The sequence below is a fragment of the Acomys russatus genome, chromosome 19, assembly GCF_903995435.1.
Source record: "Acomys russatus chromosome 19, mAcoRus1.1, whole genome shotgun sequence".
NCBI lineage: Eukaryota > Metazoa > Chordata > Mammalia > Rodentia > Muridae > Acomys > Acomys russatus.
In genome coordinates, this window is record NC_067155.1 from 33,987,758 (window position 1) to 34,054,325 (window position 66,568).

At 51.4% G+C, this 66,568-nt stretch overlaps 1 protein-coding gene across 1 annotated transcript; it reads left to right on the forward strand.

Moving 5' to 3' along the window:
• Positions 1–692: 692 nt before the first annotated feature.
• Positions 693–25,404, forward strand: Fbxl18 (F-box and leucine rich repeat protein 18). The gene is made up of 5 exons (XM_051161099.1): positions 693–812; positions 7,841–8,056; positions 9,608–11,151; positions 19,491–19,709; positions 25,226–25,404. The coding sequence occupies exons 2-5, from the start codon at positions 7,844–7,846 to the stop codon at positions 25,380–25,382; spliced, it is 2,133 nt and encodes a 710-aa protein (XP_051017056.1). The 5' UTR covers positions 693–812; positions 7,841–7,843; the 3' UTR covers positions 25,383–25,404.
• The last annotated feature ends 41,164 nt before the right edge of the window (positions 25,405–66,568 follow it).

Here is a 66,568-nt window from a genome sequence, read left to right on the forward strand (position 1 = left end):
AGAAGATACAGGGACTGGAGAGATGGCTCAGAGGTTAAGAGCACTTGCTGCTCTTCCAGAGGTCCTGAGTTCAACTCCCAGCAACCACATGGTGGCTCACAACCATCTATCCTGGGATCTGATGCCTTCTTCTGGTGTGCGTGAAGACAGTGTAGTCATATACATAAAATAAATAAGTCTTGAAAGAAAGAAAGAAAGAAAGAAAGAAAGAAAGAAAGAAAGAAAGAAGGAAAATACAGTGGCATTGATGGGAGGCGGAAGCAAGCGGATCTCTGCGACTTCGAGGCCAGCCGGGTTTACATAGCTAATTCCAAGACAGTCAGAGCTACACAGTGAGACCTCGTCTCAAAACAAACAAAAAAGGCATAGTAAGTCAGATCGTGCAAAGAGCTATAGAGAGTTATGAGGCAAGACAGGGCAAAGTGCACATGAAAGTTTTATGGTTATTATGTAGGATACCTGAGTTCTGTGACAGGTGACTTGGCGCGCGGCTGCAGCGCGAAGGGCTGGCAGCTGTAAGCACGCTGGACTTTCAGCAGAAGACTGCTGAGGTAACTTAGAGACCAGTCATTTGTGACCTTCTGAATGCCTCTGAGACTTGATAATATTTTTTATGCCACACTCAACATGGCGGCGGCGCCCGGTTCATCCGGGCGCAAGCGGAAGTACGTATAGCCGGGCGCCGAAAGTGAGGCACAGCCACGCCCCTTACCGGGTCTCTGTGGAGCTGTGGCCGCGCTGGCTTCGAGCATCACTACCCTGGCAGGCTGGGGGACTGCGAGGCTGCAGCTCGGGCGGGCAGCTCCGGAGAGGTACGACCTGCGCCTCTCCCGCCCCAGCGGCTGGGGTCCCCTCGGTGCCTCTCTTCCGACCCTGGCCTTTCTCCGAGGTCCATCCTTGCCCTCTCCTACCCTCTTCCCAGGCCCTCTCCTCCTCTGTTCCCAGGCTCACAATCCTGATGGTCAAAAGGGACCTTTTCACGTGGCTTCCTGAATTTCCCGGCCTTTTCCCCCATCTCCTTGTGGGTTGGCCCAGCTCTCGCATCCCTGGGACGTTGTCTCTTCTGCTCCTGTTTTGTTTGTTTTACTCTGAAGCCCAGGCTGGTCTTGAACCTTCAGCAATTCTGTTTTAGCCTTTGTCATACTGGGATTACTTACAGGTGTGCATCATCATGCGGGCTTTTATGCGTAGCTTGAGGGTGGAATCCAGGACGTCATGCATGCTAGGCAAGCACTGTACCAACTGAGTCACATTCCCAGCCCCCCCCCCCGCCATTTATTTTTTTATTTTTTTATTCCTCCTGTCAGTTTAAGTGCCGCCCACTTCTTTCTGAAGCCTGCTTGTGGTGTGCGGGTGTATGATGGGGCTTTGGACTGACCCTAAAGATCAGTGATCTACGTCAGCTGGAGGTCCTTTTATGGGTGTCTTTTATGCAGACCGCAGTATGGGGGTATGGTGGAGGGTGGGCGGGTGTGTGTGTGTGGTGGTGGTGGGTGGTCTGGCTGCTTCCTAACTATCTGAGTTATATTTCTTTCCTAGGACTCCCACCTTTGGGCACACTTTATTTATTATGTTAGTGTGTATATATGTGTGAGTGCTGCCATGTGCTTGCCGTGACATACATGTGGAGCTCAGAGGACCACTTTCAGGAGTTGCTTCTTGCCTTGGTTGTATTATTTATTTTTAATTATGTGTGTGTATGTATGTGTAACTGTGTGTGGGTATGTGCACCTGAGTGCAGGCTTCTTCGGAGGGCAGAGGGATCACATGCACCTGGAGCCGATGGTTGTCAGCCTCCCTGATGTGGGTGCTGGGAACCGAACACAGCTCCTCAGAGTTAACTTTTAGTTGTTAACCATTGAGCCATCTCTCCACCGTCTGCCTTCCCCCTTATTGAACACAGTCTCTCTTGTTTCCACTGTGGTGCACACTCCAGAGTAGCTGGGTTCTGAGCTTCTGGCTGATGCTTCTGTCTCCTCCTCCCATCTCGATGTAGCAGTGCTGGGATGGCAGATGTGGCCCAGCATCTTATGTGGGTCCCAAGGTCTGAACTTGGGTCATCAGGTTTGCATGGCAAGCTCCTTTGCTCACTTAGCCATCTTGCTGACCTCTGGGAACACTTTTAAGTCTTAGAGGTTTCCTTATATATGATTTTTTGTTTGTTTGTTTTTTTTTGTATTTTTTGAGATGGCGTTTCTCTGTGTATCCTTGGCTGTCCTTGCACACACACTATAGACCAGGCTGGCCTCGAACTCACAGCGATCCACCATAGTCTGGAGTTTCCTTACCTTTATCCAGTGAGACTTTCAATTAGCTTTCCTTCATTGGAAGGAAGTTGGACTAAGAAGTGTCTCCTTGACTGGTGGGGAAGAGTGTGTGGTCCAGCTGTAGACTAATGAGAGAGCAGGTTTTGTCTCCAGCAAGAAGAGTTCCACTGTAGCATTGCTGTATTAACAGCTCTCCATGAGGTGTGTGTGTGTGTGTCTGCATGTGTGCTGTGGATTAGGCATATCTGCTCATGTGGTCCTATGGAGTCCTGACTCAAAAGCCCCGCCCTTTCTTGAGTGAGCAACATAGCCAGCCAATAAGGTTTGAGCCTTTGAGATTAGGTCTTGCTATGCTGTCAAACCTACAGGTTCAAGCTATCTTCCTGCCTCAGCCTCCTAAGTATAAGGGAGTGTAGATCCACACTGCTGTGCCTAGTGTATTTGTGTGTGTGTGTGTATGTGCGCGCGCGCACACACGCTGCAGGGGTGCATGTAGAGGTCCCAAATCAATGTTGGGTGTCACCCACAATCACTTTCTACCTTAGGAGATTTAAAAATTTTTATTTTATTTATTTAGTTATTTTTAGTTTTTCTAGACAGGGTTTCTCTGTGTTATCTTGGCTGTCCTGGACTTGCTTTGTAGACCAGGCGGGCCTCGAACTCACAGTGATCCACCTGCCTCTGCCTCCTGAGTGCTGGGATTACAGGCATGCACCACCATGCCCAGCTTCAGGATTTTTTATGAGTGTTTCCTTGCATGTATGTCTGTGTACCATGTGTGTGCAGTGCCCACAGGGGCCAGGAGAGTTGAATCTCCTGGAACTGAAGTTAAAGGTGGTTGTGAGCCATCTGTGGGTGCTGAGAACTGAATCTGCCTACCTCTGCCTCCTATCGTGTTGGGATAACAGGCATGTGCCACCACACCCTGCGAAACAAGTGTTCTGAACAGCTGAGCCATCATCTCTCACAGCCCTTCCGCCTTATATTTTGAGACAAGTTCTCTCTGACCCTCACTGATCCTGTTAGGCTGTCCATCCAGGCACCTTCAAGGGTCCTTCCGTGTCTATCTCTCTATTGCTTGTACTGCAGCTGCAAGCTGCAGCTCTGGGTTTTGTTTTGTTTTTCGTATTTTAATTTTATTTTATGTGTATTGGTGTAAGGGTGTCAGATCCTCTGGAACTGAAGTTACAGACAGTTGTGAGTTGCCATGTGGGTGATAGGAATTGAACCTCGGGCCCTCTGGAAGAGCAGGCAGTGCTCTTAACCACTATCTCTCCAGCCCATCCACTCTGGTTTTGTTTTTGTTTTTTGTTTGTTTGCTTGCTTTCTTTTTTGTTTTTTGAGACAGGGTTTCTCTGTGTTGCCTTGGCTGTCCTGTATTCATGTTGTAGACCAGGCTGGCCTCGAACTCACAGCGATCCTCCTGCCTCTGCCTCCCAAGTGCTGGGATTAAAGGTGTGTGCCACCACGCCCAGCCCACTCTGTTTTTTTTTTTTTTTTTTTAATTTGTTTATTATGTATACAGTGCACATTATATCACATTATAGATGGTTGTGAGCCACCATGTGGTTGCTGGGAATTGAACTCAGGACCTCTGGAAAAGCAGTCAGTGCTTTTAACCTCTGAGCTATCTCTTCAACCCCCACTCTGGGTTTTTAACAAGGGTGCTGGGCATCCAAACTCAGGTGCTCATGCTTGCATGGCAAGCTCCTCACTCGTCAGCCGTCTCCCCAAAGAACAAGAGAGACTGCAGTTCAAGGTCATGCTGACAAACCTAGTGCAGAAATCCAAGCTAAGAACTGCCCGGCGGGTGCAGGGAGGATCAGGAGAGAGCTGGTTGTTGGACACCTTCAAGGTAGTTCCTTTTCCTTGTTGGTTTTTGTTGGGATGGGTGTAGCCCAAGCTGACGTTTACTTTGCAATCCTCCTGCCTCATCCTCTTAGGTGCTAGGATTACAGATGTGTGCTGCTACACAGGTACATGGGTCGTTCTCAATTGATGGCCTCGGATTTTTTTTTTGTTTTTTGTTTTTGCTTTTGTTTTTTGCTCTGAGACAACACGGGGTCTAATGAAAAAGAGAGTGCCTGGGGCTGGAGATGAAAACAGAGCTTCGGGCTCAGAGGGAGAGGGAGTCACTTGGAGGAACAGAATCAGTGTGTCCCAGGGCCAGTGCTTGAGTCAGCTGGTGAACCATGAGGCCACTTATTGGCATCCAAGCCCTTTTTAATTTTTTTCCCCTTCCTTTCTTTCTTTCTTTCTTTCTTTCTTTCTTTCTTTCTTTCTTTCTTTCTTTCTTTCTTTCTTTCTCTCTTATTTGTCTGTGTTTGCATGTGTGCACATAGGCCTGTGGGATTACAAGAGCGTGGGACCATGCTTGACTTTTCAAATTCTCTAGCCAGCTTTGGAGTGTCATAGTTCTAAGCTGATTACCGTCCAGTTATGTTGCCACAAGTAAACCTCAGCAGGAGCCTGTTGTGCCCAGGGAGACTGGGTATGGCCCACAGTGGCTGTGATTTGGAGGCAAGTTGGCCTGGTTTTGTGCTTTTTTTTTCTGTTAGGCAATAATAATAATAATAATAATAATAATAATAATAATAATAATAATTCTTAATCTGGGGGGATGGCTCAGTCAAGTGCCACTTAAAAGCAAAGCAGGGTGCTGCGTGTCTGCATGTCTAGTCCCGTGCTAGTGGAGCGGAGCCAGGTGGGTCCTGGGGCTTCCTGCCTGTCCTGTCCAGATGAACTCCAGAAAAACAGACTGGAGACTTAGGGAGATAGGCCCTGTCTACCCTGGCTTCCATACACACCCACGCCTTCACATATGTGTGGACACATACATCACACACACACCGCATGCACGCACACACACAGGTGCACACAAGTAAAGCCTTTTGCAAGATAGGAGTAATAGGGCACATCTGTAATCCTAGCTGCCCCCACCCTCCTTTTCTTTCTCTCTGAGACAAGGTCTGGTTATGTAGCTTTGGCTAGCCTGGAACTCACCGTGTAGACCAGGCTGGTGTCTTTTGACTGGGATGCAGCACACAGGAGGGGTGATCTGAGGACCCGCTGAGCCGAGTGGAGGATGACCCTCAGTTCCTGGAGTTGTTGCTGTTTGTAAGGAGCTGGGGTGGAGCTCTAGGTTAAAGCTCCAGGAGGCCCCACTTCCATCCCCAGCATGGCAGATACAAAACCAACCAACCCTTGGGCAAGGGAGGCAGGAGCACCAGCCACTGAGCTCATCACTGGCTACTTGAGACTCTGTCTATCCACAACCAAACAACCAAACAACAGACAAAGCAGGCCAGGTGAGATGGCACAGTGGGTCAAAATGCCAAGCCCAACAACATGAATCCTATTTTTTTATTTTTTTTGGAAACAGGGTTTCTCTGTGTAACAGCTCTGGCTGTCCTGGAACTAGCTCTGTAGACCCAGCTGGCCTTGAACTCATGGAGATCCACCAGCCTCTGCCTTCCAAGTGCTGGGATTAAAGGCGTGCGCCACCACACCCAGCCTGACCTGAATCTTATTTTTATTTTTATGTTTTTACTTAAAAAATTTTTTTTCATTCAAGGCCAGCCTGGTTTACAAAGCAAGTCTAGGACAGTCAAGGCTACACAGAGAATCCCTGTCTCGAAAAACAAAAACAAAAACAAACAAACAAAAATTTAAAATAAACTTTTCTTTTTAAAAATTTATTTATTTATTTGCTGGACTTGAACTCACAAAGATCCACCTGCCTCTGTCTCTCAAATGCTAGGATTAAAGGCGTGCGCCACTACTGCCCAGCCTATTTATTTTTATTATTATTATGTATTATTACTATGCTCTGCTTGCATGTAAACCTGCAGCCATCAGATCACATTATAGATGGTTGTGAGCCACCATGTGGTTGCTGGGAATTGAATTCAGGACCTCTGGAGGAGCAGTCAATGCTCTTTTTTTTTTTGGTTTTTTGAGACAAGGTTTCTCTGTGTAGCCTTGACTGTCCTGGACTCAATATGTAGACCAGGCTGGCCTCGAACTCACAGCAATCCGCCTGCCTCTGCCTCCTCAGTGCTGGGATTAAAAGTGTGCGCTACCACACCCAGCTCAGTCAGTGCTCTTAACCGCTGAGCCAAACTCCTCTTTTTTTCTTTTTCTTTTTCCTTTCTTTCTTTCTTTTGGTTCTTTGAGACAGGGTTTCTGTGTGTAGCCTTGGCTGTCCTGGACTCACTTTGTAGACCAGGCTGACCTCAAACTCCCAGCGATCCGCCTGCCTCTGCCTCCCGAGTGCTGGGATTAAAGGCGTGCGCCAACACGCCCGGCCCCCCTTTTTTATTTTCAAGACAAGGTTTCTCTGAGCAACCCTGGCTGTCCTGGAACTTACTCTGTAGACCAGGCTGGACTTTAACTCACAGCAATCCACCTGCCTGTGCCTCCTGAGTACAGGGATTGTAGGTGTGTACCACTGTGCCCGGCAATTTTGTATTTTGTGTGTGTGTGTGTGTTTTGGGGGTACATGCATGTGACTAGTTGCCCACAGAAACTAGAAGAGACCATCAGGTCCCTTGAAACTGAAGTTACAGGCAGTCAGGAGCCACCCAACATGGGTGCTGGGAACTGAACTCTGGTCCTCTGCGAGAGCAGTGCGCACCTGTAACCCCTGAGCCACCTCTCCAGCCTTGACAACCTTAGGACCCAGGACCTGCATAGTGGACGAGAGAACTGACTTCTACAACCTCATAAGTTGTCTTCTGACTTCCACAGGCATGTGTGCACTGACATACACACACACAGGTGCACACACATATGTAGATGTGAAAAAACAGAAATAAAAGAGGAAAGATTCAGTATAGCCTGTATCTGCAGAGACAGTCTCTTGTGTAAATTTTTGCTGCTTCCCAGGTAAATGTGCCTGGGAAGCCGAGTGGCAGAAGGGGGGCTGAAGTTCCAGGGCCTGTGTGCACTGTGTACTGTCACTGGAAAAGGCTGTAGAGGGCTGGGATGCGGCTCAGCTAGAGTGCTCGCCTGGCATTCCTGAAGCCCTGGGTTCCATTCCCAGCACTGGGTAAACTGGGCCTGGCGGTGCATTCCTGTGATCCCAGCACTCTGGAGGAGGAGACAGGAGGCGCAGGAGTCCAAGATCATCTTTGGCTAGTTTGTGGTCAGTTTGGGCTACATGAGACACTGTCAATAAGGAAGGAAGGAAAAGAGAGTAGAAGTGTTTGTGGGGAGCCAGGAGTGGTGGCACATGCATGTACCCACAGCACCATGTTCAAGCCCAGGCTGGGCTGCATAACCAGCACTGTCTTTATTTTTTTCCCCTCGAGACATGATTTCTCTGTAGCCCTGGCTGTCCTGGACTCACTTTGAGGACCAGGCTGTCCTTGAACTCACAGTGATCTGCCTGCCTCTGCTTCTGCTTCCTGAGTGCTAGGATTAAAGGCGTGAGCCACCCCCCCACCCCCCCCCAGCTACACCCGAGCTTTTTATGTGGGTGTTGGGGATCCAAAGTCTCAGGATCTTCTGCTTGTCTAGCTTAGCTCCTAAAGACTGATCTACCGTCTCCCTCTGCTGTCCCCCACTTCCAGGACATGTCCAACGATGACGATGCCGCCCCCACTGTGGCAGAGGCAGCAGGTGACACCCACCTGCTGGGCTTCTCAGATGAGATCCTCCTGCATATCCTGAGCCACGTCCCCAGCACAGACCTGGTTCTCAACGTGCGGCGCACCTGCCGGAAGCTCTCGGCCCTGTGCCTGGACAAGAGCCTGGTGCACACCGTGCTGCTGCAGAAAGACTACCAGGTGAGGCGGCCGTGGCAGGGAGCGCAGCACCAGCCAGGTGCCAGCCTGTGCGGCCCAGCAGCAGGCACTGTCGCTTGTACAGAGGACTGTGTGGCTGGGAATAGTGGTCAGGACACACTGGATGACAGAGCCAGGGTGGTGTGCCTCATGGCACTGGGATGGGGAGAGGGGGGTGGGGGGGGCATAGTGCGTGTGGATATACTTCTGGGAGGGAGGGGGCCTGGGCCTCAGATACAGGGGTCAGCAGGAGGCCTTCTTCCCCATAGGCACCCCTGGTAGAATTGCTGCACCATAGGACAGCTCGTAGAAGGAGAAGTGGCACAGTGGGTGGCACAGTTGATGTAGCTGCAGAAGGGCTGCCTGCCAGTTGCTCAGGGCTGAGGTCTCTGATGAGCCTGAGGCATGAGCCTGCCGCAGTAGGGTACACGTGCAGCCCCGGCACTCAGGAGCGCCACGGAAGATCTGTCAATTCAAGGCCAGCCAAGGCTACACAGTGAGACCTTGTCTTTGAAAAATATAATGGCAGCTGGGCACGGAGACGCGCGCCTTTAATCCCAGCGCTTGGGAGGCAGAGGCAGGCAGATTGCTGTGTGTTCGAGGCCAGCCTGGTCTACCAAGCGAGTCCAGGACAGCCAAGGCCACACAGTCTTGAAAAACCAACCCCCCCCCAAAACAAATAAACCCCAACTCTCCCCAAAAAGCAAGCAAACAAACAAAACACACACACACACACACACATACACACACACAAAAGAAGAAATAAAAGTATAGCTTTAGAAAATCAGAGTTTTTATTGTTTTTTGGTTTTTGTTTATTTGTTTTGTTTTGTAGACCAGGCAGGCCTCAAACTCACTGCAATCCACTTGCCTCTAAATTAGTTTGTGTTTGTTTGTTTGTTTTTGTTTTTTTGAGACATGGTTTCTCGAAACCTGGCTGTCCTGGACTCACTTCGTAGACCAGGCTGGCCTCGAACTCACTGCGATCTGCCTGCCCCTGCCTCCCGAGTGCTGGGATTAAAGGCGTGCGCCACCATGCCTGGCTAAATTGGTTATTTTTAAGTGTATGTATGCACCTGTGTGAGTGCTTATACGTCCACAGAAGCCAGAGGCATCCAATTGCCCTGGGGCTAGAGTTACAGGCAGTTGGGAACCACCTGGTGTGGGTGCTGGGAGCTGGACTTAGGTCCTTTGGAAGAGCAGTGCACACCACCCAGCCATCTCTCCGTCCCCAGTTACAGGGTTTAGCAAGCAGCTGCTTTTCTTTTTGAAACAAGAGCCCTGCTATGTACCCCAAGCTATGCTGGAACTCTGTCTCACAGGGAGTTTTTACATTTTTAATGCTCCTGTCTCAGCCTCCCAAGTCCTGGGATGACAAGCATGAGCCCCCAGGCCTGGCTACTAGGCATCTTTCTTACACCTTCCTGGGAGCGAGGCTCTCTAGACTGCTGGCAGTGATAGTGCGTGGACGGGAAGGACAGGACACTCTCCTCTGAGCAGCAGTGGGGAGCAGCTAGGGACACCTGTCTCTCCTGCCCTGCCCCTCATTCTGCAGGCCAGTGAAGCCAAGGTGAAGCAGCTGGTGAAGGCGATTGGCCGGGAGATCCAGCAACTGAACATGGCGGGCTGCTATTGGTTGTCCGGCTCCACCATCGAGCACGTGGCCCGCTGTCACAGCCTGGTGAAGGTGAACCTGTCGGGCTGCCACCTCACCTCCCTGCGACTGTCCAAGGTGCTCTCGGCCCTGCAGCACCTGCGCTCGCTGGCCATTGACGTGAGCCCCGGCTTCGATGCCAGCCAGCTGAGCAGCGAGTGTAAGGCCACGCTGAGCCGCGTGCAGGAGCTGAAGCAGACGCTCTTCACGCCGTCCTACGGTGTGGTGCCCTGCTGCGCCAGCCTGCAGAAGCTGCTGCTCTACTTCGAGATCCTGGACCGCACCCGCGAGGGCGCCGTCCTCTCGGGCCAGCTCATGGTGGGCCAGAGCAATGTGCCCCACTACCAGAACCTACGTGTCTTTTATGCACGCCTGGCCCCTGGCTACATCAACCAGGAGGTGGTGCGACTCTACCTTGCCGTGCTCAGCGACCGAACGCCTGAGAACCTGCACGCCTTCCTCATCTCCGTCCCTGGCAGCTTCGCCGAGAGCGGCGCCACCAGGAACCTGCTGGACTCCATGGCCCGCAATGTGGCCCTGGACGCCCTGCAGCTGCCCAAGTCCTGGCTGAACGGCTCCACCCTCCTCCAGCACATGAAATTCAACAACCCCTTTTACTTCAGCTTCAGCCGCTGCACGCTCTCAGGCGGGCACCTCATCCAGCGGGTCATCAACGGGGGGAAGGACCTGCGCAGCCTGGCCAGCCTCAACCTCAGCGGCTGCGCGCACTGCCTGTCCGCGGACTCGTTGCTCCGGAAGGCGGAGGACGACATTGACAGCAGCATCCTGGAGACGCTGGTGGAGTCCTGCTGCAATCTCCACCACCTCAATCTCTCAGCAGCCCACCACCACAGCCCCAACGGCCCAGGCCGCCACCTCTGCCAGCTCCTGGCCCGCCTGTGCCACCTCCGTTCCCTCTCTCTGCCTGTCTGCTCTGTGGCTGACTCAGCACCCAGGCCTGACCGGGCCCCCGCCCCGCCGGCCATGCACGCCGTGCCCCGTGGCTTTGGCAAGAAGGTGCGCATTGGGGTGCAGACCTGTCCCAACCCCTTCGTGGGCCAGTCGGGCCCGCAGCCTGCCTCTGTGTTCTGGTCTCTGCTGAAGAAGCTCCCGTTTCTGGAGCAGCTGGAACTGATCGGGTCCAATTTCTCCTCAGCCATGCCCCGCAATGAGCCCGCCATCCGCAACTCCCTACCCCCCTGCAGTCGGGCGCAGAACGTCGGGGACTCCGAAGTAGCCGCCATCGGCCAGCTGGCCTTCCTGAGGCACCTGACACTAGCCCAACTGCCAGGCATGCTGACAGGCTCTGGACTAGTGAGCATTGGCCTCCAGTGCCAACAGTTGGAGTCCCTGTCGTTAGCCAACCTGGGCATGATGGGGAAGGTGGTGTACATGCCTGCTCTTGCCGACATGCTGAAGCACTGCAAGCGGCTCAAAGACCTGAGGTGAGGGGCTGAGGGCAGGTGAGGGGCTGAGGGCCCGAGGTGAGGGGCTGAGGGCCTGAGGTGAGAAGAGCAAAGGCCTCAGATTTCTCTGGGCCTTCTGGGGTTTGCAGATGCAATCTGTCTGTCAAGGTGGAGTTTAGAGCCAACATAGGCCTGTCCTGGAGATCAGAGGCAGGAAAGACTTAGTGTCTACAGGGAATGGCTTCAGGAAACTGGAGTCATGGCAATTAAGCAGAGCCGTGGGAGGCATGGGAAGCAGGGCTCCTGAGTTAGCATCTCGTCTCCTTACACTTACGGGAGCCCTTGCTCCATTTATTCCACGTAGTTCTACTTCGTTACAACCTTATGGTCTTAAAAACGTTTCTTCTTTAGATTTATTTACTTTTATTTTTATATGTGTGTGTTTTGCCTGTATGCATGTCTGTGGCACCACATATGTGCAGTGCCTGTGGAGGCCAGAAAAGGATGTTAGCTCACCTGGAACTGAAGTGCGGAAGGTTGTGAGCCACCGTGTGGGTGCTGGCAACCACATCTGGGTCCTCCGGAACAGCAGCCGGGGCCCTAACCACTGAGCCATCTCTCCAGGGCCGTGTCTCATTTCCTCCAGCTCCCCACCCCCTGTTTTTTGAGATAAGGCCTCACTATGTCGCCCTGGCTGGCCTGGAACTTACTATATAGACCAGGCTGGCCTTCAGTTCACAGATTACCCTGTTTATGCCCCCTGAGTGCTAGGATTAAAGGTGTGCTCCACTATGCCCAGCCCCAAATTTTATTACTGTTATTTGTGTGGGGTGAGGGGGAAGGGGGGTGCTATAGTGCACATGTGGAGGACAGGAGACAAGTTTGTGGAGTTGGTTCTGTTGTCCGCCTTCATGTGGGTTCTGAGGGTTCAGTGTAAACCATTAGACGTCCCCTGCATGTGCTCTTACCCTCTGAGCCATCCCACTGCTCCACACCTTATATTTCCTCAGACAGGGTGCCCCACTGGGCCTGAAGCTGATCACGTAGCTGGCCAGTGAGATACCTGGGGTTATAGACATGTGTGGTCTGCCTGAGTTTTACATGGTTGCCGGGGATTTGAACTCAGTTGCTAGTATTTGCTAGCAAGCGCTCTTACCCACTGAGCATTACCCAAGGCCCCTCACAGGGATGGTTGGAGGGCGTGAGGCAGTTGGCTCGGGGCTTCAGGACTAAGGTTAGGGAGCGTCTGATAGCACATGGCAAGGGTTCCAGGGCAGCTTGTGTTGCATCAGCAAGACCCTTCCTCAAAGCCACATGCACAGAGCAGATGACGCTGTATCGAACCTCCTTGACTCAGAGAGGCCAGGGCACCACAGGCAGGAGGGGAGAGAGAGATGAGGCAAGAGGGGCTGGCAGAGGGTGCTGAAAGGCTTCAGCTGGGAGCTGCTGCTGGCCCCCTGTGGGGGACAAGAGCAGGCAGGGTGGGGAAGCATCATCTCAGAGGGGAACTTGGACTTCTGGGAGTGGTGACCTTGAGGAGGGTGGCAGGACCCATCCTGGGAAGAGGGAGGAAATAGAGCACACAGGCCTCGGAGGACCCTGCAATGGGCCGTTGTCCTTGGGGAGCATCACAGGTTCAAGACCTGCCTGGGCAACTCAGCAAGACCCTGTCTTGAAATAAAATCTTTGCTGGGTGTGGTGGCCCACGCCTTTAATCCCAGCACTCGGGAGGCAGAGGCAGGTGGATCTCTGTGAGTTTGAGGGCAGACTGGTCTACAAAGCAAATCCAGGACAGCCAAGGCTACACAGAGAAAGCCTGTCTCAGCAGTGGAAAAAAAAAGGAAGAGGAGGAGGAGGAGAAATAAAATCTTTCAGAAAGGCTTGAGGATGTAGACTCTGGATTTAACTCCTAGTACAAAACTTCCTGGTGTTTCCAGAGCCAAGCATGGGAAACATTCCCACTGAACATCCTGTAAGGTGAAGGGTATTTTAGTCATCTCCCAACATTTATTTGTTTTTGTTTTTGTTTTTGTTTTTGGCTTATCACCCAACATTTAAAGGATAAGAGTTCTGTTGTGTCCCAGCACTACTTGGGGGGCAGAGATAGGTGGAGCTCAGTGTGTTTGAGGCCAGCCTGATTTTATAGTAAGTGCCAAGCTAACCAGGGCTACATAGTAAGACTGTATCAAAAAAAAAAAAAAAAAAAAAAGAGTAGGTGGGGATTTTTTGTAGTGCTGAGAATGGAACATGGAACACAGGTGTTCCTCTACCACTGAGCCTTACCCCAGCCTCTCACTGGGGGATTCGAGGCAGGTGCTCTACCACTGAGAGACACCCCAGCCCCTCACTGGGGGATTCTAGGCAAGGGCTCTACCACTGAGCCACACCCCAGTCCCTCCCTGGGGGATTCTAGACAGGTGCTCTACCACTGAGCCACACCCCAGCCCCTCACTGGAAGATTCTAGGCAGGTGTTCTACCACTGAACCACACCCCAGCCCCTCACTGGGGGATTCTAGGCAGGTGCTCTACCACTAAGCCACACCCCCAGCCCCTCACTGGGAGATTCTAGGCAGGTGTTCTACCACTGAACCACACCCCAGCCCCTCACTGGGGGATTCTAGGCAGGTGCTCTACCACTAAGCCACACCCCCAGCCCCTCACTGGGAGATTCTAGGCAGGTGTTCTACCACTGAACCACACCCCAGCCCCTCACTAGGGGATTCTAGGCAGGTGCTCTACCACTGAACCACACCCCAGCCCCTCACTGGGGGATTCTAGGAAGGGGCTCTACCACTGAGCCACACCCCAGCCCCTCACTGGGAGATTCTAGGCAGGTGCTCTACCACTGAGCCACACCCCAGCCCCTCACTGGGGGATTCTAGGAAGGGGCTCTACCACTGAGCCACACCCCAGCCCCTCACTGGGAGATTCTAGGCAGGTGTTCTACTACTGAGCCACACCCCGGCCTCTCACTGGGGGATTCTAGGCAGGTGCTCTACCACTGAGCCACATCTCACAGTCTTTGGATTTTTGAGATAGGTTCTATGTGGCCCAAGATGATCTCTTAACTAATCATCTTCCTACCTCATCTGGGCATGCACCCCACAAACAGTGAGGGCCTTGCATGTTCTAAGGAAGCCCTCTACCACTGAGCTCTGTCTCCCGCCTTTTTACTTGAAGCAGGTTGCTCCAGTTTGTCTTGAACTCACTGTCATCCAGGAAGGCCCTGAACTCATGATCCTCCTACCTTAACCCCCAGAGCATCCGGGGTCCCGGGTGTGCCCCGTCATGCCTCAGTTGTTAACATTCCCTCTTTCCTCCTGGGACAGGCTCTCGGGTGTCCTCGGCTGGCCTCACGCTTCCTGTGTAGCTGAGGACGACTGGAGCTTCTCATTGTCCTGCCTCTGCCTGGCGTTGCTGGCACTGTGGTGTGCTTCAGCAGTCGCGGTTTATGCAGGACAAACCATGTACTGAAGACCCTGGTTCTGGGCAGGCAAGAGGGCGTAGGGCTCAAGGACTCTGCTGGTCCGTAGTTGCTGGTGGTGGGTGGAGGCAACAGTGGGGCCACGAAGTCATGTCCTAGCCCTAAAGGGACTCCATACGTGGCTGTCACTTTAGTACAGCTACTGCTGTGATGAAACACCACGGCCAAAAGCAACTTGAAGAGGAAAGGGCTTATTTGGCTTGTGTCTGTGTGTTTTTAGTGATCTATTTATTCTCATTTTATGTACATTGGTTTTGTGTGAGGGTGCCAGATCCTCTGCAACTGGAATTGCAGACAGTTGTGAGCTGCCATGTGGGTGCCAGGAGTTGAACCCGGGTCGCTGTCGAAGTGCTCTTAGCCACTGAGCCACCTCTCCAGCCCCTGGCTTACGCTTTTAAATCCTTGTTCATCACTGAAGGAAAACGAGACACAAGGAAGTCAGGGCAGGACCCTGGAGGGCAGGAGCCGATGCAGAAGCCATGCAGGGGCGCTGCTGACTGGCCTGCTCAGCCCGCTTTCTTTCTTTCTTTTTTTTTTAAAGATTTATTTATTATTATGTATACAGTGCTCTGCTTGCATGTATTCCTGCAAGCCAGAAGAGGGTGCCCTATCACATTACAGATGGTTGTGAGCCACCATGTGGTTGCTGGGAATTGAACTCAGGACCTTTGGAAGAGCAGGCAGCACTCTTAACCACTGAGCCATCTCTCCAGCCCCTCAGCCCGCTTTCTTATAGAAAGAACCATTAGGCCAGCAGGACCACCCACAATGGGCTGGGCCCTCCCACATCAGTCACTAATTAAAAAAAAAAAATACCCTACAGATTCGTCTGCTTACAGCTGGATCTTCTGGAGGCATTTTCTCAATTGAGATTTCTTCCTCTCGGCTGACTAGCAAGCACAGGGCCTGTGCTAAGGGACAGGCCAGAGCTCACCTTTCCCCCACAACATCCACAGATGCTGGAGCAGGAATCCTCTCATCTGTCGGTCCAAGCCAGAGCTTCACTTTGGCTTCAGGACCCACAAGGGAGGACAGGGCTTGCATCCTTTGTGTGCCCCACCCACCGCAGTAGAATAGGAAGTCAACAGGTCCTGGACTGCTCATTTCTGTAGCTGCTTGGCTGTGCTGTGAGCTCTGCTCTCTCTCCTTGGAGCATAGCAATGCTGAGGCTGTCTGTGCCCTCTGCCTCATCTGGTCACCTGCCCTGCTGCTCCCTGCTGCTCGGCCGAGCAGACCCACAGCCCAGGGAGGGCCGGTGTCCATGCCTGGGTGTCCACATGTTGGGATCCTGTGCCTTTCCGCTATGCTTGCTTTAGGAACCTGCCTTGAGTCCTCCAACACAGGAGGCTAAGGCAGGAAGATTGCCTTGAGCTCAAGGTCAGGCCTGGGCTAGAGTAAAACCCTGTCTTCAAAAGCAACAACACTGCTCCCCACGCACACCCCCCCCCGAAAAAAAAGAAAAACCAACCAACCAAAGGCTCAGTCAACCAGGCTGTGATGGCGCATGCCTTTAATCCCAGCACTCGGGAGGCAGAGGCAGGTGGATCTCTGTGAGTTCAAGGCCAGCCTGGTCTACAAAGCGAGTCCAGGACAGCAAAGGCTACACAGAAACCCTGTCTCGGAAAACAAGACAAAACAAAACAAAAAAGGACTGAACCAGATGTGGTGGCTGCATGCTGGCCTTACATCCCAGCACTCCCGAGATGGAGGCAGGAGTTCAGGGCCACCCCTCTCCCATCTCTCTCACACCTGCCTTCCGTATTTCCCAGGCGCACAGATGGATGCCTTCCTCCTTGCCTGCAGCTGTGTCTCCCTGTAGTCACCGGGCCTCCATTTCCTTTCTGCTTCCTCTGTGGTGTTGCTCACACTTGTGTCTTCCTGTGCCTGTCCTGTCACACCCCTGGCCTTTCCTGAAGCCACAGTTAGTGCATGCATGGTCATTGTTTGCCAGAACAGCAAATGTATCGCAGGCACGGGCCGGGCACGCAGCTCAGTCAATAGAGGGCTTGCCTAGTGCGACACACAGTTTTGCGTTCCATCCTCAGTACCGCATAAATTGGGTTTGGTGACACCTATAAAACCAGCTTTAAGGGGTGGGCAAAGGGAGGAGGATAAGAAATTCAAGGTCTTCTTTAGCTACCTAGTTTGGGCTAGCCTGGGCTACATGAGACCATCTCAAGAAAAGAAAAGGTGGATCAGAGACTAAACTTGGTGGAGGACCCCTCTGCCGGGCCATTGCTGTGGCCTACTTCCTGTGATTAAGATCATTTCATAAATTCAAGGAGCCTAGATGAACCTTTGAATCTTTCAGAGCCTAGATCTTTCTAGATCTTGCTGTTTTGCTTGCCTGTGTTGTTTGTTTTTTGCCACCAGTCCATCAAGCCTTGGGTTTCTGCAGTAGGTGTGGTGGTGCATACCTGTAACCTCAGCTCCTGGGAGGCTGAACTGGGGCAGTTGTGAGTTCCGGGCCAGCCTGGGCTATATATTGGTTTGTCCCTGCGACCTGGCATCTTCTCCAGAGACAGGACTGGGTGCACATTCAATCTATAGGTCTCCCCAAGAGCTTGATCACTGTTCACAACAGCATCTCTGGCCCAGGCTCAGCCTGCGCCCGCAGCCACAGAGCCATGTGCTGTGTAAGGCACTGCCTGTCCTGAACAAACAGAGGCTTCCAGAACACAGCCAAATGGCCCCATTCCTCTGGACCGCTGCCTTCTGAGGCAGGCGAGCCCAGAGATGCTGTGGCAGGTGGCAGGAGCTAGCTGTAGGCGCAGGAGGTTTTGCTTGCTCTAGAGCGGCTTCTTCAGGTTATGGGGCCTGCAGGGGCACCTGCATTTTCTGGGCGAGTGATCTGCTGGCAGCCTGGGAATCCCAGGCCCACCTGCTGCCACCTCCGGTGCAGCCTGCCATGAATCTGAGCTCGTCTCAGCCAGGCTCCCTGTGGGGCGGAGGTGCCACGGGGACAGGTTGTTCTGGCTGTGGGTTTGGGGCGTACCCCTGTGAGGATCACGTGTCAGGCAGAAAAGGGTGCCACCTTTCCCACGGCTGGAGGCGGGGTATTACCCTGAGTCACCCCAGGCTGCCTGGGCGGAAGCAAGAGAGCCACTCGAGCCAGGCCTGGCACAGTCTCAGGAATACCTTTGAACTGTGGTTCTCCCGCATCCTGCCTGGCTTAGAGCGTAGCAGCAGCCCCTTTAGCCAGAGGGGAGAGGTAGAGTCACTCCAGAGAGCAGCTTGAGGAGGGGAGGTCCGATCCTGGCTGGCTGGTAGTTTGAGCCAGCTGGGAAGGGTCCAGCCTGGGTGGATCCCATTTCCTTGTTCCCTGCCCACCTTCAGTTGCCTCAGATGGCACACACCCACATTGGGTCAGTTCCCCAACCATACTGGGTGCTGTGACCCAATCACCCCGTGGGTGTTCACGAGGGAGATGGTAAGGCCTTACTGGCCCCACAGTTGGAGGGTGAGAGCAGACAGGGTATTCACACCAGGTTGAACTCAGTGACAGATGACATCTTTCAGGGCAAGGTTCTGTAAGTGGCTATCTAGTTGGAGAAAGGTTTAAAAGTATGCACAGGGCATTACATAACATTACATGGCCCGGGGACACTGGGTCTTAGTGCAAGTCCATACTGCCATCTAGTGGTGGAGGTGGCAGCTGCTGCCTGGCACTGGGATTCCATCCCCTGCTGTGGAGAGCATTGGGGATAGGGCACACTGAAGCCAGGGGACCACTAAGTTCAAGGCTAGCCCTGTCAACAGAGTGAGACCCTGTCTCAAAATAAAAATGGAGAGGTGAGAATGCCTAATATATATTATGTACATGTGCAAAATTCTGAAAAGTTAAAAACTAAAGGGCTGGGAGTATGCATCAGTGGTGGAGTGCTTGCCTAGCATGTGTGTGGCCTAAGTTCAACACCCAGTACTGCAACGAACAAACAAACAGCGGGGTGTGGTGGCACATGCCTTCAATGCCAGCCCTTGAGAGGCAGAGGCCAGCCTGGTCTACAGATCGAGTTCTAAGCCAGTCAAAGCTATACAGAGAAACCCTGTCTTGGGCTGGAGAGATGGCTCAGAGGTTAAGGGCACTGACTGCTCCTCCAAAGGTCCTGAGTTCAATTCCCAGCAACCACATGGTGACTCACAACCATCTGTAATGTGATCTGATGCCCTCTTCTGGCCTGCAGAGCACTGTATACATAATAAATAAATATTTTTTTTAAAAGCCTGTCTGGAGGGGGGAAATTACTTAAAAATAGAGAGGGGGGGGGTGGAAAAAAGCCAATTGGTGGCGGCACACGCCTTTGATCGGGAGGCAGGAGCAGGAGGAACTTTGTGAGTTCAAGGCCAGCCTGGTCTACAAAGCAAGTCCAGGACAGCCAAGGCTACACAGAGAAACCCTGTCTGGAAAAAACAAAAACAAAGCTAATGTAAATGAGTGTCATTTGGGTTATTCAGGTGATGTAGGTGACTGGTATCCTTGGTTAAGAAGAAGAAGCCATGTGGCCACGTCTGTGGGCTGAAGAGGCTCTTCCCTGTATCTAATGGGTCCTCCTTACATGGAGCCTCTGTGGTGGGGCTTGCACTTGGGGCCGATGACAAGGTGCTGGCCTCAAAGCAGCCCTGAGGGGCTCCCTTCCCTTTCTGTCCCTTTCCCGCCCACTCTGGCCTGCTGGGATGCCATCAGACTAGCACCCCAGATAGCACAACAGGTGAATCCTCCTAGGCGGCACGTGTGACAGTGTAGATCAGGTGGCATGCTGAGGACGGATGGGGGATGGCCTTGAGCCAGTTCGTGCTAGCAGGGTCTGCAGACAGCGGCTAGCCGCATCTCACCCTTGGAGTGAAGATTTTGGGAGATCCAAGCCCCCAGCACCCACGGCCCTCTCTCCGCAGGCTGGAGCAGCCCTATTTCAATGCCAACGCACAGTTCTTCCAAGCGCTGGGCCAGTGCTCTTCTCTGCAGCGCCTGTGCCTGGTGTCTCGCAGCGGCACCCTGCAGCCAGATGCTGTGCTGGCCTTTATGGCCCGTTGCCTGCAGGTCGTCGTGTGTCATATGTTCACCGGAGAATCCCTCACCGCCTGCAAGAGCCTACAGCAGTCTCTCCTCCGGAGGTGAGTAGCATGGCCTGGCACGGTCCGTTGGTGGCGGGGAGGCCTGAGACAGTACCAGTGTCCCCAGGACCCAGCGTCCTCAGCCCAGTCGCTAGCGGCTTTGGGGAGCTGTGATGACACCAGATCCCAGCAGCACGGCCAGAGGGCTTGGCCTCCTACAGGGGACAAGTTCCCATAGACAGTCTATGATCCTGGAGGTTTAGGACTAACCTCAGCTACAGAGTTTATCCTGGAGATTCTGGAAGCTGAAGGTTTAGTTCCCTGTGTCTGATGAGGGCCCAGGAGGGACTTAATGGCTTGCCTTCCTCATTGTTAAAGCTCCGCCTTCAGCTCTCCTAGGGCTCCACCTTCTCTTGTTGAGACAGGGTCTCTGTGTCCCAGGCTAACCTGGAACTCACTGTGTAGACCAAGTCGCCTAGAGCTTGTGGCCCCTCCCACCTCTGCTTCTGGAGTGCTGGGACCTCATGCTGCGAGCCACTGAGACCAGCTCACCCCTTTTTCTGCTCTCAGCATTGTCTAGGGTTTCCCGGACCTCGGGGGGGGGGGGGGGTACAAGCATCCAGCCCCTGCTCACTGCCGTGCTATGCCTGATATTTTTCTGTTTCCTGTCTTCATCTTATTCCAGTCTGTTCCTGGCTCCCCCAGTTTATGCATGGTTTTGACCACTTTCTCAGGTGCCAGAATGGGCTTACAGTGCTTACATTGTGTATTCCATTTGTACATTTGTTTGTGGTGTGTTGTTTGCAGGATGGGTGCAGATACTGCAGCATGTGTGCAGCGGTCAGAGGACAGCTTTCAGGGGCCAGTTCAGCTCCCAGCACAGGCGCCCTTGAGAGAGGAGTGTACTGCCCGCACTCACAGATGAGGGAACTGGGGCCAGTTGGCAGCAGGCAGGACAGCACTGGAACTGCACATTAGAAGGGAGGGAGAAGAAGCTAGGCTTGATGTGCAGACCCAGAATCCCAGGGACTCAGGGGGCTGAGGCAGAATTGGGAGTTTGGGTCAACCTGGGCTACATAGTGAATTCAAGGCTAGCTTGACCGATACAAGAGACTGGGAGTTTAGCTTGGTTGGTAGAGTGTTTGTCTGGCAGGCACCAAGCCCTGGGTTCAGTTCTTGCAGCATGAGGCTACAGAGATGACGCAACAGTTAAGAGTTAACGGCAGCCAGGTGCCACACGCCTGTGATCCCAGCACTCAGGAGGCAGAGGCAGGCAGACTTTGAGAGTTCGAGGCCAGCCTGGTCTACAGAGCCCAGGACAGCCAGGGCTATATAGAGAAACCCTGCCTTGAAAAACAAACAAATGAACAAACAAACAAAAAATGTAAATCAAGAGAGAGGGAGCTGTGTGGCTGGCATGAGAAGCCCTTCAGGGTAAGTGCACAGTCCTGACCCAGGCCAGCACAAATCCTTCCTCTCCCATAATGCTGGGAGCCTTGGGCCAGGCCAAAGCCCTAGAGACTGGCAGAAGATGCTGTGTTGTCGAGGCCTCTGCTGTGGCCTTGCCATCTGCAGAGTGGTGGCTCTGCTGCACACACACACACACACACACACACACACACACACACACACACACACACACACATACACACACACACATATAGACACACACAAAGACACATATAGACACACAGACAGACAGACATAGACATACAGACAGACAGGCAGACACACACACACACACACACACACACACACTCTCTCTCTCTCTCTCTCTCTCTCTCTCTCTCTCTCCCCTCTTCCCCCCAGGCTGCTGGGTTCCTCCTATGTTTTCCCGCAGGGCTCCAGCAGGTGGCAGTAATGCTCTCACCAGCCAGCCACCCAGTGTTTGTGAAAAATAAAAAGAGCATAGAGCATCTGTCTGTCCCCTCTTCTGATGCTTTTTTGTTAGGTTAGTTTAAAAACTGCAGGGTTTGTTTTTGTTTGTTTGTTTGTTTGTTTTTAGACAGGGATCTCGTATCTCAGCCTGGCCTTGAGCCACTGTGTAACTGAGGATGGCCTTTGGCCTCTCATTGTCCTGCCTCTGCCTCAGGGCTGGGGTCATAGGCATGTAACGCCACTCATGGGGTAGGCCAAGCTGGCCTTAAAGTTGTGGCAATCCTCCTGCCTCAGTCACACAGGGCAGCCCCCAATGCTCTGAAGCGCTGAAGTCCACGGGGTCTGGATTTGGAATGTCCCTGCCTCACAGGAAGTGTCTGGGTTTAGGCTGCCTGTGTCTAATGCTACACACAGTGCCACGGACTGCGCTTCTTCTTCACGGTCTGTGTCCCATGTCTTTTCTTTTTTCTTTTTTTCTTTTTTTAAAGATAAGATCTCAGGTAGCCTAGGCTAGCCTGTAATACAGTGAAGGATAACCTTAACCTTCTGATACTGCCCCCCCCTTTTGAGACAGGGTCTCTCTGTGTAGTCTTGGCTGTTCTTAACTCGCTTTGTAGACCAGGCTGGCCTTGAACTCACCGAGATCTGCCTGCCTCTGCCTCCCGAGTGCTGGGATTAAAGCTTTGGGCCACCATGCCCGGCTCTGATACTCCCCTTTCTACCTGTCAAGTTTTGGCTTTCCAGGCATTTGCTGCCACATTAGGTCTGTGCTGTGCTGGGCCTGTGCATCGCCAGACACTGTCCCAGCTGGGCCATGTCCCTGCTTGGGGATCTCATGCTTCTTGCTGCCGTTCTGGACATTCACACCTCAACCCCCCCAGTGCTGGGATGACAGGCATGACCACCGTGCCATCTCTTCCTCTTGCCTCTTGCACCATGCAGCCCATGGGTGTCGGGTGACATTCTTCTGCACGTCCCTCCCCTACCGGGGCCTCTTTGGCCCTATACACGGTCTGGGGACCAGACTTGGTGACAGAGATTCCTGGGGGACCCTGGGAGTTGGTGGCCAATCTTCCACGTTCCTCCTGATTTCAGGCTCGGCACCGCCCAACACCGCCCCTGGCTCTGCTCAGTTTCTCATCTGTCATAGAAACCGGTACTGAGCAACCTCATGCATGGCTGCCTTGCCTAATGGTGTCTGCCGACAGCACCGTGGCATCAGGGTCTGGGCCTGGCATGTGGCCGTCTGCTGAGCCAACCCTGGATTTCTGTTTCTCACCTTTACTTCTCAGACCCAGCAGGCAAGGAGGCTTCTCAAGGCCCCACTTCCGTGGGCTCTCCCACTTTTACCTGTTTCTTGCCAGGCCTTGTAAGCCCTGGAGATGGCGTGGGTGTGTGTGTGTGTGTGTGTGTGGCACGCAGACCCTGTATCATCTGGTCTCATGATTTCCAGTGAGAGCTGGTCACTGTGGCACTGTGGAGGTCTAACCTGCACCATGTCTCACCAGACCCAAGACCCTAAGTCTCCTCCTGACTTTGTCTCTGGGGAGCAGCCCCATCTTCCAGGCACAACTGGGACCTTTCAGTGATGGACCAGCTCCCTGTCCACCCTGGGTGAGCTGTGCCATGGGTCTTATTTATTGTAGGAACTTGAGTATCAGTGTTTACTACTAATCCATAGGTTATTACAGCAGCTTTTTTTTTTTAACCCGCTGTCATATCAATAAACGACATAGACACCAGTTAGATTTTTACTGTGCCCTACACTCTGGGTCTGGGCAGATATAAACCCTCTCAGCCGCACCTCCCATTCCTCCTGCTTCAGTCATCATCCCTATCTGGGCTGCTTCCCAGCCGTAATTCCGTTAGCACTTGTGCAAGCTTTTCATCCGGACAGCTTCCTCCATCACTGATTCTCAGAGCCAGCTCCTCCAGCCATGCGGTTCTTAATGCTAACCCATGATGGTCTCTGCTTCTTCTCTCCTCTCCGTCCTCTCCTCCTCCCTTTTTCTTTCCCTCCTGCCATCCTCTGTCCTCCCAGCCTACGAACCTTAGATCCACCTACCTCACTTCTGCCCAACTCAGGTATGCAGGCAACTTTATTCAGCCAATCAGGGGTAATTTGGGAGGCAGAGTCACACAGCATCACTTTGATATGTTTGCTTGTAAGAACAGTAAGAATCTGGGGGGAGGAGCAATTAATATCTGAGTACATGGTGGCTCTAGATCAACACAGCTATTGCCAACCATCCTACCTAGCGCCATCTTCCCGGAGGGGTGAGATGGCTTCCTGGATCTCCTCCTCCTGTTCCACCCGCGTTAGCCTCTTCAGGGCACCTCCACATGGCCCGGGCATGGCAGCTTATGTCCTGTGTAGGATTTTCCACGTCCTGTCTTCCTCCCTGCAGTAGGGCCAAAGCCCAGGAGTATTCATGATGGCCCCTGGCACAACCCCAGGCAGCAGCAAAGCCAGTGAAGGTGAGGGCAGTGCCCTGCTTTCCAGGAGCAGTTACAGACCTCACAGCTGTGAGCCAGGGACCTGTGTTAGTGCCATGCAGCCTGAATACTCTCAGAGATCTCAAATCTGTTTTTTGTTTTGGTTTGTTTTTTCTTTTTTCTTTTCTTTTCTTTCTTTTTTTTTTTTAAAGACAAGGTTTCTCTGTGTAGCCTTGGCTGTCCTGGACTCACTTTGTAGACCAGGCTGGCCTCAAACTCAAGCAATCCCCGTGCCTCTGCCTCCCAAATGCTGGGATTAAAGGCGTGCGCCACCATGCCCGGCTCTGAGATCCCAAATGAATGCGAGGTGCTGTCCTCCACTGAGGTGACCATGCTACTCTCTCTTGAGGCCCAGTTGGCACTGCCTTCCCACATAAGCTCTTACAGTGTGTCTGTGGCCTGACGCTGTACGTTGGGGCATATGGCCCTAGGAGGCCGACTCCCTGTTGTATTCCGTGTAATCACAGGGGCATTCTTTCTATAAATTCCCAGCTTGCCAGAACCATAGTTAGCAACTCTCCCGAGGTTGCTAACAGGAGCGCTGTGGGCAGAGAGGAGGGAACTTGGACATCAGGCTAAGTAGAGCATTTTTCTTCCCTGCTCCTCATCTTGCTCCAAGTGCGCTCTGCTCCTGTCTATGTTTTTCCTTTTTCTTTTTTTTTATTTTTTGGTTTTTCGAGACAGGGTTTCTCTGTGTATCCCTGGCTGTCTTGGAACTTGCTCTGTAGACCAGGTTGGTCTCGAACTCATAGAGATCCGCCTGCCTCTGCCTCCAGAGTGCTGGGTTTACAGGCATGCGCCACTGCCCGGCTTTTCTTTTTTAAAGATTTATTTATTATTATGTATACAGTGTTCTATCTGCTTGTACACCCGTAGGGCAGAAGAGGGCATCAGATCACATTACAGATGGTTGTGAGCCACCATGTGGTCACCATGTGGTTCCTGGGAATTGAACTCAGGACCTTGCTCTTAACCACTGAGCCATCTCTTCAGCCGAAGGGGGTGGGGTGGGGTGGGTGGGAAGGCTGTGTTTTCAATGGTATACTCAGCACTCTGTTCTTGAATCCTTCAAGCTTTATGTGTGCTAAACACTGACTTTCCAGCCTACCCCATCCACCACCCCCGGCTCCTGTGGCTCACAGAGCACTGGATCTATGTCCTCAGTCCCCATGTCCCCTGTTAATGGCTGGTCTCTGGTTTAGTTTCCAGGCTGAGAGGCCTGCGTTGAACGTCGTCATCTTCCCCCTGCTCCATGAGGGCCTGACAGACGTCATCCGAGATGTCCCCATGGTGCACCTGGACGAGATCACCTTATTTAAAAGCAGAGTGGCTGAGGAACCACCAAACCTGTGGTGGTGAGAGGGCTGCCTTGCCCGCCACTCCCGCTTTCTGTCCTGAGTCTCCACAAGGGTCCAAGGAGCCATCCGACAGTGGGCCTTGCTTTGTGAGAGGAAAAAAGAGTCACCAGTTGTCCTGAGACATTCACCCCAGCGCCCCCCCCCCCCCGCGCGCCCCCCACCCCCGCCGGGCCTCTCTCACTCACTCTTATGAGCACTTGGGCTCGGTGACAAGAGATCAAGTGGGCCATGGATGGGATGACAATGGATAAGACAGGCTGGCCCTCAGGGCTGGGCCATGCTCCGGGGACTTTGTGGGCTGCGGGTCCCTGATGCACTCACTTGCTTCAGCCTGGGGACTGTCTCTCTGCCCCTTTGTCATCTACAGTTGAGCTCAGTAATGTGATTGTACCCACACGGGGTCAGGGTGGGCTGGGCTCTCACTGTGACTTACACAATGACCTATGTGAGCCTGTAGCTCCTTTTCCTGTTGAGATGCGTTTAGGGCGTGGTCCAAAGGTAGAGCACTGGCCAGATGTGTGAGGCCTCAGGTTCCATCCCCTCCGCAAAGAAAAAGAAACTGTTTTAACCTAATGATGTCTCTGGGATGTTTTCAGCCGAAGGCTACCTGTGCCAGATGGTCCCCTGGGGCAGGGACTCATGGAATGGCCTGTGTCTCACAAGTGGTCACTCCTCTCCACAGCCCATGGGCCTCCACTTAGAAACTATAGGTGCCGGGGTAGTCAGAAGGCTTCCTAGAAGCTCCCAGGTGCTGGGCTCCTTAGGCTAGCTGAAAGTGGTCAAAGCCAGAGTGGGCTTAGGAGGCTGGAGCAGGGCACCCATACCTGCTTAGTCCTTATAAGAATTGACAGAGTTCTGGGTGCTGCTTTAGTTAGTAGCGTGTGCTCAGGGACCCCAGGTTCCACCCCCAACAATGCACACACCTGTGTGGTAGCTCACACCTGTAATCCTAGCACTCGTGATGTCAGGGCATGCGCTTGGGTCATCCTCAGCTGCCTAATTGAGGTAGAAGCTAACCTGGACTACACAAGACCCTGCTCAGTCTCAACAAACCAAAAAGGGGGGGAAAAAAAAGGTTGTGGGAGGACTCAGTGTCTGTGGCCTCACTCTGTCCCTCACACTAGTGAGACTAAGTCAGTAGCCCCTAGAGAGGACTTGGGAGAGCCTGTGGTTGGCTCGGTCCAGCTGGACTCCTATCTGGTCCTCTCTTGGTGATGTGTTTGAATTCGCTGTGGACACTGATCCAGGTAGCTTCCAGTCTAGACATCTCGGTCCATGCAGGCCCACCAGGCCTCGCTCACTGCCGCTGACCTCCACAGACCCAGCCTGCCGTCATCTTCTGTCTCCTTGGCAACAGGTGCTCCTCAGCTGCAGTATCCTCAGCATCCTTTGCTAGTGAGGACCTGGCTCTGGGGACAGTGTTAAGGGAGCTCAGGCCCAGGCCCCATGAAATGCACTTCTGCCTGGCCCCTTGCTATTCTAGCTCAGTATTTCTGTGGGGCCTGTGTAGCCACTCCTCCCTCAGCCAGTCTTTTGCCTGAGGGACTCTGCCATTCTCTCTAGAGCCCACCTGTTCCTCCCTGCCCTGTTGCTGAGTCATCTTTACTTCTAGCCAGAGGGATTGGTCTGTCTATAGACTGATCTCAGGTGACACCCATCCCACACCCGGAGCCCTTACCCTTCACAGGCCTAAGGAAGATTCTGAGAGCTCTAAGCCTGTCTTGTCCCTTCCTGGCATTGTAGGCCATGGGGTCGGCTGCCAAAGGTCCATGGGGCAGACTGAGGTCCCATGCAGCTGTAGACAAGGGACTCAAAGGTGGTGGAAGCCCCTTCCAGCTTCTGGGCATCTCTTAGAGCATTGCACTGTCACCCTGCTGGCCACCATGTAGGCTCTCCAGGAGCAACTGCTGCTTGTCCATAAAATGAAGATGTGGCTGGTCACAGCATGTGACGGAAGCAGGTGGCTTGGAGGTGTCAAGTCCCAAGAATCCTTGTGACTTCTTCCGTTAAAGGCAGTCCTACTCAGCTGAGTGTGGTGTCGCAGGCTTGAATTCCAGCACTTGGGAGGCAGGTACAGAGGAATCTCTGTGAGTTTGAGGCCTGCCTGCTCTACATAGTGAGTTCTAGACCAGCCAGGGCTATGTATAGAGACCCTGTCTCAAAAAAACAACAAAACCCTCAAACAAATAGCAACTCCATTCAGACAGGAAATCACCTTTCTCCTGAGATTTTATTCAAAAGGCCAGAGCTACCCTGTCAATCCTGCAGGTGGGTGGTTCTTAGGAGCCAGAGGCATTTATCCCCGCCCTCCCAAACTGGGCTGAGAAGGACACAGGAGGCTGTGGGTGCAGACTGCCTGAGGAAGCACCCTCAACTACAAGGCCTTGTATTCTTAGCGTCGCCTGCAACAGTCCTTTTGACTTCAAGCGAGAATTTTCTCTCCTCCTCCACTGGGGACAGGATCCACCAGATGTCAGTAGCCTGCTTATTTTCGTTAAGTGCTATTTTGGCACCGGTGTTAATCGAAATTTATAGCCTGCAGCATTTGACGCTGGGAAAAGAACCCACCCTAATGGTCCCCAATTGGCAGGATTCGGCTGTTAAGTGGCAGACCATATGCTGCCTGCCGAGAGCACAGTGAGCGCTTGTGCCTGTGCCTGCACGTATGTGTGTGTGTGTGTGTGTGTTTGCACCTGCATGTGTGTACACATATATGTATGTGTGCCTGTGTGCATGCATATGAACCTGAATCTTCTGGTGTGTGTTCTCTGTGTCTAGAAGGAGATGGGTGACTTCATACTGGGTAAACAGAAGTCCCTGACCTCCCGTGGCTGCCGGTATTTCTGTCTCAGCCCAGGCCTGGCTGCTCTTGCCTCCGCCTTCTCCAGATTCGTGGGGCCGGGGAGGGCTTCCAGGGGAGGGGTTGGTATTTCAAGACAGGGTTTCTCTGTATAGCTCTGGCTGTCCTGAGTCTCCTACCTCTATAGACCAGGCTGGCCTTGAACTCAGAGATCTGCCTGCCTCTGCCTCCTGAGCGCTGGGGTTAAAGCCGTGTGTACCGTCATTGCCTGGCTAGACCTTGTGTTTGTTTTATGTCCTGCCTTTGATGCCATATCTCCTAACCCCATGGCTTGACACCTACCAGCAAGCCATACTAGGCTCACTGAGTGGCTTCCTTATTTCTTTCCCTTTTTTGCTTTTGTTTTTTGAGACAGGGTTTCTCTGTATAGCCTTGGCTGTCCTCGACTCACTTTGTAGACCAGGCTATCCTCGAACTCAAAGCGATCCGCCTGTCTTTGCCTCCCTAGTGCTGGGACTAAAGGTGTGCATCACCATGCCCGGCTCATTTTCTTCTTAAATTTCTGTATGTGCCAAGGCACATGTATAGAGGGCAGAGGACAATCTTGAGTGTCTCTTACCACCTTGTTTGGGGCAGAATCTCTTGTTTAATGTTGTATATACTAGGCTAGCTGGCCCATGAAGTACCAGGGATCCCCCTGTCTCCGCCTCTCATCTCTCACCGGGCATTTCGTGAGGACAGATGTCACCTAGCTACCATGTCTGGCTTCATGTAGGCTCTGAACTCAGGTCCTCACGAAACAAGTACTTTACCCACCGAGTTATCTTCCCAGTCCGCTTTCCTGATTTTCATAGGGATTTTTCTGGCCACGGTGAGGGGTGCTTTGCTTTCAAATGACAGGGACAGGCTCTGTCCTACCAGTGGCCCTTGGATGCCCCATAATAAAGCCATGAAATCCAGACCCAGGCTGTGGCCACTGGGTGCCTCACATTTGGGAATCCAGGGCAGATTCACAGTCCATCTACAATATCAGACCCAGAGCTAAAAGCTAAGTACTGGGCTAGAGAGATGGCTCAGCAGATAAGAACACTATCTACTCTTCCAGAGGTCCTGAGTTCAATTCCCAGCAACTACATGGTGGCTCACAACTATTTATACTAGAATCTGACCCCTTCTTCTGGCATACAGGTGTATATGCAGATAAAGCACTCATATATAAAATAAATAAATAAAATAAAATATATTTTAAAAAGAGCTAAGTACTTAGCAAGATGATGGGAGCTGGGCGAGTCTAGGCCCATGTGGGTCAGGGAAAGATGGGCCTAAGCCATTGGGCTGTAGGTGCCCAGGGCAAGGCCGAACCGTCAGGAAGGAGGAATGGCTGCCCTCACACCCCCTCCAAGAGGTAGAAGCATGTTGCCACTTGCTCTCACCTTCACTGCGACCTGTCCCTTTGAAGAGTTGGAAATTGCTAAATTCTTCGAAGGGAAAATAAGAGAAACCAAATGTGATGGGATATACCTGTCATCCCAGCCCGCAGGAGGTAGAAGCAGGGGTCAGGGGCTCAAGGCCAGCTTTGGATATATAATGGGTTTGAAGCCAGCTTGAGCCTGGGCTACTTTGAGACCCTGTATCAATAGATGTGGAGGAGATTTTGAATGGGGTATGAAGAAACAAGAAATTTTGAATGGGGTATGAGGTCTGACTGCAGGCAGCGGGTCTTAGACTGTGACCTCTTCCTGTGGGTGTGGCCAATTCTTTGATACTTGTGATCATTAGTAGCATCCACTGCACTGTTGTGGGGATTTTGTGACTGGTTTCTTCTGCATTTGGGGCTGCAGGATACGATAGAACTTTCCAGGCTCTGTGTTAATAGTGCATAAGAGTCTAGACCAGGCATGGGTCCTTCGTTAACTGCTTAATGGTAGTGCCTACATCTCTGTGGAGGACCATGGGTGAGTGGGCCTTTCTTTGACATCATCAGACCAGGAGCTTGGCTGTACCTGCCCTACCCCTTGCTCACACACACACACACACACCAGCCAGACCTGGCAGGCTGCCATAGGGCTGCCAACAGCAGCGCTCTTCGGGGAGGCCAGGGCCCCTGAAGCTGCCACTGCTAATGCTGGCTCAGGATCTGCTTCAGAACCTTGGCGGTGGGGCACGACACCAACAAAGCCCTGACCTCTGTGCTGACAAGGTGACCTCAGGCTGTTGTGTGCAAGGAATGTGTGTGTGAGCAAGGGCCTCCACAGCAGGAGGAGTGTGCGTGCATCTGTAGGCGTGTCTGTGTAAGCACACAAAAGCACCTGTCTAGGTAACATTCAATGCCTCTTCTAAGCCACTTCCCGCCGTCCCGCCGTGATATATTGTGTGTGGCTTCCCCGGTACTGTCTGAGCTGAGTGTTTGGTTTTGGGGCGTGTGCAAGGCCTTGTGACCAGGTGCTAAGTGACCATCCCCTCCCTTTTGATGACTGACGGCCCTGACACCTGCCCAGCTGGGAGGACTGCCTGTGGTTGGTGTCTGGCAGTGACACCCACCCAGATGCCACTATGGTGCTGACAAACTACATTCAGAACAGGTGTTTTTATGTAAATCTGTGGCATGTGGAAAATCTCAAATAAACTGAACTTGATTTAGAAACCAGGCAGCTGTGTGGTCCTTCCAGCAGGGACTCCTGACTGTCCATATGTGGACTGCCTCATAGGTTCAACTGGGGAGGTTCTTTCATTCTTTTCTTTTTGTTTTTGGGTTGTTTTTTGTTTGTTTGTTTGTTTTTATTTTTTTCCTTTTCTTTTTTGTTTTTGTTTTTGTTTTTCGAGACAGGGTTTCTCTGTGTAGCCTTGACCATCCTGGACTCACTTTGTAGACCAGGCTGGCCTCGAACTCACAGCGATCCGCCTACCTCTGCCTCCCGAGTGCTGGGATTAAAGGCGTGCGCCAGCACGCCCGGCTTGCTTTTATTTTTTAAGACATGGTTTCTTTATGTTATCTTGGCTGTCCTGGACTCACTTTGTAGACCAGGCTGGCCTCGAACTCACAGCAATCCACCTGCCTCTGCCTCCCGAGTGCTGGGATTAAAGGCGTGCGGCTTCTTTGTTCTCTTCTGAGACAGAATCTCTTGTAGCTTAGGCTGGCGTCAAGTCTAAATTGTAGGCAAGGCTGGCCTTGAACTCCTAATCCTGTTCCTGCCTCCCAAATACTGGATTACAAGCATTCGCGACATGCTTATCTGGTTGTGGACATCAGTGTTGACCTCAGTGGAGCCTGTGGCAAAAACACCCACACGTGGCCCCCTCTGGGCTAGGTGGGCTTCCTTACAGCATGGCTGCCAGATTGAAGCACCTTTGTACCTCCTCATTGTCAACTCCACTCTTTCTTTCTTTCTTTTTTTTTTTCTTTTGGTTTTTTGAGACAGATCTTTCTGTGTAGCCTTGGCTGTCTTGGACTTGCTTTGTAGACCAGGCTGGCCTCAAACTCACAGCAATCCACCTGCCTCTGCCTCCTGAGTGCTGGGATTAAAGGCGTGTACCGCTACCGCCACCTGGCTGTCACCTCCACTCTTGACAGACAGTCACAGAGGCCCATAGTCTCAGTGGAAGTGGACACAGGGGGTCTCAGGGTCTCATGTGAGACCTGGTGGAGTGGGAGGCAGTATGCACCCATATTAGGAGGGTCATCTGTGTGCACCCGGGGCTTTCCAGCCTAAGCAAGGCAGGGGCTGCGGCATGGCTGCGGCATGGCTGTGGCATGTATGTGTGCATGGCTTGCCTCCCTAGCCAGTGTCCATTTGTGGGCGCACTACCTGGCAGCCATGGGACCGTGGGCTGTTCGCAGCACTCCAGGAGGCCAACTACCTTTGGAATTGGCAGGGAGGGTGAAGCTGCCTGGCCTTTGTCAAAAAGGAGAAAAAAATGTTGGAGCTGGGCTGTGATGGCGCACGCCTTTAATCTCAGCACTTGGAAGGCAGAGGCAGGTAGATCTCTGTGAGCTAGAGGCCAGCCTGGTCTACAAAGAGAGTTCCAAGACAGCCAGGGCTATTAGCTACTACAAAGAGAAATCCTGTCTCAAAAAAACAAACAAGCAAATAAAACAAACAAAAAAAAACAACCAACAAACAAAAAAATCTAAAAAACAAAAACGAAAAAGGCTGGAGAGGTGGCCCTGCTATTCCAGGAGACCTGGGTTCAATTCCCAGCACCTACAGGACAGATCACAACTGTCTGTAACTCCAGTTCCAGGGCATCTGGCACCCTCCCACAGACATACAGGCAGGCAAAACACCAGTGTACATTAAAAAAAAAAAAAAAAAAAAAGCATTTGGGAGGTCAGCAGATCTCTGAGTTCAAGCACCTGATCTACAGAGTGAGTTCTAAGACAGCCAGGGCTACATAGAGAAACTCCATCTCAGAGAGAGAGAGGGAGGGAGGGAGGGAGGGAGGGAGGGGTGGGGAGGAAGTTAGCTGAGCAGAAGCAAGCAAGAAAGGATGCAGATGCATTTATCCTCTCTTTGCTCTTGACCATGGCTGTGGTGTGATTAGCGCTTCAGTTTCTGCCATGAATCCCAACCAAGCCCAGTCAAGCCTTTCCTCTTCTAGGCAACTTGGCCAGGGCGTTTCATCACAGCAACAAGGTGAAACTGTTAGGTGGTGCACGCTGCTTGTCATCCCTGCACTTGGGAGGTAGATGAAAGGGGATCAGGAGCCCATGGAGAGTGACTTTGGGGCTAGCCTGTGCTATACAAACTCCAAATAATAAAACAAGGAAGCTGCTTTCCTTCTCTCTCTCTCTCTCTCTCTCTCTCTCTCTCTCTCTCTCTCTCTCTCTCTCTCTCTCTCTCTCTCTCATACACCCACGGTTCCTATGATGCATGCATTCTACAGCAATCTTCCTGCTTACTTACAGGTGAACACTGCGGCTTCGTTCTTGTGTGTCTGTGTGTGGCTCTGGGAGTGCAAACCAACCAGGCTCTTGCCTATGTTATGCAGTTGTGTTGTCCTGCCCCAGCCCCTTACTGGGAGTGCTCAGCAAGAATCTTAACCTGTGAGTGCACCCCAGCCTTGGCCTGAGAGTCTTAGGTTTTCCTTCCTTCCTTCCTTCCTTCCTTCCTTTCTTCCATTCGTTCATTTGTTTTGTTTTTTGAGACAGGGTTTCTCTGTAACAGCTCTGTCTGTGTCCTAAACTCACTTTGTAGACCAGGCTGGCCTCAAACACACAGAGATCTTCCTCACTAGTGCTGGGATTAAAGGCATGAGCCACCACACCCATTCTCAACTTCTGGCTTCTAATGCACACACATATATGTGCATGCACATATATGAACACACACACACACACACACACACACACACACACACCCCTTCGGAGACATACAGAAGGAAGGCCTTCTGTTGGCAAGACTCTGAGGGGGTAGGGGCTCCTGTGTACTGGGGGGACAGGAGTGTCAGTGGGCTCTGCTAAGTCTGGTGGAGGACACTTTGGGCTATAGCCACTGAGATTATGAACTCATGTGTGTTTGACCCAGCAGTTCCACTTTGGGGAATTATTTCACAGCTCATTGCCCAGGCACAAAGCGACAGATATATAATGTTCATTATCAACCCTACATGTAATTGACAAGAGTCTGAAAGTATTCTAAATTTCTAATCACAGGGGATGGATTAAATGGAGCACCACACATCCATCCACTCAGTGACAAAGTAGGACTGAAGGGGCAGTGAGTGCAAAGGAGAAAATGGCAGACCCAGAATCTCCGAGGGCCTGGGCTGGGCGCGGGAGAAAACCACAGGCTCTGGGTTTTACCCCCAACACCAGCAAAAAAGAAAATTAAAGTCTTAAAAATTCACTCGCAGGGCTCTTGAGACAACTCAGAGTAAAGACACTTAGTGCCAAGGCTGGCAACCTGAGCTCAGTCCCTGGGACCTATACGGAGAGAACCAGTTCCACACAGGTGTTGGCCTTGGAACCCCACACACACACCACAGAGTAAGTTCAAGGCCAACTTAGGATACAGTAAAGTCCTGTCAACAAACCAAACCATAAAGAAAGAAAGAAAGAAAGAAAGAAAGAAAGAAAGAAAGAAAGAAAGAAAGAAAGAAGAGCAGGCATGGGGGTTTGGGGGTGCACATCTTTAATCCCAGCACTCTGGAGGCAGAGGCAGGTGGATCTCTGTGAGTTCAAGGCCAGCCTGGTCTACAAAGCGAATCCAGGACAGCCAAGGCTACACAGAAATCCTGTCTTGAAAACAAACAAACAAACAAAAAAAGAATAGCCAATGGCGGCACATACCTTTAATCCTCCCAGCAGAGGCAGAGGCAGAGGCAGAGGGAGGCAGATCTCTGTGAGTTTGAGGCCAGAATGGTCCTCAGAGCGAGTTCTAGGACAGCCAAGGCTATACAGAGAAACCCTGTCTAAAAAAACCAATAAAAAAACAAAACAAAAACAATAAAAAAAACTAGACACGGTGGAACATATCTGTAATCCCTAGCAGAGCCAGGAGATTCAGTACTCAAGGGCATCCTCGGCTACATTTCCAATTTGAGGTCAGCCTGGGCTACATAAGACCCCGTCCTCCCAGCCTTTGCAAAATAAATAAAAATAAACAATTTTTAAAAACCATTCCTCCATAAAAGTCACAAAGAAAAACTGCCAAAATTTCTTAAAAGCAACTTTTTTTTTTTTGTGGCCAGGCATGGTGGCGCATGCCTTTAATCCCAGCGCTGGAGAAGGAGAGGCAGGCGGATCTCCGTGAGTTCAAGGCCAACTTGGTGTACAAACTGAATCCAGGAGAGCCAAGGCTATACAGAGAAACCCTTTCTTGAAAAACCAGAGAAAGGAGAGAGAGAGAGAGAGAGAGAGAGAGAGAGAGAGAGAGAGAGAGAGAGAGAGAGAGAGAGAGAGAGAGAAAGCAGCTTTTTTTTTTTTTTTTTTTTCAGAATTCTGGCAATGCTCCAGAGGCTGTTGGGACACTGAATATTTATTGGGCGGGGGGGGCTGGGAACAGCTGACTCTCTGCAAACAGACCACTTTCCGGGGGCTTTCCCCTTTCGTGCTATTCTGTCCCCTTTTCTCCAGCTCAGTGAAACCCACATTCCTGCCTCTCAAAGGAAGTGACAGCTCCGGAGTTCTGACACCTCATTCCCAAAACCAGACACGACAGGACATGCTTGGTGGATCCCCGAAAGCCACCTTTTTTTTCTAAATAAACCCAAGACCTCTCAGCACGGCAAACCTCTCCCCAGACACCCCCCTCCCCCTTGCATCAAAACTATTTACAACCAGGTGTTTTCTGCTGTAGCCGCCCGAGGCAATCAATAACAGTTAGCAGACGAACTAACAGACAGCCCCCCCCCATAGACTCAAGTCATAGATAAATAATAAAGAAGCCACGAAACCAGCACTCAGGAGGACGAGACCCTGGGGCAGGGGAGATGGCACAGTGGGTAAAATGGCTTCAGGTCCAAGCCAGATGACCAGGGTTCCGTCCTCTAGTACCAGGTAAAAAGCTTGATTTGGCAGTGTGCGGCGTGTGTCTATAATCCCAGCCCGGCTACAGGGAGGTGAGAGGCCAGACAGAAGGAAGAGTCAAGAGGTTTATAGAAGCTGAACACAGTTTGGTGGTGGGGGGAGGGGAGGGGAGGGGTGCAGACCTTGAATCCCAGTTGTTGGGTCTCTGAATTTGAGGCTAGCCTGGTCTACATAGCAAGTTGCAGACTTGCAAGTTGCAGGGAGGGAGGGAGGGAAGGACTGAGGGAGGGAGGGACAGAGACAGAGAGAGAGAGGCCCATGAATGCTTGAGTGAAGGGGTCACTCCTCTCCCTCCATTTGTGAACAACGAGCCTTGTTCTAAGAGCCCTGGGTTCTGAAAGTTTTACTCTTTATCTACAGCAGCAACAAACAGGTTGGTAGTGGCAGCTGTTTCCTTAACAACTGAGCCTGAGGAGACAACACATTCTAAAGAGTGGCCTTGTCATTCACTAAGCAGGAATGAGTCACCCACACACTCACTCAGCTCTGCACGGGGGTGGGGGTGATGCTGGAGGACTTTGCACATCTCAAAGCTAAAAAAAAGGGAAAATTTTTTTTTCATGGTGGCGCACGCCTGTAATCCCAGCGCTCGGGAGGCAGAGGCAGGTGGACCGCTATGAGTTTGAGGCCAGCCTGGTCTACAAAGTGAGTCCAGGACAGCCAGGGCTACACAGAGAAACCCTGTCTTGAAACCCCCCCCCCCCCCAAAAAAAAAGATGGCATGGACAGTTTCTTTCCTTCATTATTTATGTATGTATTTTGTTTGTTTGTTTTTGTTTTTTGAGACAGGGCTTCTCTGTGTGGCCCTGGCTGTCCTGGAAATTGCTCTGTAGACCAGGCTGGCCTCAAACTCAGAGAGATCTGCCTGCCTCTGCCTCCCAAGTGCTGGGGTTAAAGGCGTGCGCCATCACGCCCGGCTTTTCTGCAGTGCTTTTCAGCCCATTGAAGGTCTTGATTCTGATGTACAAAGTTAAATTGTCTCTGACCTCCACAGATGCACTGTACCACACACTTAACATACATACCATATACACAGTTACAAACAAATGTTAAAAAAAACCAAAACAGGTATGGAGACATGGCTCAGCGGTTAAGGGCACTGACTGTTCTTCCAGAAGACCTGGGTTTGAATCCCAGCATCCACATGGCAGCTCACAACTGTCTGTAACTCCAAGATCTGACATCCTCGCCTAGACATGCATGCAGACAAACACCATGTACGTAAAAAAGCAAATGTAAAAAAACAAAACAAAACAAAAACAAAACAAGAAGGAAGGAAAAAGAAAGAAAAGAAAGGCTGGAGAGATGGCTTAGGGGTTAAGAGTAGCTGCTGTTTGTTCTTCAGGAGGACCTGGGTTCAGTTTCCAACAACCACACTGGGCAGCTCACAATTGCCTGTAACTCCAGTTCTAGGGGGTCGGACACCCTCTTCTGCAATGTTTGTGTGTCTAAACCACACTGTTAGTCACTTGACATACTTAGAAAGACTCCTGCGCCCCCCTCTCCACTATGTAGCTCTGGCTATCCTGGAAGTCAAAGCGATCCCCCTGTCTCTGATTCCCAAGTGCTGGGATTAAGGGAGCACCCACCGTGCCTTCCTCTTCGTTTTTAGCTGAGTGAAGACAGGTTTACAATAAAGTGAGAAATCTAAGAGTAGGAGACACTCCACATGCAAGCTCTTCTCTTGGATCTCAGACACCACTGAGGCCCGAGGATGCTGTCTTCCTCCTGCGTACTTGTGTGTCAGAGGACGCAAGGAATCGAGGGTCCTTCTCCCCACAACGCTCCTTGCTCCGTTGCTCTGGCAACCAGCGTCTCCTTATCAAGCTGCGGAGAAATCCTGAAGGTCCCACCTGTTTTTCAGCTGGTGATTTAGAGCTTTGAGTGTTTTTAATTGTAGGCAGTGAAATGAACAGTGCTCGCTCCCTCTGCATGGGAAAGATAAAGCCTCAATCCGCCAGAGCTGTCTGCTGGAAAGAAATCTCTTTCAACTTGTGGGCGATTTTCCAGCGAGGCTTTAGGTAGTGAGAGAGCTGCCAGTATGTGCAGATGAGGGGCTCAGATCGAGGCTCTGTCATTGTGGTGGGGTGGGGTGGGGTGGGATGGGGGGGGAGAGTTCCTCTCCCCTTTGGGGAAGGCTGGGTCCTGGTCAGCCAGGTACAACTTCTGGCGTTCTACCAGGCTGGGGACTCCACTCCCAGCACACTCTGGTTTGGCTTGGCTTCGGTTTTTGAGACAGGGCTTCTCTGTGTAGCCCTGGCTATCCTGGAACTCTCTCTGTAGACCATGCTGGCCTCAATCTCAGAGATCAGCCTGCCTCTGCCTCCCAAGTGCTGGGATTGAAGGTGTGTGGCACCACCACCCAGCTCTCCACGCACATTTTGTGGCAGGCGTGCACCCCACATATGGACAGACATATCCCCCCCCCCACACACATACACACACTAAACATAAAAATAAAATATAGTTCTCCCCTCTGTGACACTGGTCCCCTGGCTCCCTTCCATCTGGAAACTGTCCCATCTGGCTCCTGGGGGGCTCTGCTTGTTGTTTGGAGTCTTTGCATCAACTCCTGTCCCCCGCATCAGGATGTATTTGTTAGCAAAATACAAAAAGCCTAGCTCAAAGGTTTGGTACCAAGCTCAGTTGGTCTAGTGCTCGTCCAACCACCTGTAACCGCAGTTCCAAGGGATCCAGCGCCCTCTTCTGGCGTCCACAGGAAACTACACTCATGTGAACAATAAGTTACAAGCACTGACTGCTCTTCCAGGGGATCTTGGTTCAGTTCCCACATGGTGGCTGACCACCGGCTATAGCTCCAGTGCCCTCTTCTGGCCTCCATGGACACTGCATGCACATGGTATACATACATGCAGGCAAAACAAGCATACACATAAAATAAGAATAATTAAATCTGGCTGATCATGATGGTGTACACCCTTAATTCCAGCACACAGGAACAGAGCCGGGAATCTTTTAAGAGTTTAAGGATAGGCCAAGTGCGGTGGCGCATGCCTTTGATTATAGCACAGATGCAGAGGTAGGTGGATTGCTGTGAATTTGAAGCCAGCCTGGTCTACAAAATGACTCCAGGACAGGCAAGGCTACACAGAGAAACCCTGTCTCAAAAAAAAAAAAAAAGTTCAAGGCTAGCCTGGTCTACATAGTTCCAGACCAGCTAAGGCTACATAGTGAAACCCTGTCACAAACAAACAAAACAAAAGCAAAATGAAATCTTTAAAAAAGAAGAAATTAAAAATCATTAGAAAAGCCGGGTGTGGTGGCACGCACCTTTAATCCCAGCACTCGGGAGGCAGAGGCAGGCGGATCGCTGTGAGTTCAAGGCCAACCTGGTCTACAAAGTGAGTCCAGGACAGCTAAGACTACACAGAGAAACCCTGTCTTAAAAAAACAAAACAAGGGCTGGAGAGATGGCTCAGAGGTTAAGAGCACCACCTGCTCTCCCAAAGGTCCTGAGTTCAATTCCCAGCAACCACATGGTGGCTCACAACCATCTATAATGAGATCTGGTGCCCTCTTCTGGTGTACATGCAGGCAAAACACTGTATACATAATAAATAAATAAATCTTTAAAACAAAACAAAACAAACAAAATCATTAGAAAAATAAAAATGAAGGTGGCGCACGCCTATAATCGCTGCCCTTGGGAGGCAGAGGCAGGCGGATCACTGTGAGTTCAAGGCCAGCCTGGTCTACAAAGCAAGTCCAGGACAGCCAAGGCTACACAGAGAAACCCTGTCTCAAAAAACTCAAAAATAAACAAATGACAAAAAATTAAAAAAAAAAAAAAGGAAAGAAAGAAAAAGAAAAATGAAAAATGAAAAAAAAAAAATGCCCCAAACTATATGGGCTTTAACCCCAGCACTCTGATGGCAGAGGCAAGTGGATCTCTGAGTTCCAGGACAGCCAGGGCTACTACATAGAGAAACCATGTCTCGAAAAACTAAAAAGCCCCAAACTTATAGATTGTTTGTTTGTAAGAGTTCCACCTAATACTTTCTGGCTGAGCTTGACTCCAGGCACCTGGAGTTATGTCACAGAAGCCAGTGAAGGGAGGAGCCATTGACGTGGCTCCCTCTCTGCACAGAAGACCCCAGGCTCCCTTGCCTTCACATCCCCCCCTCACTTTTAGGGGTTCAGAGAAGCTGCCTACCCACCGGCCTGCCCTGCACTGCTCTTTAGATCTTCCACCCTCCCGGAGTTTGTAATTGGTTGTGTGAAAATGTTTCTGTACAAACTGAGGTTTTCCCCCCTGTTTTTTTTTTTTTTTAAGAAAAAAATTTTTATTATGTATACAGCACTGTGCTCTCATGCCAGAAGGGGGCGCCAGATCCCTTTGTAGATGGTTGTGAGCCACCATGTGGTTGCTGGGAATTGAACTCAGGACCTCTGGAAGAACAGCTGGTGTTCCTACCCACTGAGCCATCTCTCCAGCCCCTCTCCCTGTTTTTGTTTTTCATGTATCTATATGTATGGTGTGCACATGTGTTTGTGTCTTTGTGTGTGGACGTGTGCGTCAGATGTGGGTAGGCATGTGGGTGGAAGCCCAAACGACAGTAGCAGTCGACCTCCATCACTCTGTCTTCTACCTTATCCACTGAGGTACGGCCTCAATCAAACCTATATCACTGATTTGGCTGGTCTTGTGAGCCAGCTTACTCTGGAGAGCCCTGCCTCTGCCTTTTGAAGCTGGCATTGCAGGTAGGCTGTCATCCCTACCCAACACCGACACAGGCTCTGGGGATTTGAACTCTGGTCCTTATGCTTGCATGTTCTGTGCCCGAAGCATGGAGGCATCTTCCCAGCTTTGGGGGTGACTGTTAAGATTGATTTTTTTTTTTTTTTTTTAAATGTGTATGGGCGTTTCACCTCAGTATAGGTCTGTACACCATGTGTGTGCAGTACCCACAGAGGCCAGAAGAGGGCACTAGATCCTTTGGGACTGCAGGTACAAGACTACTGTGAGCCACCATGTGGGTGCTGGAATTTGAACCTGGGTCCTCTGGGAAAGCAGTCAGTGCTAAACTATTGAGCAGTCTCTCCAGCCCCATGCCAGGCAGTTTTGACAGGTGACGTTCCTGGGGCTTTGACTTTTCCCACAGCCTCTTGCCACCCTCTATGAGAGTCACTCAGAAGTCCTGCACCCTGGGGGAGTGAACGGGTCAGAGGAGACTTGGTGTAAACAGAGGTGTGTTGGAGAGGTCTATCTCAAGAGCAAATACCCCAGGCCTGGGTGGCAGGCTCGGGGTAAGCAGGTTGCTCTGGCAACAGAATAGGGGATAAGCTGTCCACCTGAGGGTTTTCAGGGCTGCAAATGCTGAGACAGGTAGAATCCCCGAGACGACGATTTGGGTGTGGGGTGGAGCTCTAGGTGGCTCCATGTGGAACCTGAAGGACTGAGGAGAGACAGGGGCTGCGGGACACCAGAAACGGTGGCCCTGGGTAGGCAAGTTCAGGACAGCATGTCCCTGCTTGGGTGATGGACTGTTCTGATCCAGCAGAGGGTGGGGCTGGGAAAGGCTCCTTCTGATGCCAGAAGGGACTGAGGTGAGTGCTCCCAAGACCTGAACACCTCCCCCCCCCTTATCCAAGAGTACTGCCAACAGTGTTCCCAACGGTACCTGAGTGCTCCCCCTGCGGACCCTGAGAGCGCTTCCCAGCAGTAGTGTGTATTCCTCAAGATTGCACCCCAATAGTATGAGGGCCCTTCATGAGTAGCAGAATGTGGCCCGGGCGTTGGTGGCACACGCCTTTAATCCCAGCACTCAGGAGGCAGAGGCAGGCGGAGCTCTGTGAGTTCGAGGCCAGTCTGATCTACAAAAGTGAGTCCAGGAGAACCAAAGCTACACAGAGAAACCATGTCTTGGAAAAAAACAAAAACAAAAACAAAAAGAAAGAAAGAAAGAAAGAGTACCAGACTACGTACCCTAAAATTATCCCCAGTAGTTCTAAAGTGCATTTTCCAAAAAAGCTCCCAAGTAACCCTAGACTTTACTTCCAGAAAGTGCTCCTCTGTAGCACCAGGAGGGCTCCCCAGTAGTACTGAAGTATACTCCCCAAGAGTCCTCCCTAAGAATGCTCTCGAAGCCGGGCATGGCAGCGCACACCTTTAATGTCAACCTGGTCTACAAAGCGGGTCCAGGACAGCCAAGGCTACACAGAGAAACCCTGTCTCAAAAACAAAACAAAACAAAACAAAACAACAATGCTCTCCAAGCTGGTGGTGTTCCTCCCCGAGCTGGCAGTAGTACTCCCCAAAAGTCATCTCAAACAGCTGATCTCCGAGAGTGCTTCTCAGCTGCACTTGATAGTTAGTGCCTTCTAGTAGAACCTCTATCCCTCCCCAGTGTGCTTCCCAAAGGGATTCAAGAGTGTTCCCCACCAGTACCCGAGAGTGCTCCCTATGAGTGCTCCCCACTAAAAGTGCGCCCTGTCATAGTCCCCAGTGGGGAACCTACTGTCATTGTGTTGCCTTCTAAAAATTAGGTATATTCTCATAGTTGACACCTGGTGTCCGCTGTGGTCAGAGAAGCCGGCAGTAGAAACTGGGGAGACCCATCCATAAGTGGTCCACTCAACAGTTTTCAACTCTAAATGAGATATTTATATCACCCCCCCCCCCAAAGGCCCGAGGAACAGCGTAGTTAGGGTGGGGCTGAAAGAATGTAAGGGCCAGAGGATGGGGAGGGCGCTGTGGGATGCTGACTTCCGGCTACTGTGGCTGCTGCCCTCAGGAACTCAAAGCAGGTCGGGCGTGGATCTCTGTGAGTACAGGACAGGCAGAGCTTCACACAGAAAAACCCTGTCCGGAAAAACAAAAACAAAAAACACTCAAAGCAGCTGCAATTACACCCGCAAGCACACACACACAAGATAAGGACCAGAAACCCTGGGGCCTGGAGTGGGGCGGGGCCTGCTAGTCCTGCCCCTTTCTGAGGACCAATAGGCAGTTCATAGTTGTGGGGGCTAGATGAGAGTTTTTCAAAGTTGTCTTCCTTTACCTGTGTGACCCCCCACCCCGTAAACAACTCTAATTAGACCCTCCCTCCCTCTGTCTCTCCATCTCTCCCTCCCTCCCTCCACTCCTCCTTCTGTCTCTCTCTTACACACGCGCGCGCGCGCGCGCGCGCACACACACACACACACACACACACACGGCAAGAGAATAGGAGGAGGACAGTTTTGGAAGACTAGGGAGGGTAATCCATGGGTGAAGGGGGTTGGGGGGACAAGCAAGGAAAGGAAGGGGTGAATACAATCAAAACACAGCCTATGTGTATGAAGTGTCATAACAAAGCCACTGTGCATAAGTCAAACAAACAAATCACATAAAAGAGAGAGCTCCCCCACCAGGTGGTGGTGGTGGTGCACACCTTTAATCCCAGCACTGGGGAGGCAGAGGCAGGCGGGTCTCTGTGAGTTCGAGGCCAGCTTGGTTTACAGAGTGAGCTCCAGGACAGCCAAGGCTACACAGAGAAACCCTATCTCAAACAAACAAGCAAAGAAGCAAACACAGAGTGCTCCCCAGAGAGGATGCCAGGGCAGCTAACAGGGCAAGCATCTCTGAGCTTTGGCGGCCAGCTTGCACTGCTGGCTGCCAGCACCTACGCACACACTCCAGGGTGGCAGAGGGAAATCAGAATGGGATCTTCCATTAGAAAACACCAAAGGCAATATCGTCCCAGACCCTGTCCTGTGTCCCCTCACCAGCAGATGAAGGGAGGGACAAGGGTGACTCTCTAGCAGCCAGCGCACCCACTGTCACCTGCTGCTACAGGCCTTGAGGGCAGGCCTATCCCCAGCCCAGCTCCATTCTTCTTGCTGTGTGGCCTTAAGCAGCTCCCTCAACCCCTCTGAGCTGCGCGTGGGTGCTCATATTGGAACACAGGGTGGACACAGGCTTCACCAGACCTCCTCGGTTTCCCCTCTGTCAAGTGAGATGGCAAAAGGGACCGCTTGGAGCGCCACTGGGAGCAAACGGAGGAGCGAAGTGGTGCCCAGAATGCTTCTCAGCATGACAAGCACTCACTGGGTGCTCAATACGCAGTGGGCACCCAGCACACAGTAGGCACTTAGCACCGAGTAAACACCCAGCCCTTTGGCACACAATACATATCGCGATGGCGGAGTCATGGTTGTCAGTTTGACCACTTCTGGAATGAAGGGAACCCAAATGGCTGGGCACACCTGTGATAGGTTTATTTGTTTTCTATAGTTAGGTCATTTGAAGTGGCCCACTTCGAATCCAGACCTTTGGAGGTGGGAAGATGCAGCTTTGGGTCACACCTTCTGCCAGCAGCCTATAGGAAGGGCACAGAGAAGGGGCCTGTGCTCTCTTGTCTGCTTGCTCTTGCTCCTACTGGCAAGTCTGTTCCTTCACTAGTTTAGAGCTGACTCTTTTAGAATTCTGGTGTACACTGAGAACCAGCAGAGACATCCCGCCTCGTGGACTGAACAACTTCTGGATCCTTGGATCTTCCATATATAGGCAGCCATTGTTGGACTAGCTGAACCACAGCCTGTAAGCCACTCTAATAAATACCGTGTGTGTGTGTGTGTGTGTGTGTGTGTGTGTGTGTGTGTGTGTGTGTGTATAAACACATATATACATAGTCTCCTGTTCCTCTAGGGAATCCTTACTAGTATAGATACCAAGCACACAGTAGGTGCCCACAACACAATAAATTCACAGTATATAGTAGAGTCTGAGGCGGGCGTGGTGGCGCACGCCTTTAATCCCAGCACTTGGGAGTCAGAGGCAGGTGGATCATTGTGAGTTCGAGGCCAGCCTGGTCTACAAAGTGAGTCCAGGACAGCCAAGGCTACACAGAGAAACCCTGTCTCGAAAAACCAAAAACCAAACCAAACCAAACCAAACCAAAATAGTAGATTAGATTTTGTGTGCACAGCAAGCCGTGGTACTCCCCCTCACCCCCAGTGGGATGTGAGTTCTCCTGGGAAGAGGGCCAGTCAGGCAGAGGCACCGCGTGCCTCTTGGGCTGCCCTGGGTCGTGGAGGTCAGCAGCTAAGTGGCTCTGAAGATGAGCAGCCCTAATCCTCACGCGATGGGCGGGCAAGTGGCTTAAGAAGATTGGAGCAAAAACCTAGACCCACAAACTCCATCTCAGATTAGAGATGAGACTCTCCCGCATGGGCGGGGCCGGGGACCCGCATGGGCGGGGCTGTGGAGACCTCAGGGCTGACGCACCGCCCCACAGGACCACAGCGTTGCTTCATCCTTGCTGCCCAGATGGCCAAACTCCTGTTCTATTGAAAGTGACAAGAAAGGGCTGGAAGGGCCAAGCGAAGTGAGTGCAGACCTGTGATTCCAGCACCCAGGAGGTGGAGACAGGAGGATTAGAAGTTCAAGGTCATCTTCAGCTACAGCGTGAGGTTAGCCTGGACTAAACCAAACCCTCAAAACAAAACAGAAAAAGCACAAAACCAAAGCGAAACAAAAAGAGCCGCCTGAACCCATGAGGTCACTCCAAGGACTTCTGGGAGAAATGGCCACTCTGCCGCTTCCGCAGGCGCTGTGGAAAGCAGGCTGTGCGGCACAGCAGGAGATTGAACGATACCGCTTATCTCTTCCTTCTTGAAGCCTTGTTATCCCCCCATGTGTCTCTTTATCTGTCACATGGAAACATGAAACTATCTGATCTATGCACAAAATTTATTTTATTTTCAAAAAGTTGAAATTAGAGTATAATTACATCCTTCTCCCTTCTCTTCCTTCCTTTCCTAATGCACACCCTAGTTCTTGCTCAAACTCATGGCCTCCATTTCTTAAATGGTTGTTTGGGATGTGTGTGTGTGTGTGTGTGTGTGTGTGTGTGTGTGTGTGTGTTCAGTTTGTATAGAGCTACTTGTATGTCTATGATTTCAGGACTTACCACTTGTTATTGCATAACCCATTTGGGCCTCTTTCTTGGGGAAGACTGTTCTTCTGGCTCCTGCATACATAATTTTTTATTTCTGTACCAGAAAAGCAATTCAGGGCCTCATGTACACTACACAGAACTCCATCACTGGGGGATTCTAGGCAGGGGCTCTACCACTGAGCCACACCCCAGCCCCTCACTGGGGGGACTCTAGGCAGGTGCTCTACCACTGAGCCACACCCCAGCCCCTCACTGGGGGATTCTAGGCAGGTGCTCTACCACTGAGCCACACCCCAGCCCCTCACTGGGGGATTCTAGGCAGGTGCTCTACCACTGAGCCACATCTCAGCCCCTCACTGGGGGATTCTAGGCAGGTGCTCTACCACTGAGCCACACCCCAGCCCCTCGCTGGGGGATTCTAGGCAGGGACTCTACCACTGAGCCACATCTCAGCCCCTCACTGGGGGATTCTAGGCAGGGGCTCTACCACTGAGCCACACCCCAGCCCCTCACTGGGGGATTCTAGGCAGGGGCTCTACCACTGAGCCACACCCCAGCCCCTCACTGGGGGATTCTAGGCAGGGACTCTACCACTGAGCCACATCTCAGCCCCTCACTGGGGGATTCTAGGCAGGGGCTCTATCACTGAGCCACACCCCAGCCACACCCCAGCGTGGTCTACAAAGGGAGTCCAGGACAGCCAAGGCTAACCCAGAGAGACCATGTCTCGAAAAACCAAAACCAAATAAATAAATAAATACATAAATAACAATTAAAATATAAAACCAGAAAGCTGAGAAGTGGCACCTGGCAGGATGTTCAGCTGCTTGCCAGCCCTTGGGTACTTCTGGAGTAACATGGTCGCTCTCTACGTGGCCATATCCAGATGTGGTCCAGCTGCCTAACACTCTGGGCCTTTCTGGGAGAAGAGACCTGCCACTTGTGCAGAACTCAGTGGCATGTGGATAGCCCATCCTAGACTCTCCGTCCCCATTGGTAGCATCTTCTACAGCCCCACCCCGACAGGGACTTTGGGGGCCACCACCAGCACTCGCAACCTATTTACCCATCATGTGGCATATTTACCATCATGGGTTGGCGGCCCAGAACAACATCATGGCTAGACCATCCTTACAGTGTGGCACACCAAAAAAAAAAAGAGCTGTCCCCGTGGACACTATCCCACTGTCAAAAATCTCGTCAAGTTGTCAGGTGTGGGTGGGGCGGCTGAGGCCCTCATGAAGGTAGTGAGGCCATAGGGTGAACCTAGGACAAGCAAAAGGGATGCAGGGCTTTAGCCTCTGTGCCCTGGGCAACCCTTCCTCACCTCAGCTTCATGGAGGTGCTGGGAGCCTCTGCTGTGGTTGCCATAGAGATGGGGCAAGTGGCCAGCAGGTGTCACCAAAGCCTGCAGAATCCAGAGGAGCCACAAAAATGGTGTGTGGGGGTACTGGGGCCCCTCCCCATCCCAGGCCGTGGTATGTATGCACTAAGGGATCACCCAGGACCGCAGAAGCTAAAGTTATGTCTGCTGGGGACAGCGACCTGCCATTGGGAACACATCTCAGGACAGCGAAGAGTGAGAGATATCCCTTCCACTGGCTGTAGAGAACTGACACCCCACAGGGCTTAAGGAGGAATTGGATGACTCCATGGGGTCGGCCTCTACCTCCCTGAGTGCTGAGATTACAGGCGTGTGCCCCAGCTTCTCCAACTTCTTACGTAGCTGAGGATGACCTTGAATTTCTACTCTCAGGCCTCCACCTCCTGGGTGCTATGATTGCGGCCATGAACCAACCTGCCCCATGTACAAGGTGCCGAGGGTGACACCAGGTCCCTTTGTGCATGCCAGGAGAGCACTATACAACAAAGCCACAGCCACATCCCCATCCCTAGGCGGGTCACTTTTGGGGGCCCCAAAGGAGCGCAGATAGGGCCCCAGTCTTCTCAGAATGCCTGCATCTTGAGATCCCAGGCCAATGATGTTTAGGAAGCTCCCTCCCCACCCGCTGCTCTCTCTCATTATAGATGGTTGTTGGTTTTTTTGTTTGTTTTTTGAGACAGGGTTTCTCTGTGTATGTAGCCTTGGCTGTCCTGGACTCGCTTTGTAGACCAGGAGGGCCTGGAACTCACAGTGATCCACCTGCCTCTGCCTCCCAAGTGCTGGGATTAAAGGCATGTGCCACCACACCTGGCCCTACATGTTTGTTGGTTGTGAGCCACCATGTGGTTTATGGGAATTGAATTCAGGTCCTTTGGAGGAGCAGCCAGTGTTCTCAACCTCTGAGCCATCTCTCCAGCCCAGGTCATGGCTATTAACTTCAATGTAGAGAGAGGCTTCTTAAGACTCAGAAAGTGGAGCCAGGCATGGTGGTGCATGCCTTTAATCCCAGCACTCAGGAAGCTAGTGGTGGCCCCCAAAGTGGACACCTTTAATCCCAGCACTTGGGAGGCAGAGGCAGGAGGATCTCTGAGTTTGAGACCAGCTGGTCTGATCAAGTTCCAGGACAGCCAGGGCTACACAGAGAAAGCCTGTCCTTTTTTTTTTTTTTTTTTTTTTTTTTTTTTTTTTTTTTTTTTTGAGACAAGGTTTCTTTGTGTAGCCTTGGCTGTCCTGGCCTCACTTTGTAGACCAGGCTGGCCTTGAACTCACAGAGATCCACCTGCCTCTGCCTCCCAAATGCTGGGATTAAAGGTGAGAAACCCTGTCTTGAAAAAACAAAACAAAACAAAACAAAAGAAGGGACTAGAGAGATGGCTCAGAGGTTAAGAGCACTGCCTGTTCTTCCAGAGGTCCTGAGTTCCATTCCCAGAAACCACATGGTGGCTTGTGTCCAGCTCCTGAAGCAGGAGGCAGGAGGATGATCAGATTCTGCCTCCAAAATTAAAGAAACAAAATAAGTAAATGCTCCCTGGGCAAGAGGAGGCAGGCCAGGCCTGCTGCAGATGGCTGCTGTCTTAAAGGAGGCCTCAGGCCTGTCTTGCCTTGGGCCCTAGGCTCTGTCTGAGATGCTGGATTGGCACTGGGGATGGCTGGACCAGTTTTAGGGAGTGGCAGGAGTTTAGGGGGGTGGGTGACACACAGAGGGAAACCCTGCCCAGCTTCCTCCAAGCCAGCAGATCCAGTTATTGCTATCCTAGCCAGCTACATCTGACTGACTGAGTGAGTCCTCCCAGCTGGGAACTGGGTAAAAGGTGATCTCATCTGGCCTGGGGTTGACCTTAAATTCCCAGTGCTCCTGCCTTTCAAGGGTTGGGATTCCAGGTATTTGACACGAGGCCTGGTTTTACGTGTGTGTGTGTGTGTGTGTGTGTGTGTGTGTGTGTGTGTGTGTGTGTGTGTGTTACACAAGGTCTAGGCTTGTTTTTTTTTTTTTTTTAATGTATACAGGGCTCTGCCTGCATGTACACCTGTAGGCCAGAAGAGGGCATCAGATCACATTACAGATGGCTGTGAGCCACAACGTGGTTGCTGGGAATTGAACTCAGGACCTTCGGAAGAGCACGTGGCACTGTTAACCACTGAGCTATCTCTCCAGACCGGAGGCTGGTCTTGAACAGCTGTGCAGGCAAGGATGATGCAGAAGCCTCTCCCTCCTGAATGCCGCACATCTTTATTTTGAGACCTCCTGCCTTGATCAAAGTTTGAAATTCCAGAAGTAAAATTTTAAAGATGTATTTATTAGGGGCTAGAGAGTTGGCTCAGTAGTTAAGAGCACTGTTTGCTCTTCCAAAGGTCCTGGGTTCAATTCCCAGGACCCACATGGCAGCTCACAACTGTCTGTAACTCCAAGATCTGACACCCTCACACTAATGCACATAAATTGAAAAATTAAATAAAAATATTTTTAAAAAGATATTTATTATGTATACAGTGTTATGCCTGCATGTACACCGGAAGAGGATATCAGATCTCATAGATGGTTGTTTGTTTTTGGTTTTTCGAGACAGAGTTTCTCTGTGTAGCCCTGACTGTCCTAGACTCACTTTGTAGACCGGGCTGGCCTCGAACTCACAGCATACCATCCGTCTGCCTCTGCCTCCCGAGTCATAGATGGTTGTGAGCCACCATGTAGTTTCTGAGAGTTGAATTCAGGACCTCTGGAAGAGCAGCTGGTGTTCTTAACCTCTGAGCCATCTCTCTAGCCCCAGAAGTAAAATTTAAAAAATAATTTATTTTTATTTTGTGCATCGGTGTCTTGCCTACATGTATGTCTGTGGGTGTTAGATCTTAGAGTTATAGACAATTGTGAGCTGCCACATGGGTGCTGGGATTTGAACCCAGGCCCTCTGGAAGAACAGTCAGTGCTCTTAACTGCTGAGCCATCTCTCCAGCCCTGTTTTTGGTTTTTGCTTTTTGAGACAGGGTTTCTCTGTGTTAGCCTTGCCTGTCCTGGGCTTGCTTTGTAGACCAGGCTGACCTTGAACTCACGGTAATCCACCTGCCTCTGCCTCCCCAATGCTGGGATTAAAAGCATGTGCCACGATGCCTGGCCTGTTTAGTTTTTGAGGCAGAATCTCAGTGTGTAACTCTGGCTTGTATAAAACCCCCTGTGTAGGGGCTGGAGAGATGGTTCAGTGGTTAAGGACACTGAGTGCTCTTCCAGAGGACCCAGGTTCAAATCCCAGCACCCACATGATAGTTCACAACTGTCTGTAACTCCAAGAACTGATGATCTTACATAGACATACATGCAGACAAAACACCAATGCACATAAAGGTATAAAAAGATTATTAAAACAAAACAAAACAAAACTCTCTATGTAGACCAGGCAGATCTAGAACTCAGACATTTGGCTACTTCTGCTTCCTCAGTGGCTAGGATTAAAGATGTGTTCCACCACACCTGGCTTCCATTTCTACATGTTCTTTCTTTTTAAAATAAGGTTTGTTTGTGTATGTATGTATGTATGTATGTGTGTGTGTATGTGTGTATGTATGTGTGTGTGTATGTGTGTATGTATGTGTGTATATGAGTGCTCTATCTGCATGTACACCTGCAGGCCGGAAGAGGGCACCAGATCTCATTATAGATGGTTGTGAGCTACCATGTGGTTGCTGGGAATTGAACTCAAGACCTCTGGAAGAGTAGACAGTGCTCTTAATCACTGAGCCCTACCTCCTTCTACATTTAAAAAAAAAAAAAAGGTTTTTTGAGGCAGGATTTCTCTGTGTATCCTTTGCTGTCCTGGAGTCGCTTTATAGACCAGGTTGGCCTCGAACTCACAGAGATCCACCTGCCCCTGTCTCCTGAGTGCTGGAATTAAAGGTGTATGCCACCACACCTGGCTCTCCTTCTACACTTTAAATTGCGTGTTGTTTGTCCTATTTCTCTCTCTCTCTCTCTCTCTCTCTCTCTCTCTCTCTCTTCTTTCTTTCTTTCCTTTTTTTTTTTTTTTTTTTTTAAGATTTTTGTTTATTACAGAAACACTTCTTTCCATATGCACACCTGCAGACCAGAAGAGGGCACCAGATCTCACTATAGATGGTTGTGAGCCACCATGTGGTTGCTGGGAATTGAACTCAGGACCTCTGGAAGAGCAACCAGTGCTCTTAACCACTGAGCCATCTCTCCAGCCTCCCCCCCCCCCCCCCACTTATTTCCTTCATTCCCTTGCTCTGTAGACCAGGCTGGCCTCAAACTCAGAGCATCACACTCACCTGCCTCAGTGTTGGCACTAACGGCATGCGCCACCGCCCAGCCAGCCTTGGGTTTTCTTTCAACAGCTTGTCTATGACATACGTTACCCTCCCGTCAGTCACCTAGTAACTCTCTTAGTCACCAAACAAATGGACGTAATAACACATTACCTTCAAGTAGCCTGTATTTATTACTCTACTTTTCATTTGTTACACAAGGTCGTGTGTAGCCAGGGCTGGCATCTAACTCCACCGTCAGTAGCTGAGAATGATCTCGGACCTCGTCGTGAAGGGATCACAGACACTCACTCTAAAGCAGGAAGAGTGACAAAGAATTTGGGGTCATAGTCTCAAAACTGAGGCACATCCCAGAAATAGGAAAAACTAGGCTCCAGGCAAGCTCAGGTTTGGGTGCGTGCCTTTATTAGGTCAGCTACCCTCACAAGCCTTTCCAGGGAGGCAAGCAGAGGGCACTGGTGAGCCCAGGTCCACACAGGCATGGATGAGACTCTTTGACCACACACACACACACAGGGAGAAAGAGAGAGAGAGAGAGAGACAGAGAGAGAGAGACAGAGAGAGAGAGAGAATCCATTTTTTCACATGACATGACAGAAAGAGACACATACACACACCGAGAACACACACACACACACACACACAGAGGGAGAGAGAGAGAAAGAGAGAGAGAGAGAGATGGACGGACGGACGGACAGACAGACAGACAGACCCCATTTTTCAGATGAGGCGACTGAGTGGAGAGTCCACACGGACTCAGGTAGGATTTCAAAGTTGCTCCCTTCTTTATCAACAATGACCCATCCAGTTCCCGCTCCTCCTGTCACAGCTGACCTCTCACGGGTCCCGACAGCCACAACTGACTGACGGTGAGAGAGGCAGCCACTTAGTACCTTGAGGAAGATGTGGCTGTTGACCGAAGAGAGGCGGAAACATCCATGAATAATTCCTTCACATGAACAAAAATGCAAATAAACGCGTCTGTGATGACCACTGCTCGAGCCAGCCCTCTGTGCAGGGGAAGGAAGCCGATGCCCACATGATCCAAGCTGGGCTCCTATGGGCAGAGTTTGGGGGGCCCTGGGTCCCCCAAGGCTAGGCATGCAGAGCTGTGATGAGACCCTGAGCCACTGCTGTTTGGGATGGTGACGATTGGGTCTCTCACCTGGCTTCTATGCAGCCGCCTTCCCTGGTCCAGCATCCAAACCGTCAGCCAGGAAGGAGTTGTCCCTTCAGCATGCAATGTTCTGGGTTTTGTCAGCCTAACAAACTTCTATTCATACTTGGAAACCCTACCTCAAGACTGTCACTTCCTTCATAGATGGATAGTCACTGAAATCTGCTGGCCTTTTCCATGATGAAGAGTGATGACAGAACAAAAGGCTGGGCCATGTTGTGTCCCCTCCAAATTCCTATGTTGACATCCTAAACCCTACAAGGGACAGCGGATGAGCTCCTTTGCATTGGTGTGACAAAATACCTGGTAACGTAAGGAAGATTTATTTTGCCTCTTCATTTCAAAGGATTTCAGTCCATCATGGTAGGGTTTTCAAGGATGAATAGGAGTTTGTTAGGCAGAGAAGACACAGAAAATAGAAAGACAGGTCCTGGCTGGCTCACAAGTTGAATGCTCTGTCTGGGCCTGGGGCACAAAAGCTAGGCCAGAGGCCCTGTCACTCTGACCTCGGTACTGTGAGTGTACAAAGAGATAAAATGTTCGCAAGTCAGGAAGCTGCCTCACCAGACGCCACATCTGCTGTCACTGTGAACTGGGCTACGCAAATGAACTACAGGGACTCAGTCCCTCATGGCCATAGAAATCCACCACTTCCGGTCTATCGTGGAGGAGGGCTGTGTTGGTGGGAGACTGGAGTGTAGCAATTTTTTCCCAGTTGAAACCTTCTACCCCGGAGGGAGATTCCTTGGGATCCAGGAAGTACAACTCACAAGTCTCAGGGAGTGTGTGAAATTTATCAGTCACATGGAGGTCCCCTTCACCCACCCCACCCATCCCCTTGTCCCATGGTCCTCCCCCCTCCCCAGATTTTAGTTTAGATATGCCACTGCATCTAGCTCCTTGTTTCTTTCTTTCTTTCTTTCTTTCTTTCTTTTAAGATTTTATTTTTAGCTGGGTGGTGGTGGCCCACGCCTGTAATCCCAGCACTCAGGAGGCAGAACCAGGCGGATCTCTGTGAGTTCGAGGCCAGCCTGGTCTACAAAGCGAATCCAGGACAGCCAAAGCTACACAGAGAAACCATATCTAGGAGGGAAAAAAAAAAAAAAAAAGATTTTATCTTTATACTTGGAAAGCAGAGGTAGGAGGTTCTCTGTGAATTCCAGACCAGCTAGGGCTACACAGTGAGAAGAAAAAAATATTATTACTTAAAATAGCGCTCGTGTGTGTGTGTGTGTGTGTGTGTGTGTGTGTGTGTGTGTGCGCGCGCACGCATGTGTGCTCGTGTGTACATGAGGGAAGTAACTAATGAAAGGGCCTAGAGTTGAGGTGGTTGTGTGCTGAGCTACAGGTCCTGGAAATCAAGCCCTGGTCCTCTGAAAGAGCAACAGGGGCTCCTAGTCCCTGAGCCGACCACTTGCTCAGTCATCTGTCTATTGAGTACCTGCCAGCAAGGGCAGCTGAGGCCGGGACACACAAAACTGACAGCCGGGAGCAGCTTGGCCACTGTGTGTGGCCTGGGCAGTGACAAGCTCCAGCTTGCTTCGGTGTGCTCCAGAGAGCCCTAGTCCCCTTCCTGTGCTGGCTCACCTCGGGTGGGCACGGGGGGGGAGGGGGAGGGGGACTTTGTCCTTCTGTGACTCCTGTGTGCCACCCCTCCTTGCTGCATGGGCTTTCCCAGAACAAGATGGCCTCAGCCTTTCTTCTTCTTCCTGGTGACTTGGAGTTCTACAGGTGGAAGCTGCCAGCGAGGCCGAGCCTGGCTGCCCCTTCTGTCCTGCTTGGGGACTCACACTGTGTTCCTGGGTATGAGATGCAAGAGAGAGAGGGCACACTGTCATGGAGGAAAAATGGAGGAAGAGAACACTGTGTGGCCATCAGTGGGGAGATACGGTGGGTCATAAGAGTCACTTGGCAAGGTCGGACTTCATTGCCATGAGAGAGAGCGCTTTTTTTCTTTCTTCTTTTCTTTTTCTTTTTTTTTGTTGTTTTTTGTTGTTTTTCTGTTTTGTTTTGTTTTGTTTTTGTTTTTTGAGACAGAGTTTCTCTGTGTAACAGCTCTAGCTGTCCTGGAACAATGTAGACCAGGCTGGCCTCGAACTCACAGAGATCCACCTGCCTCTGCCTCCCAAGTGCTGGGATTAAAGGCGTGCGCCACCATGGCCCAGCTTTGGGAGGGCTTTTAAAAATATTTATGTGTATAAGTGTATGTGTGTCTGCGCCACATGCCCACAGGAGTCTGAGCAGATCAAAGGGAATATTAAAGCCACAGATCTCCTGGAACTGGAGTCGCAGGTCGTTGTGAGCTGCCATGTGGGTGCTGGGAACAGAACCCGGGTCCTCTGGGAGAGCAGCCAGTGCTCTTAATCACTGAGCCATCTCTCTCACCCCACAGGAAAAGCATTTTATTAAGTCTGGAATTAAGGAATGAAAACTGTGACCTGGGGCGACTGGAAAGACGGATCAGAGGTTAAGAGCACTGGCTGCTCTTCCAAAGGTCATAAATTCAATTCCCAGCAACCACATGGTGGCTCACAGCCATCTGTAATGAGCTCTGGCGCCCTCTTCTGGTGGACAGGCCTATGTGCAGATAGAGCACTGTGTGTGTATATGTATGTGTGTGTGTGTGTGTGTGTGTGTGTGTGTGTGTGTGTGTGTGTGTGTGTGTATATACAACTGTGACCTGGTGGAGTATGAAGTGAGGGGAGAAAAGAGAAGGAGGAAGAAGAGGAGGAGGGGAAGAATGAAGAAAGGAGGGAAGAAGAAGGGAGGAAGAAGGGAGGGAGGAGAGTAGTGAGAAAATCGTAAAGAGGTGAGACACAGGAGTAGAAAGTGGAGGAGGACAAAGGGGAGGAAACGGAAGAGGGAGGGAGTCCTGGTATTCTGGATCTGTCGCCTGGACACATCCTGAGACAGCAGGTGACCCTCCTGCCCCTGAGGCCTTCTCTGGTCTTTAGGTCAGTCCCTGCCTTAGGCAGACCTGCTGGCTCCACTGGCCAGTGCTACTCCCTTTAGAGGTGACTCTCCTAGTATGACGCTGGGGGCTTTCCCACTCCTTCCTTTCTGTAAATCTGAGCTTGACCGTGTCCTGAGCACATAGAGGAAATTCCTATCCCCAGGAGAGAAGGGACCAATGGAAGGGAAGCTGAAAGTGACAATGACAGCCAGGAAGGGGTGTGTTCTAGACCCACTCGTACCTGAGCAGGCCTGGACTTTGTGGTTACAAGGTCAGAATTTTTTGCTTTTTTTGTTTTTTCGAGACAGGGTTTCTCTGTGTGGCCTTGGCTGTCCTGGACTTGCTTTGTAGACCTGGCTGGCCTCGAACTCACAGGGATCAACCTGCCTCTGCCTTCTAAGTGCTGGGATTAAAGGCATGATTTTTTTCCTAGACATTAAAAAAAAAGATTTATTTATTTACTTTATGTATGAGTGCTCTGTCTGCATGTACACTTGCAGGCCAGAAGAGGGCATCAGATCTCATTATAGATGGTTGTGAGCCACCATGTGGTTGCTGGGAATTGAATTTAGGACCTCTGGAAGAGCAGATAGTGCTCTTACCCTCTGAGCCATCTCTCCAAGTCCCATCTCTTGGTTTTTTGTTTGTTTGTTTATTTTTTATTTTTGTTTTTGCTTTTTTTTTTTTTTTTTTTTTTTTTTTAAAGACCATATCTAGGCCTGGAGAGATGACTAAGCGGTTTTTCTTCCAGAGGATCCAGGTTTGGTTCTCAGGAACCATATGGTAGCTCACATCCATTAGTGACTCTAGCCCTAGGAGAGCCAACACACTCTTCTGAACTCCGGCAGCATCAGGCATGTGTGTGGGACAAAGGCATATATGCAGGCACATCAAAAAAAAAAACAAAAAAAAAAAACACCCAACAACAACAACAACCCCCCCCCCCCACACACACAAAACAGACCAAGTCTGAAACACATTCATCTAGGTACAGATAAAAAATTAAAATGATCATCCAGGCATGGTGGTACACGCCGTAATCCCAGCACTCGGGAGGCTGAGGCAGGTGGATTGCTGTGAGTTCCAGGGCAGCCAAAGTGAGTCCAGGACAGCCAAGGCTACACAGAGAAACCCTGTCTTGGAAAACAAAACAAAAATTAAAATGACCATCTGCTCTCCAAAGCTAATGACTACTGGCATATTTGTTGATTGAGTGATTGACACACAGGGTCTCACTGTGTAGACCAGGCTGGCCTCGAACTCACATAGATTCACCTGCCTCTACCTCCAGAGTGCTGGGATTAAAGGCGTGTGCCACCACTGCCTGATCCAATTATCAGGATTTTATTTTATACTATTTCATAGTTTGCTAGTCTCTCTCTCTGTGAATCCTTCTCTCCTCCATTTGTTATTTAGCACAATGTTTTATTCTATTTATTTTAACAATGTGTACACATGTTTTTGTGTGTGGGTATGTGTACGTGAGGCAATGCAGGCACTCAGCAAAGAAAGAAAGTTCTCCAGGGCTGGAATTACAGGAATCTGCCAGAAGTTGGGAGTTGGGAACATACCTCAGGTCCTCAGCTAGAGCTGTATGTATTCTTACCTTCTGAGTCACCTTTTCTGACTCGGTTTTACGTCATTACTTCGGTTTTTTTGAGACAAGGTTTCTCTCTGTAGCCCTGTCTGTCCTGTAGACCAGGCTGGCCTCGAGCCCAGAGACTGGCATGCCTCTACCCCCTCAGTGCTGGGATTAACGGTGTGTGTGTTACAGTGCTTGATTGTTTTTATTTATTTTTATTATTATTATTGTAGTGGGCAGGCATGTGTGCGCGCACGCGCGTGCGCGCGTTGTGTTCCACAGCTTGTGCAGGGCCAGACACAGCAGTGTGGGGCTGGTTCCCTCCTTCTATTCCCCAGCCCCTCACTGAGGGGTTCTGGGCAGGTCTTCCACTGCTGAGCTATGTCCCCAGCCCCTCACTTCTTCTTCTTCTTTTTTAACTAATTTATTTTTATTTCATGTGTGCTGGTATTTTTGCTTGTACATATGTCTGTGTGAGGGGGTCGAGTCCCCTGGAGCAGGGGTTACAGACAGTTGCGAGCTGCTATGTGGGTGCTGGGAATTGAATTCAGGTCCTTTAGAAGAGCAGGCAGTGTTCTTAACCGCTGAGCCAGCTCTCCAGCCCCTCACTTCTTCTTTTGAGACATAGGCTCAGTACATTGCCCAGGCTAGTGTGAAAGTTGTCACACTTACGCTTCGACCTCTGGCATGTCAGGATCACAGGTATGTTTTCATCATGCTTGACTGGGAGTGACTTTGTTATCAAAGCAAGCTCTCTTTGGCAGGTAGTCTGTCACTGTGTCTCAATGTGGAATGTCTCACCACGAGGCAGGCGAAAGGCCCTGAAAGATGCTGGCACCATGCTCTTATTATCTGCAAGGTCCACAATGGTATATTCCTCCCTCCTCCTCTTTTTCTTCCTTTCTTTTCTTTTTTTTTTTTTTTTTTCTTTTTCAAGACAAGTTCTCACTATGTAGACAGTCTACACTGGCTTCAAACTCATAATCCTCCTGACTCAGCCTTTCTTGTAAGTCAGCTACTCTTCCGTACTCAGTGACAGCCATACAGAACGGCCACTGCCGCCGCCATCATCATCCAGGGGCAGATGCCCGAATCTACACAGCATGCCTTTAATCCCAGCACTCGGGATGCAGAAGCAGGCGATGTTGAGTTCGAAGACAGCCTGGTCTACAAAGTGAGTCCAGGAAAGCCAAGGCTACACAGAGAAACCCTGTCTTGAAAAAACAAACAAACAAACAAAAATCTGCACAGCAGAATATTGCCTACACTTAAAGATAACATTCTGCCAGCTGTGGCGTGGCACAACTGCAATCCCAGCACTCAGAGAGGCAGAGGCAGGTGGATCCATGTGAGTTCAAGGCCAGCTTGGTCTACCAAGTGAGTCCAGGACAGCCACGTCTATACAGAGAAACCTTGTCTCGAAAAAACAAACAAAGAGAACATCTTTCCCATGCCCCCAGTTGTCAGTTCTTTTTGTTTTGTTTTTTTATTGTATATACAGTGTTCTGCCTGCATGCACACCTGCAGGCCAGAAGAGGGCACCAGATCTCATTATAGACGGTTGTGAGCCACCATGGATTGCTAGGAATTGAACTCAGGACCTTTGGAAGAGCAGACAGTGCTCTTAACCTCTGAGCCATCTCTCCAGCCCCGTTTTTTTTTTTTTTTGTTTGTTTGTTTGTTTTTTGAGACAGGGTTTCTCTGTGTAGTGCTGGCTGTCCTGGACTCACTCCGTAGACCAGGCTGGCCTTGAACTCACAAGAGATCCGCCTGTTCCAACATGGTGAGTGAAGTGACGCAGTTAGGAAAGAACCCAGAGGGCCTCTGAGGTGATAGGTGGGTAAAGGTGCGTGCTGCAGGGCTCTATACCTATGTCACGGTATGTACATGTGCACGCGCACACCCACATCCATATATACACACATCCATACACAGACACACACACACACTACACACACCCCTATACACCCCACCCACATACACATACACCCATACACATAAACACACTGCCATACTCATAAACACACCTACACACACACACACACACACACACTCAAACACACATGGGGGGGGCGTGCCACAAAATTAAAAAGAATAAAAATAAGATCTTTTAAAAAAAACTGGCTAAAATAACAAGCCGGTGACATGTCTCCACCTTTGCATCTGCCACCAAGCCTGGTGATCAGAGTTTCGTGCTAGGCACATGGTTGGAGAGAGCCAACTCCTGCAAGGTTCTCTGACCACCATATTTGCACTGTGGTATGTGGGTGCTCTGTACACACACACACACACACACACACACACACACACACACATACACACACACACACCATAAATAAATTAAAAAATAGTTTTTTAAGCCTAGTTAAGCGGTGTCATGGTTCAAACCTTTAATCCCAGCATTCAGGAGGGAGAGGCAGATAGATCTCTTTGTGAATTCAAGGCTGCCCCCCACGCAAACAAAACAAAACAAAAAACAAAAAACAAACAAACAAACAAAAAACCCCAAAACCTCCAAAACAAAACAAACAAAAACTGGTTAAAACAGGAGCTGGGGAGGTAAGTCTGGACAAAGCCCACCTCTGCAAGCGTGACGGCCAGAGTTTAGGGCCCAGAAGCAGGGGTGGCAGCCACCTGTAGTCCAACACTCAGGGCCTAGCAGACAGGAATCCGGAGGCAAGGCACCTAGCTGAACTGAACTGGTCAGAATCACTCAGCTTTGGGCTCATAAGAGGTATCTCCCCCATATCCTGGAACTTGCTCTGTAGACCAGGCTGGCCTCAAACTCACAGAGATCCATGTGCCTCTGCCTTCCAAGGGCTGGGATTAAAGGTGTGTGTGCTGCCTGGCAGATCCTCCTGCCTAGATAGATAAAGCGGAGAGACAGCAAGGAGAGACACTTGTCTTAGCTGGGGTTTCTATGCTGTGAAGAGACACCACGACCAGGGCAATACTTATAAAGGAAAACATGAAATTGGGGCTGCCTTATAGTTTCAGAGGCTTAGTCCATTATCATCATGGCAGGAAGCATGGCGGCATGCAGGCAGACACGGTGCTGGAGAAGGAGCTGAGAGTTCTACATCTTGATCCACAGGCAGCCAGAAGGAGACTGTGTGCCACACTGGGTGTAGCTGGAGCATAGGAGACCTCAGAGCCTACCCGCACCGTGACGCACTTCCTCCAACAAGGCCACACCTCCTAGTAGTGCCACGCCCTATGGGCCAAGCATTCACAGGAGAGCCTGTGAGGTCCATACCTAGTCAAACCACCACAACACTTGATGTCAACTTCGGGCCATCACACACATACACACACATCTCCAGATGTGTGCGCGCACACACACACACACACACACACACACACAAAGCTAAAATGGTAATGCTTGTTTGCTTTCTGAGTCTCCCCAGGTAGCTCAAGTTTGTCTTGAGTTTGCGATTCCCCTGCCTCAGCCCCTCCATTACTAGGACCACAGGCCTGTTAATGCTTTGCTCTGGGAAGCTCTTATTTCCATATAAGGTCATTTTGGAGTTACTGTTGCTCTGACTTTTCCCAGTTAGAGCCCTAACAGTGGGTCAAAGGAACTTCCAGGAGCTGGGTGACCTGGGCTCAGTCGGGGGTAAGAGGGTCACTGTAGAAGTCTGAGGGCCTGCCGCCTGCCTGTAACCTTTGTTCTAGAGAGTATGTGGAGGGGCGGAGACCAAAGGATTGCTTGGGGCTTGCGAACAGCCAGCCTAGCTCTAGGTTCAGTAAGAGACTCTATCTTAAGAGAGTAAGGTTGAGAGAAAGATAGAGCAGGCGGCTCCAGGCACCCCCACCCACCCCCACAAGTCTGACTTGGTGAACCACGGAGTTTATTGGACTGAAGTGCAGGGCTTACTGACAGGACTGTGGGTGAACCTCCACTAGCCTCGGGGATTGTCACTGCTTGTATTAACCTTGGGAAGGGGGCCCTGTGACTTGTCTAAGCCTTTTGAGTTGGCTTTACTTCATGTAAAGCCTCAGCGCCCGTAGCTTCTTCCCTCTATGACAGGATGTTTTCAATTTTGAGGAGATTGCTTCCACGCACAGGAATTAGGGGTGGGGGAGCCACTCAACTGTAACAGAGCCCCTCCAGAAGAGGGAGCTGTATCACGGAAATAGTCATGTGTGTGTGGGGGGGGCACGTTCTGGAGGAGAATCAGGTTTCCAGAAAAACAAACAAACAAAAACACAAACCCCAAGTGGGTAGGTCCCCTGGCTAGAGCAGTTCTATAAGTTTCTTGGGAGATGCTGCTGCACTGTGGCTGCTGAACTGGGGCATGTATGGATGTCAGTGAGGTTCCCTTGCCTCTTGCTACCTCCCCTCTGGGGGTACAAACACGGAGGTGTACTGCCCCAAATCTGTGAAGGGTGGGTGCCTGTCAGGCTTGATCTTGGGGGGTTTGTTTTTGACTTTCAGCCGATGGGTAGGGATTGACGTGGGAGTGGACGCCGGCTGGTGGAGAGAGGAGGGGGGGGGGACGCTTTCAAAGCTGTAGCCATGGGAAATGTTTTTCTTTCCTGCTTGAAAGAAAATGCATGCCAACGAAAGATAAAAAGGAAAAAAAAAAAAAAAAAAAGAGGAGGGGGGAGTGAGGTGAAGAGAGATGTGAAAGAGAGCGAGAGAGAGCGCACGCGTGTGTGTGTGTGTGTCTGTGTGTGTGTGTGTGTGTGTGTGTGTGTGTGTGTGTCTCTCTCTGGAAACCTTGATTTTCCTACAGATTTGGAGGGGTGGGGGAGGACAGTGGACGGGATTGGCCTTACTTAGATCACCCCCATTTCCCTGGGTCTCAGGGGCTCTCTTGATGAGTTTCCCTCTGCCTGGCAAAGATGGTAGACACAGCAGCATACAAGCAACAGAGCGGCCATGGAATTGGGAGATGGGATGTCTGACTTTCCATGTATCTGGATCTCCAAATTAATCTGTCCCGGGGTAAGTGGGTATGAAGAGGAACACCCACCATCCCTACCCACCAGAGGCCCTCCTTGATTTTTCTGATTAATATACAAACACACGTATATGCACACATATGTGTATATATATATTACATTACTCATCTGTTGTGTGTATACGGAGCATTTCTTGCAAGTCTGTCCCCTTCCCACCACATGAGTTTCAAGTGTGGCCCTCAGATTGTCAGTCTTGGTGACAAGTGCCTTTATCTGCTGAGCCATCTGGCTGGCCCCCTTTATTGATTTTTGAGACAGGGAGAGGGAGAGAGGGTAGGGGGAGAGAGCGAGAGAGAGACTAATAGACTGAAATGCAGAGAATGGTCTTGAACTCCTGTTTCCCCAACTTCCACCTCTCAAATTCTGGGATTATAGCAATGCACTACTATAAATAACTAGAAAATAAATCAAAACTAGAGTTTTACTCATCTATTGTGAAGTCTTGGCCGACCTGAGTAGACTCACAGAAAGCCACCTGCATCTGCCTTCGGAGCAATGCCGGCACCACCACGCGACCTTTATGGCCTGGGATTTAGATTGAGCCAGAGGCCTACAGTTCTTGACTAAGGAGTGTGAATGGCTGCATTCCATTCACAGCACCAGAAGGAAAAAAGAAAAGGTCCGAAGAGACCCTGGAACGAACTCGCAGCCCAAGCGGCTTCTTCCTAGATGTGTATGGCTGTAACTTCCGACATCTCTTCCACGATTTCTTTCAGGACAGTAGTAGTCAGATCCCAGGACTGTGCAGTGGCTTCCCTAGGCAACGTAGAAAACGCTGGGAGGGCTCAGCCACTGGGGGTGGGACAGCCCCACTTTGGAATCAGCCAGCCCAGATTTGGAGGCACCACGTGGGTTATGGAGGCGGGAGGCCAGGAGCTGCCTCTGGGCGCCAAGCATGCTGTGGAATTTGCGCCACAGCTCCCTAGCAAGCACAGGCCTGCCAGGCAGCCCCGCAGAGGCCCAAACAAAGCTGGGAGCCAGGAGGAAGGGGGGAGGGGAGGGGACTTCTGAGCTCAGGCAGCCCCCTCCTGGGGCACCGAGTCCCCACCTAGGTGCAGCGCCCCTCCCCAAACACACGTGCTGCCAAGCCTTCCATTAGTCACCCCGGCACTCACACACATAAATCCGATTAGTCACACCCCGCACAAACTGGCTGCAGAACACACCCGGTCACACCCAGACAAAGACCCGAGGTCCCCAAAGAGGCCTCAGTTGTCCATCCGGGGGTTTGTTCCCCATTCCCCAGGGACTGGCGTGGCGTTAGCGGAGAGGGCATCGCACTCTGGGGGTACACAGGCCTTTTCGCAGCAGCAAGTCCCCTATAACCGGGCCCTGCACTCCTTAGGCACAGTACCCCTGACCTTTTTCCAAACTCCCCCACTCCTGGGGCATACAGGGCCATAATACACACCCACCAGTGTCCTTGGCCACCTCTTCTTCTGCCTCTCTAGGGGTGTGTGTGTGTGTGTGTGTGTGTGTGTGTGTGTGTGTGGGTTGACACTGGGCTCCCTCCCCCCCACAAGTTCTGGGATGGGTCTAGTAGGAAAACACTCCCCCCCCCTCCAAGGTCACCGCAACTCTAAAGCGGGCTGCCTGGGAGCTGATTTATTTGCGGTTTCTTTGCAGTAACGCTATCGCTCTGACTCCGGAGAGGGAGGGGGAAAATAGGAAGAAAGAAAAAGAAAAATGCTTGCGGTGGAGTTTAACCTTGGACGAAACTGGCAAAGCTTTGTGGTTTTTTTTGTTTTTTGTTTTTTCTGAGGCGCTTCATTGGGGGCCTTGCAGGGACTGCTTGGGCCGGAATGTGGGTCTACAGCCTCTGGTTACTCGGCTGGCTACCACCCGGGTCAGTGCTCAGATCTCTGAGCCGGCCCCAAAGCTCTCGGCCCCTCTAAAAAGGGCGTTTGAGAGACACTGTAGGGAACCCAAGAACTCCGTGAGTGAGAGCAAGGTTTCCATTCCTCGGCATCCCGCATCTGACACACAGGGAAGCACCCAGGAGGCAGTGAACGCTTGCCCCCACACTGAGCCCCACGCACTCACAGGGACCGGCATAATGGTCTGTTGCCAGCCCCTTTGACAAAGAGAATTCTTGTGACATTAGACGTTATTAACTGCAAATGCATCCACTCGGGTAGTCCCCCCCCCCCTTACGGGTAACCGCCTCCCTATGGCCGCCACCATCAGATGACCAGACCGTGGTTAGGTTCTGACTCTCAAGGCTTATGGTGGACTCGAAAAATCAGAGCCACAGGGGACGCTTCGGGGTGCCCTTGGCAAAGAGATGAGGGATACCCCGTCTGTAGCCACTTTGATCGGTTCTTGGATGCCCCTCCCCAAAAACACATCCTTTTGTCAGGGCCCGAGATTAATACGGGGGTACAGAGCTTCTTGGCATAAATGACCACACCAGCCACTCCAGTCTCGTTGAACTTTCCTAAAAGAAGTGCCTGCACCCAGATACCCCTACCCCAGCCGCTGGCGATCTGTGAGGCCTGACACCCCCGGTTCTGGCACGGAGTGGGTGAGGCAGTTCCCTGTCTTTGGCGACTGGGGAAGCTCCTGGCTTGATTCCCTGCGTGGTCTTGGGGTCCCCAGGCCATGACCAAGGAGAGGAGAGTGCCTGGCCCTGCCTCGGGGAGGAGGGCCGGCGTGCAGATTTATGAGCCCAGCCGGTTCCGGCGCACCAAATGCTTCCCGAGCCAGACAGCGGAATGTAAGACCCGACCCGGGCCAGAGGCGGCGGCCAGGGTCGGAGGCGGGGCTGAGAGGAGCAGAAATCCGGAGTGGCCCGGTGCCACTGCCCCGCGGCTCCGAGTTGCCCGCTGGGGTCCCGGTGGCGTACGAGGCCCTGGCACCACATCCTTGGTCTTGCTGGCGATTTTGGGCTGCCCTTGATTGGGTGAACCTCCTCAGCATTCTCAGTTGCTGATGGGGCAGCCGCAGCAAGGGACTGCTTAGCGTTGCTGGGCCCCGCGTGGCCTCTCCGGGTTTTAGCGGCGCCCGAGCTGGGAGCTCCCGGGCTGCCAGATTTTGGGATCTACGGAAACACGAGCCTTAGACTCCAAGGTAGCATCTCCGCTGGAGGCACAGACTGGCTTTCTCTTGGGGTCCCCTTTACTTAGTCTCCAGTGGAGTTCCATTCCCTGGGGAGACCTGGTTCCGGGCAACGGGTGGCTTGGGTGTCCTCTCTTAGGAATGGAAACTAGTTCCCCCCACCTCTTTTCCTCTTCTTCCCCTGATGGAGGACCGTGGGTGGAAACCGGTGCAACGCTGGGATTGTGGAAGATGAGGGTTCAACCGTTCGTGAGGCACAAGTGAGGAAAGCGCGGGGTTCCTTGGAGCCGGACAAAGGCGCACCACTGGGGAGGCAGCCGCACTCAAGGTTGGCCTGTCCTCTGGTTTTACAACAAAGAGCTTTGCGTTTTGTCCTTTGGGGACTCATCTAGAGCTTTCAGACCCGGACCGGAGACCTGGAAGAACACACTAAAAGCCTCAGAAGTGGCCGGGGACAACCATGCTGGACCAGGCAGGCCGGCCTGGGTGGATTGTCCCGGAACTGCGCCCTGGGACTTTGTGGAGGTCCCCCACCCCCAGCTGATTTTTCCATCCAGTCAGTATAAAACACACACACACACACACACACACCCACTGCGTCAACAGAGTTTTTCTGGCCACGGATCCCGCCGGGTAAACAAGCCAGAGGGATGGGGGATGGGGTGTGGAAGATGGCGCCTGGACCCGTGGTCGGGGCGGCTGTCTCCTGCTCCGTTTCACACTGGGCTTTTGTAGTTACTGTCACCCAGCCCAGCTTGGAGGTCATTTCCACAGACCCGGAGGCTCTCTGAAGTGGTGGTAGTGCACCCTTTGCCTCTCTGGAAGTGTCTCCACGCCCCAACATGGCTCCCAGCTGCCGTTAAATGTAGGGAGTGGGCCACAGGGGCAAGGAGACCCGGGTCCTCGCCAGCCCACCGCACACTTGTACTGACAGCCTGGAGAGACTGGGGAGGGATTCAGTGCGTGTCCCCCCCCCCCCGCGCGCCCGGGGGCCGGGAATCCGGCGCCACCGGTTCCCCAGGCCTTGCGCACCCGGTGGTGGCCCTAGGGCCAGAGTAGCAGGCAGGTCGAGAGGGGTCTCGGGAGCCGCGCATTCCAGAGGGGAGCGGGCCACGTTCCACCCCGACCCGGGCCCTAATGAAACTCTGGGTCTGTTTGCCACGCCGACAGGGCGCACTCTTGAAGAATGCAAACGCCACCGGCAAATCCCGGGCAAATTGGAATAATTTTTTATTAGCAGCTAAATGATTTATGGCACACATACCCCGCCGTCACAATTACGGCGTCTTGGAGCATCCAGGGGTGAAAACATTAAACATTTATAAAAACAGGCCTTTGTTTTTTTCCAACCCCGCAAGCCTTTTGCACCCCCACCCCCACCCCCCAACTCTCTCAAGATACATATTTTTTTTCTTGAGCTGTATTAAAATAAGAAAAACATTCTGGATCCCGGGAGGGATGAGGGGGTTGGGGGGGGTATCAGGGCCTGCGCTCTGAATATTGGAGAGCGATGGGGGTGGGGGAAAGCGAGAGACTGAGGCGTGGGAGGGTTTAACTGGGA

Bases quoted from the DNA above. Each gene is read 5' to 3' on its own strand.
- Fbxl18 (XM_051161099.1), top strand. From the start codon at position 7,844: ATGTCCAACGATGACGATGCCGCCCCCACTGTGGCAGAGGCAGCAGGT. The intron at 11,152-19,490 runs GTGAGGGGCTGA...CTCTCTCCGCAG, and splicing joins AAGCGGCTCAAAGACCTGAG to GCTGGAGCAGCCCTATTTCA. The intron at 19,710-25,225 runs GTGAGTAGCATG...TCTCTGGTTTAG, and splicing joins CAGCAGTCTCTCCTCCGGAG to TTTCCAGGCTGAGAGGCCTG.